Genomic DNA, 72,089 nt, shown 5'->3' on the forward strand with positions numbered 1-72,089 from the left:
GAAAATATCGTCTTTATCACGCGTCGCTGCATCAAGAACTTCATGGCACCGCTTCCCATAACTGGGTAGCGTTTTGTGAATGGGCACTTCAGCATATACAGACGACCCCCACGGTCACTGCTGACTTTCCAATGAGTCTACATTCACAATGCGTGGTAGTATTAACCAGAATATCATGTATTGCTGGAGTGTTGACAGTCCCCACTGGTTACGGCAAGTTGACCGTCAACGTCCTAGATCGGTTAACGTATGGTGTGGTATCATGGGGAACAAACTAATTGTTCCGTATTTTAACGGCAGTACGTTGAATGGACGCAAGTATCGAACGTTTTGGAACAAGAACTACCGGTACTACTGCAAAATGTTGCCTAGACGTTCGACTACGTACGTCGCTTTAGTGTGACGTTTGCCCAGCGCATTACGCAACTGGAGCTCAAGAGGTATTAGACCGTGTTTACACTGGTCGGTACATCGGCAGAGGTATTAATTTGCCCTCTAGGTCATCAGATTTGAAGTCGCCGGATTTCTTTTCCTGGGGATATTTAAAAAATAAGGTTCAAATGGCTCTGAGCACTATGGGACTTAACATCTGAAGTCATCTGTCCCCTAGAACTTAGAACCACTTAAACTTAACTAACCTAAGGACACCGCACACATCTATGCCAGAGGCAGAATTCTAACCTGCAACCGCAGCAGTCGCGCGATTCCGGACTGAAGCGCCTAGAACCGCTCGGCCACAGCGGCCAGCAAAGTGTAAGTTGCACTAGCAAATAGCAACAGGTCCTGAAGTCATGGGCGACAGCATCAGAAACGCCTATGCTGGCGTTCTCACATAGATGCTTCTGCCCTGTGCACGGTCGTTTGAAAAACGAATCACTAAGTGTACTGAAGTTGGCAGTGCTACGTTTGAACACTAACTGGGAAAACGGAAAAGCATTCGTCTCGAGACACGGCCACAGTGGCGCGTCGAGTAAGGTTCGACATATCGGAGGAATACAAACGTTGCGAATAAGGTTACAAATTATGAGTTATGAAATACTGCCCTGCCCTACCCTCGCAAAATTGAGGTGGGATCCCACGTGCCATTGGATATTCAAGGGCCACTGAATAGTAAATTATGGTTGTGTATCCATTTCTGTTCCTCCAGTAGCTGCATCTGTGGAGTAACAAGGAAAATGCTTCAGACAAAAAAAAAATGGCTCTGAGCACTATGCGACTTAACTTCTGAGGTCATCAGTCGCCTAGAACTTAGAACTAATTAAACCTAACTAACTTAAGGACATCACACACATCCATGCCCGAGGCAGGAGTCGAACCTGCCACCGTAGCGGTCACGCGGTTCCAGACTGAAGCGCCTTTAACCGCACGGCCACACCGGCCGGCAATGCTTCAGACAAAAAGTATGTAGATTTTACTGTAGAGGCGCAATCTGCAATTAAAAAACGGGGATTTCCACTAAAGATTTGAAAGTCCTCCGCCCCCCCCCCCCCCACCGCAATCAATGCATAGATACAGATTGGGGTGGGGGTCAAGTGTGGTATCACTGGACGTGCCCCTCCGAGACAAACATATTGGAGTTGAAATTATTTGGCCCCAAGATATTTCAATGTCTTCAGTTAAAATGAACATCCTGTATAATTAAGGCAAAGACGGCCAGTGATTGTCACAGTGCAGATGAACACCAAGCTCAAACTCTCACGGAAATCGGCGAGATGCCGCGAGCAATGAGCCTAACGTGCAGGGACAGTACATCAGCAGTGTTTGTTATAAATTAAGAATTTGGGTCTGACGGGAGGCATGCTAGCGTAGTCCGTGTGGTTGTGATGAGCTCTGTGATCGGACGGTGTCGTGATTGGCGCATCTGAGTGGTAAGCAGGAGACCTGGGTCGAATCCTGGTTCGACACAAACTTTCAACTTGACCCATTGATATAAGTCAATGCTTATTCGCAGCTAATGTCTTTAACTCCTTCGTGTTGCTTGTGACACTAAATAACAACTAATTAGTCAGTGGGGCAAATGGCACTGCTTACTTCTATTAAACTTTTCATATTTGGCAGTGTACATCGTTAAGCAATCTACAAGTCCACTCACATCCTTGTTTTTGTTTCCATTGCTATCACTTTTCCATCGATAAAACTTGAATGGCGTGTATCTATTCTACGTGCTTTGTCCCGATAATGTGTGTGTGTCTGTGTTTTGTGTGTGTGTGTGTTTGCTAGAGTGAATAATGAAGCATTTCCGGAGCATGAGGAAACCTGCTTACAGCTCCAACGCAGGAAATAAATATAGCTACCCACAGAGGAGGTAGACACTTGTTACAAAACACATTTCCCCTGCATCATTCCTTTGCCCTCATCAGCACTCTCCATCCCACATTCAAAATCAATCAAGATGAAATGTTGCACGTACTGTTCGTAAATCACAAGAGTGCTGGATATCTGTACTGGCAGAAATCGGAAGATCCAGCTGCCAGTGCTTTTCGCCTGAGCATTGCGCTAATAGCAATGGTAATATCAGTAAGGGTAACACATTATACAATACTATAGCCCCTTATAATGTTACTGTTGCGTCGCGCTGTGAATGCACTTATAAGAGGCGAAAGTCATGAAAGGGAAGTAGTTGTTGAGAATGGAGTAAGGTAGGGCAGTAGTCTATTCCCAATGATACTCAGACTGTACTGTGATCAAGCATTAAAGGAAACCAGAGACAAATTTGGGTAGACGAAATGAACACTTTCAGGCTTGCTGATGACCTTGTAATTCTTTCAGACGCAGCTAAGGATTTGGAACAGCAGGTGAACGGAGTGAACAGCTTGTTGAAAAGGGATTATAAGATGAATATTACCCAAAGTGAAACAAGGGAAATGGAATATGATGGAATTGAGTCAGGTGATGCTCATAGATTCAGATTTTGAAATGAAACACTAAAACCAGTAGACGAGTTTTTTCTTTTTAGGCACCAAACTAACAGATGATCCACTTTGCAGAGAGGGTATAAAATGCAGAATTCCTAAAGCAGGAAAAACATTTCTGGAACGAGGAATTTCGTAGCATCTGACAAAAAATTAAAATCTGAATAAGACTTTTCAGAAGGTATTTGAAGCATGCCCTAACATGGAAGTAAAACTTAAACACTAACCAGTTCGGAAAAGAAGAAAATAGAAGGTTTTGTACTGTAGCACCACAGCTTTACTTTCGTGTTCTGTCTTACGGCAGGTTTTGTCATGGGGGAAGCCTCGTCAGAGAAGTCTACCGCATGAGCGTCTAGGAAATTGATTACAATGGTGGTTTCCCGGTGCCTTCCGCTGGTGATGATGAAATGAGAATGAGGACAAAACAACAACCAGTCCCTGAGTGGATCAAATCTCCGACCCGCCGGGAATCGAGTCTAGGACCCTTGGCGTGACAGACCACCACGCTGACCACTCAGCTATCGGGGCGGACTGCAATACAGAATATCGAGTAAATAATGACGACTCACTCAATCTAATTAGGGTAAAATGAAATTAATATTACAAGATGATTAAAAAAAGAAACCAGAGGACAAAATATACTACTGGCCCTGAAAATTGCTAAACCAAGAAGAAATGCAGATGATAAACGGGTATTCATTCGACAAATATATTATACTAGAACTGACATGTGATTACATTTTCATGCAATTTGGGTGTATAGATCATGAGAAATCAGTACCCAGAACAACTACCTCTAACCGTAATAACGGCCTTGATACGCCTGGGCATTGAGTCATACAGAGCTTGGATGGCGTGTACGGGTACAGCTGCCCATGCAGCTTCAAGACGATGCCACAGTTCATCAAGAGTAGTGACTGGCGTATTGTGACGAGCCAGTTGCTCATCCAGCAGTGACCAGTCGTATTCAGTTGTTGAGAGATCTGGAGAATGTGCTGGTCAGGGCAGCAGTCGAACATGTTTTGTATCCAGAAAGGCCCGTACAGGACCTGCAACATGCGGTCGTGCACTTTCCTGCAGGGATCGAATGAAAGGTAGAGCCACGGGGCGTAACACATCTGTTATGTAACGTCCACTGTTCAAAGTGCCGTCAATGCGAACAAGAGGTGACCTAGACGTGTAACCAGTGGCACCACGTACCATTACGCCGAGTGATACGCCAGTATGGCGATGACGAATACACGCTTCCAATGTGCGTTCACCGCGATATCGCCATCACGGATGCGACCATCAGGATGCTGCAAACAGAACCTGGATTCATCCGAAAAAATGACGTTTTGCCATTCGTGCACCCAGGTTCGTCGTTGAGTACACCATCACAGGCGCTCCTGTCTGTGATACAGCGTCAAGGGTAACCGCAGCCATGGTCTCCGAGCTGATAGTCCATGCTGCTCAAACGTCGTCGAACTGTTCGTGCAGATGGTTGTTGTCTTGCAAACGTCCCCGTCTATTGACTCATGGATCGAGACGTGGCTGCACGAGCCGTTACAGCCATGCGGATAAGATGCCTGTCATCTGGACTGCTAGTGATACGAGGCCGTTGGGATCCAGCACGGCGTTCGGTATTACCTTTCTGAACCCACCGATTACATATTGTGCCAACAGTCATTGGATCTCGACCAACGCGAGAAGCAATGTCACGATACGATAAAGTGCAATCGTGATGGTACGCATTTCTCCTCCGTACACGAGGCATCACAACAACGTTTCACCAGGCAACGCCGGTCAGCTGCTGTTTGTATATGAGAAATCGGTTGGAAACTTTCCTCATGCCAGCACGTTGTAGGTGTCGCCACCGGCGCCAACCTTGTGTGAATGCTCTGAAAAGCGCTAATCATTTGCATATCACAGCATCGTGTCCCTGTCGGTTAAATTTCGCATCTGTAGCACGTCATCTTCGTGGTGTAGCAATTTTAATGGCCAGTAGTGTATATCCTGGTGCATAAAGGACTCGTCAGTGTGGTAATGGAACAATGTGTGTGTGTGTGTGTGTGTGTGTGTGTGTGTGTGTGTGTCTGTGTGTGTTGGAGGAAGGAGGAAAAGAGTTTTAGAGGGAGACCAAGGAATAACAATAGTTTTTTGGGGCGGTCATCAGTCTTCTGACTGGTCTGTTGCGGCCCGCAGTCCTGTACCAACCTCTTCATTTCAGGAGTTCGCACTTCTAACCTACGTCCTCAATTATTTGCCGGATGTATTCCAATCTCTACGTTCCCCTACAGTTTTTGACCTCTTCGGGTCCCTCTAGTACCATGGAAGTCATTCTCTAATGCCTTAAGAGAAATCCTATCATCATGTCTGTTCTTCATATTAGTGTTCCCCATGCATTCCTTTCCTCTCCCATTCTGCGCAGAACCTGCTCATTCCTTACCTTATCAGTCCACTAATTTCCAACATTCGTGCATAGCATCACATGTGAAATGCTTCTATTCTCTTCTGTTACGCTTTTCCCACAGTCTGTGAGCCACTGACATACAATACTGTGCTCCGAACGTACATGCTCAGAAATATCTTCTACAAATTAATGCCTATGTTTAATACTAGTAGATTTCTCTTGGCCAGGAATGCCCATTTTGCCAGTGCTAGTCTGCTTGTCATGTTCTCCATGCTCCATCCGCCATTGGTTATTTCGCTGCCTAGATAGCAAAATTCCATAATTTCATCTACCTCGTGACATCAATCCTGATGTTAAGTTTCTCACTGTTCTCATTTCTGCAACTTCAGTACTTTCGACTTTCTTCGATTTACTCTCACTTAATATTCTCATTATCTCGTGCACTCATTATACCGTTCATTCCATTTGGGAGATCATGTAATTCTTCTTCACTTTCACCCAGGATAGCAATGTCATCAGCGAATCATATCATTCATATCCTTTGATCTTGAATTTTAAGTCCACTTCTGAACCTTCCTTTTTATTTCCACCATTGCATCTTGGATATGCAGATTTAAGAGTAGGGGTGAGAGACTATATTCCAGTCTTACACCCCGTTTTAAGCCGAACATTTCGTTCTTGGTCGTCCACTCTTATTATTCCCTATAGCGTAGCCCAATTTTGCTCAGCTTTTCGAGCATATTGCACCATTTTACATTGTCGAGCTCTTTTTCCAGGTGGACATATCCTATGAAAGGTTTTTGATTTTTCTTTAGTCTTGCTTCCATTATCAATCTCAAAGTCAAAATTACCTCTCTGGTGTGTTTACCTTTCCTAAAGCCATACTGATCGTCGTCTAACACATCCTCAATTTTCTTTTCCATCCTTAAGTATACTATTCCTGTAAGTAACTTTGATGCATGAGCTGTTAAGCTGATTGTGCGATAATTCTGCACTTTGCAGCTCTTGCAGTCTTCGGGATTGTGTGGATGATATTTTTCTGAAAGTGGTGGTATGTCGCCAGACTCATACATTCTACACACCAATATGAATCGTTGATTTGTTGCCACTTCGTCCAATGATTTTAATAATTCTTATGGAACTTTATCTACCTCTTCTACCTTAATTGATGTCAATTCCTCCAAAGCTCTATCAAATTCTGATCATAATACTGGATCCCCTATCTCTTCTAAATTGACTCGTGTTTCTTCTTCTATCACACCAGACAAATCCTCCCCCTGACAGAGGCCTTCAGTATTCTCTTTTCACCTAATAGCTACACTCTTAATGTTAACACCCTTGCTCTTAATTCAATCGAAGATTGTTTTGACTTTCATACATGCAGAGTCAGTCCCTTCGAAAATCATATCTTTTCCTATTTCTTCACGTTTTGAATCCAGCATTTTGACCTAGCTTCCCTGCACTTCCTATTTATTTCATTGCTCAGGGACTTGCATTTCTTTATCCCTGAATTTCCGTGAATATGTTGTATTTCCTTCTGTCATCCATCAACTGATGTATTTCTTCTGTTACTCTAAGTTTCTTCGCAGTTACCTTCTTTTACCGATGTTTTTCTTTCCAACTTCTGTGAGTGTCCTTTCTTAAAGATTTCTATTCCTTTTCAACTGTACTGCCTACTGTGCTGTTCCTTATTGGTTTATCTATAGCCTTAGAAAAGTTTAAGGGTATCTCGTCATTCCTTAACACTTCCGTATCCCACTTCTTTGCTTACTGATTCTTTAAGAGAATAATCAGGAAGAATCACAAGAGGAGGAGGTGTAATTGGAAAAAGCCAGGTGGTACTACATAGTTTCAGTTATATTACATCACGGTGAGACAGAGATTCTGAAATCAAATAGGAGCAGATATAGACACAGATCACAATGTAGTAGTAATATAACTGAAATTATACAGTATCTCCCAGCTTTTTCCAATTATACCTCCTCCCCTTGTGATTCTTGAACAGAGTATTCGCTATTACTATCTGAAATTTGTTACGGAACTCAGTTATTGTTTCTCCTCTCCTAGTCCTTGTGCCACGCTCATATTCTCCTGTAACATTTTCTTCTACTCTCTCCCCTACAACTGCATTCCAGTCCCCCATGACAATTAGATTTTCATCTCCCTTTACGTAATGTATTACTCTTTCAATATCCTCATATTCTTTGTCCATCTTTTCATCTTCAGTTTGTGACGTCAGCATGTATACCTGAACTATCGTTGTAAAATACTGTAGACAGATTCAGATGGGGGGGGGGGGGGGGGTAGGTTGTATTAGTCATTCAAATTTGAGGAGGCTGACACTAAATATATTATCGTGGAAAGCTGCGTCAAACCAGACTGATCATAGTAACCTAGAGCGTTCCAGTGGTCCCATAGTAGATACTGTCATACATTTCCCTGCACACGTATTGAATAAAGCCAGTAGCAGTTATATGCCACTATAATACGAGATGGATGAAATATTGATTTTATTTTTTCGGTCGCATCAACATGTGTGTCACTTTTTCAGAGCGGAGTATTTATTCACAGCTTTAGGTAGATTAGTGACGATAACACCTTTGCTTACTCTGCAACTAATGAAGACAGTTATCTTCTTCTTCCTGAGAATTTGAACCGCAATATCGCACTCTGTCTCCACATAATACGATCTTGGTCGCGACAGAAACCTGTTACCCTTCTGTTGAGCTCTTTATGGAGTGTTTCTGTTTACCAAACACTTTCAACGAAAACGTGAGTTGCTGAAAAGTAATGTGTCCGAATACTTTATGTGAAAACTCTTCGAGATTTTTAAATAAAAGGAAGTTTATTAACATTCTACATCTTTATTCTCCATGTGTACGTTTTTATTTCTCAGCGTAGATACACTGGCGACGAACACAATTCACCCAATGGCAGACCAGTTTGTTGATACCATCACTGTAGACTGTCTGACTTGGTTGACGGGGCCACAACCTCAGCTCTGCTTGGACTGTTTCATCACTATCAAAGTTTAGGAAACAGAGGAAAATCGGAAGTGGACAAGTCGGGACCGTATGGAGGATGATCGGATGACCAATGACTGTGAACTCTAGACGTCAGACTATTGAGGACGTCGCAGCTTTCACATGTGGCCAGACAGTGTCTTGCTATATGTGTGGACGAAGTCTTCGAACTCGAAACTCGATTATAGCATGATGTTTCTCACGCGCTGACACGGTTACATTACACACCGTCAAGTTACACGGAAACTTTGAAAATCCTCTGCAAATATGCAGACATTAAAAATAAAGATATAGAATTTTAGTAACGTTTGGTATATTTAAAAAACTTTAAGACTTCTCACATAAAAAATCCAAGGCATTACGCTTCAGCACGCACTTGCGTTGGTCTGTTCGAAATTCGTGTCCATATCAATATAGACGAATTTTGCTCTTCTATTCAATAGTAGGGGTCAGTCAGTGCCGCCTGCATATTTCTTCATTGAATACACGATCACAAAGTTTCAGGTCATATGCCCACCTAAGCATTTTGATTTCCATTTCAGTAAGTCATTGTGCTGCTTATTTTGTTGCGTACTAGGCGACTGGGGGAATGCAGAACGGTATAGTTTCGAGATGAATCAGTCCTGGATCTTCCTCTCACAAGTACACCGACCGTTATTCGATAATTAAGCCATTTGTTGCTAAGACCGTTTATGAGTTCAGAAAAGAACGATCCGTGGGCATCGATTTTTCAGCCAAGGTACATGTCGGTTATAATTAAACTTTCACCACTTAAGAGGGCCAGCATAAGAAACGAGAGATTGTAGAACAATGAAACTTCCTGGAAACATTTGTGGGAACCTGCTGAAGAGATTAACGAATAAAAAATTGAAAGAAACACATTTTAATTTCCACATGATAGGGTAACATTTGTTAACTGCGTATCATGCTTACGTTCCAGATTACAAACGTGGCCCAATGTGATGACCACCTGCACCCGCGACAGCACTTTTCGAGCAGTGGACCATAGAACGTTCAACTGTCATGGTAGAGCTCATGAAGTGCTTTAAAATGTCATATTGTGTAGAGCATCCTTAGCCGCGGCAACAGTAACTCCTGCAACAGTTCTGTGGCACAGTTGTCCATGCAAACAATCAAAGAATTAGAATCCCAAAGAGCACGAAAAATATGGTGTTCGTTTGAACACAAGGGACTAGAAGATCATTTTGACGGATGTACTTCGTTTGGTCATTGTGCTAAACATTACCTCGTACTCTATCTTAAAAACTACATATTGCATCCAGCCCATTATGTGACTTCACCTTCTTTAGCGTGCGATACTTTGGTGAAAACTACTAATGTAAAATTGTAGCTCATTACAGACATAGAAGAACTGTAACTTTTTAATTGTAACATCGTAGATGGTTTTCACTGTTGACAAGGAAATGCACCTGTAATGAATAGATTTGCGGCTCGCTATTATGAAAAAAGAGGTCGATCTTATATTCATAACATTAAGTGAGTAGTCTCTAAAGTTGTACCACAGTGCAAATACTCCCTGAGTTTGCATGACTCTCTGTGGACGGTTTTGATGTAATGAGCATACCAGATCTTGCCCAGTGGAAGAGTATAATCTGCTGTTGAAAACAGTATAGTCCATTGCAGATTTTTGAACAAGGCTTACAAATTACTTTAAACACAGAATATGGAAAAAATCTGAATGTGAACATAAGCAATAAAAGATCTCTTCATTTACCGTAACTACCTTTCGGAAGCGATCATGTAATAGAGAAATCTCATAAAAAGATAATCCAAGAAAATATATTACATTACAAGATACTCCAAAAATCGTTTACCGATCTCTATCAGCGTTTAGATTTGCTTTCTATGATGATAACATTTTGTTTAAATGTAGCTGTTTCGACATTGTGCATATAGCAACGAAAACCAGATTTGCAGAGTTTAAAGCTAACAGAATAACAATATCCAACGATCATTCTTGTTGTTCATCTTCAGCACTCAAAGGACGTTAGTGTCTCCAGTAGTCAGTAGGTCATCATCAACAAACCGTGGGGTCTAACGTGACCTACAAATTTCGGAGGAACTCTGGTGACCGTGCAACTTTTTATGATGAACAAAAAGGGAGAAGCTGCAGAGGGCTCAATTTCTGGTACCGATGGCTGAATGGCGCAGTACTCTGTATGAAGATTTTGTTCTTATTTTGATATTCCTGATGATAGACAATGCCCGAAACACATCAATAAATTACTTCTGAACATCAGAGTGTATAATTATTTTAGCGATCTCGTCAGCTATGGATGTAGTTTCAAGAGGCGGTCGTATTAGTTATTCAGATACTGATGTTCCTGGAGGGCAAAAAATATGAGGTCCCGTGGTGCTTTGACGACAACCTTCTCCAGGTCCAGGAAAGTGAGGATGGTTACACCTATATGCTTAACTGAAACCATAACACACCCTACAGCCAAAGCTGAACGGAAAGTGAGATAAGTTGTTGCAGTTAGAATCGACCTCTGTCCTCAGAACTCAGCTACTGTCACGTCCTGTTACTTCATCGGTCCAGACTAGCTGCGTCTAAGGAAGAGAAGTTTGTGTGTATCTCTCGAACAACGTTGTGGGTTTGCAAGCGTCCAGCTATGAGAGTAGTCCATGAAAAATTGCTACCGAATGAATGTAGGGAAGTCTCATAATTTGCTTAAGCTTAATTCTGATTTCTCATCGTTTACGTAATACGTTTCGTACTATCACATGACAGTCATCATATCTCGATTTTAAGTACGAGGGCTATTCAGAAAGTAGGGAACGTTTTGCCACTAAAAGAAAACTAAGTACAAGAAATTTTTATTATATACATCTCAAAGAGCGAGTGACATACTACTTTTCCACATAGTCACCAAACACATTGAGGCACTTATCGTAGCGGTGGAGAAGGTCTGAAGTACCTTCGTCGTAAAATTCTGCCGCCTGATACTTCAGCCAGTGAGTGCCTCCAGCCTGGAGTTTTGAGTCGTCATCAAAGCGCTGCGTTGCAAGCCAGTACTTTATCTTGGGAAACAAGTGGAAGTCGCTTGGTGCAAGATCGGGGCTGTAGGGCGGATGAGGGAAAATTTCCCATTTGAATGAATTAAAGAGTTCTTTAGTGCGGTTTGCCGTGTGAGGTCGGGCACTGTCGTGCAAAAACAAAATTTTGGACGTCAGCTTTCCTCGGCGTCTATTTTGAACTGCTCTTCTCAGGATGTGCAAGGTTTGACAGTACCTGGTAGAATTTATGGTTGCTCCACATTCGAGAAAATCAGTAAGAAGCACACGTTGCCAATCCCAAAACACTGTCGCCATCAGCTTCCTTGCTGACAAGATTTGCAAACATTTTCTTGGTTTTTTGGGGGGACCTTGTGTGCCAACACTCCATGGACTCTAATTTTGTCTCACAATTGGCGGGTTTCACCCAAGTCTCGTCACCGGTTACGATTCGATCCAGGAATGAATCACCACGTTTGTGGTTGGCCTCCAGAAATGTCAACGTTGCCCTCATTCGCTGTTCTTTATGGAACTCTGTAAGCATTTTGGTCACCCATCGTGCACAAAATTTGTGGTAGTCTAGCTTTTGAGTGACAATTTCAAACAACAAAGACCGTGAAACTTGTGGGAAAGAAACCGAAAGCTCCGTTATTGTGAAGCGACGATTTTCAAGAATCGTTTCATCAACTTTAGCGACAAGATTGTCAATCACAATGCTCTGGCATCCACTCTTCTTTTCATCATGAACGTTGGTTCGGCCATTTTTAAACCGAATGCACCATTCCCGGTGGAACATTCACTCATTATGTTGTTTCGGTACACTTCACACAGTTCACGATAAATTTCTATAGGATTTAGGTTTTTTGCCAAGAAAAAGCATATCGCAGACCACACCTCACAACTGGCGGAATATTCGAGTGCAGCGCACATTTCAAATTCGAATATCGAAAAAACCAGACGCGCAGAGACGTTCCCGCTTTCACGGATGGATGCCGACTGAGCCGCCCAGCGCCCTCGTATCTTTTCGTAAATCTGACCTCTCATTACTCAGGGAGTCGGACACAACAGATTGTTGATTCTTGGTGGAGGTACCATTTTCTCTGGGCGTAGTGGTTCGAGTAATTTTTCTGGATACCTAAAGTCCAGCCTGTGAAACACAAGAGTTACAGTAAAACTAGATTTATAATTTGTATTTCACTTTTCATATGCAGCCCCTTAGTATCCACCTCCCAAATGGTAATGATCCCTGTGTCTCAAATCAGTTTGCTTGATGTGATCCTTAGAGGCTTACAATCATTCGCTTATTTTGCAACAAGTAATTTTTTATGTTCACATCAAGCCAATACAGCTGTATTCGGAACCGTTCCATGTAGTCAGCTTCAGCTGAAACTCTTAATATCCTTCGCTGTAACTATAATTCACATACAAAGTAATGCTATATGCTTTGTACTAACGAATTTCATCACTAACACTCGGTTGCAGCAAGTATCAAAAATCTGCATATATGCCAAATGGTAATTTTAATTGTTTGTAATACTTACCGAATTTTATGTTCTGTTTCTCTACTTTGGGGTTGATACTCGAGATTGGTTTGAATTGTGAACATCTAAATGTGCACCCGAATACTCTTTCGAATTAAGATAACACAAACAACACTACCATACCTCAACTGAACGTTTATAAACAGTAATGCTAATACTTATTAGCCTCGAAAGGTTTTTTATGTAACAAAATAGTAAGTTACAGTATTTTTCGACTTGCAGCATTCACAGATTCACATGTACCCCACTTTTATGTTGGATTGAGGTATGCCATACAGACAATTTAAAATAATTTCCCTCGTATTCTTTTGTCAGCCCTGTAACGATCCACTTGTGGAGCACTGAATTTCATACACATTAACAAACATGGTTCCGTTGTTTCCCCCAAATATTTCCATACCCTTCTGTTCAGAAGGAAATGGAACGTTGGCAAAGTTTAACGCAACCGAGTAAGAATAATAACTGGAGATATGTTAGTCCATTTCGTGTTACTCATTTAAGAATATCATGTTTACGTGAATAGGTCTTCGGTAAAGAAAGGGGGTTTTTCAATAAAATATAGTGCTATTTAAAAATAGATGTACTGCTGTAGCTGTCTTCATTTTGTTGTTGTGCACTTCAGTCCTGAGAGTGGTTTGATGCAGCTCTCCACGCTACCCTATCCTGTGCAAGCCTCTTCATCTCGAAGTACTTACTGCAACCTACATCCCTCTGAATCTCCTTAGTGTATTCATCCTTGGTCTCCGCCTACGCTTTTTACCCTCCACGCTGCCGTCCAATACTAAATTGGTGATCCCTTGATGCCTCAGAATATCGGTCTCTTCTTCTAGCCAAGTTGTGCCACAAACTCCTCTTCCACCCAATTCTATTCAACACATCCTCATTAGTTATGTGATCCACCCACCTAATCTTCAGCATTCTTCTGTAGCACCACATTTCGAAAGCTTCTATTCTCTTCTTGTCCAAATGATTTATCGTCCGTGTTTCACTTCCATACATGGCTAAACTCCATACAAATACTTTCAGAAACGACTTCCTTACACTTAAATCTATACTCGATGTTAACAAATTTCTCTTCCTCAGAAACGGTTTCCTTGCCATTGCCAGTCTACATTTTATATCCTCGATACCTTCATAACTAACAAAAATATAATAAAGGCAGTCATGCTTGTCAGTGGCCCTAGGCAGCAAAACATATATGGGAGATTACTGCGCCCTGGGAAATTTTGGAGACTTTCGTTACCAGCCAGCCCTGCAATAGAAGTTTAATAAATTTTGTTATTCAGTTTCGATATGATAGCATTAATTTTATGTGTGCTGCAGTCTTTTTCGGAAATTATCGCAGAAAGATAAGGTTCTTCCAAACGTGAAAAATTGTTCCAAACTACAATGTGGTCATTTGCCCAGAGAAAATCTTGTCAGTACTGTATTTAACAGTTTCCGGTACATTATTACTCTACTACGCAGTAATAATGGAAGAGAAGTTGGGAAGAAATATCATCAAAAACTAGTTATAAGTTAAAAAAATTTTAAAACAAAAGCCATCTCCAACCAACATAAATTTCTATATTAAAAACCGAGGAAACTCAGTTCGTTTCCATGGTAGAACAGCTGCGCTATTTCAACGTACAACATGGTGCATAAGTGATGAAGTGCGGCTTAAACATCCACACGTTATGTAACTAGTTTTAAAATATGTACATAATTTAGCTCTCCACAAAACTCTGTAACTGCAGTATTAACAAGATTCTCCAAATAGCTTAAATGTATTACGCAACTCTTAAATATGTATGACTTGCAATATTTACAAATGCTGCAAAATGCTACGCTGTGCTTCAAAATAAAAACAGTGTAAAATGTCGGAAATGGTTTATGGTGATCTCTAGTGGCATTTCTTCATGTGATTGTTATATTGATCATTAGACTGAAATACAGACCACGAAACACCGTGTCTTCCTAGGTGCACTACCCTCCAGGTACAACAGTCTCCCCTATTTGTTAATTTTCCTTATTTTTATTGTGGACAGAACGTTATTTAGGGTGGTCAAGATTAATGAGAATATTCTGAATATGTCCCTGTAGAACATCTGAACTATTTTAGTTTCTCTTATGGATTTTATGCAAGATGTACGTTGGTTACAATGGAACCGTTCTAGTCAAAAACCAAACCGGATAATATGGCGGAAACAGTTGTCACAGTGGAAGAATATTGCTGCCGAAAAAAAGAGCAATGCATTGCAGATGTGCAGACGAGGCGTAAAAATTACTTTAAACAGTATATGGAAAACTCTGGATGTGACTGGGAAGAATACAAGAAACCATCATTTGTTGTGAATGCCAATGGGAAGTGGCCATATGTTGGAGTACTCACATAAAAAAATGAATTTATGAAAGCGTACTGTATTAGAGGATACACAAGACTAATTTGTAAACCTCTAAAACCGTTTCTATCTGCTTATAGTGTGGCAGATTTCAAACTTGGTGCTGGTTCCTAGGAGGGAGTGGCGGTCGGGCGGCTGAGTTTCGGTCATTTTATTTAAGTTTAGTTGTCCCGACATCGTGAATGTGGCGGCAGAAAACTAACTGACGTAATAAAATTATAAACAGCCGACCAGTTGCAATGGATAAAGAATTCTTTACCTAGGTTTCAACAAATTTCAATTTGTCTTCTTCAGAAGGTGGCCTATGGACAATGAACATCATAGCTTACATTAGAAAGGTATGAAACTTAAGTCAAGAATAGATTTTAACATAAATTAGAGAGCTCTTGCATTACAGAAATATCAGGACGACGACTGGTACTTACAATTTTACATTAGTAAGGACTAATGTACCATCGCCGTGTTTACAAATGTCGGCATAGATCCATTTGTCAAAATTAAAATATAGCCCTAGAAATAGGGTTTGTCACGTAAATATAAATTAGTACATGGATCTTGCAGAGCTCGCAACCGACTGAGTGTAATCGGCCAGCGTAGTTACTCTGCGACCAGGGCAGGTGGCGCTCATGGCGCGAACCATGTGCCAATTGGCGTACAAAAGCAACGTGTAAATTATCAGTATTAATAACGTCCTTAGATAAAGTAACAATAAAAAGAAGGAAAGCGTTTAACACTCCCGTTATAACAGTATGATAGCCTTGGTACAATTAATGTAGTTTACATCAAAAAGGCAGGTGGCGCTTACGCCGAGAGAGTTACGCACAGTGGCATATACAGCCAAAATATAAAAATTACATTACTATATTAGTGAAGCCCACAAACGGTATATATGTCAGAACTTTAAAATTGACAATAATGGCTCTTAAAATTACGAACCCTGGTCCACAATCCAGTTAATACACATTCGCAGGGAACCGACGTTTTAGAGCCAGACAAAATCACATAAGGGCCGATGTAGTGGCAGCCATACATCGTGAGAAAACCACATTATATAAAGGGTAGTGAGCTTAAAGCATTGAAAGTGCATCATAGCTTCCTGAGAAAACAGACCACTAAGGTTACCAGCATTAATGTTATACCATAAACAGTACAGGTTTAAAGCCTTCGAAAAATTGTCTACAAGCAAGGTTCAACTGGTCGTTCAGTATATTACCGTCCTTGAGCTCTAGATGTTTAAAAATTTGTAACTCTTCCCACAGATCTAGTCTACGCCCTTTGACTTCTCTGTGTAGCATAACAGTGTCTTCTAACTGTTTAGGCGTATGGCCGGCTATCAAGAGGTGTTCAGCAAAAGTAGAGCTGTGTATATTCGCTCCTTTTTTACCTAATAGGTGTTCTTTATATCTTGTCTTCACAGCTCTTCCTGTTTGAGCAATATATTATGAAGGACAGTTATTACAGGTTAGTTTGTAAACACCTGAATTGGAAAACCAATCGCTGGCAATCTCTACTGAATGTACAAGATTTCTTTTTAAACTGTTATCTGTAGAGAAGGAGACGTTACAGTTATATTTTTTCCATAGAAGACGTTTAATCCTATACGATATATTACCCAAGAAAGGAATGGAAATAAATTTTTTAGCTTCTTTGCTATCAGTGGGGACGTTGTTCCTCAAAGTCGAAAAGTTTTGGGAGGTTTTCTTACTGAACAAGTAATCAATCACATTCTGATTGTACCCATTATTAGCCGCAATCGCTTTGATGACATTCAATTCCTTTTGTTGATCGGCAGGAGATAAAGGAGTAGTTACCATACGGTGAACGGCAGAATGAAAAAACGGGTTTATGAGCTTTTCGATGAGTTGAGTCAGCAGGGATAACATTATCTGAATATGTTTCCTTACGGAAGATATTGAAATTGAAGGAACTATTCTGTATAGAAATTGTTAAGTTCACCTTTTTCATTCTGAAGTTCTTTTGTGAAGGAAATCTTTTCATGTAAACCATTGAAAGTATTGAAGAGAAGCTCTAACTCATGATCAGTACCATAGAAAACAATGATAATGTCGTCAGCGTAACGTGCATAACAGAGGATTTTGTGGCGTAATTCTGAACTTGAATTGAAGAACGTTATTTCCAGGCCGTTGTTAAAAACATCTGCTAAAATACCCCCGAGGGGGCTACCCATTGCTAAACCATCTGGTTGCACATACATTTTCCCATTGAACGTGAAATAATTGTATTTTAAAACGACCTTAAGCAAATCAGTCAGTTCCGCAATCTGAATTTCACTTAGTTTTTTATGTTTTAGAAGATTCTTTTTTACAAGGGCTATGGTTTCATCGACCGGGACATTTGTATAAAGACTGATGATGTCGAAGGAAACCAGTCTAGTGTCATGTGTACATCTCACAGTTTCAATATTGTTAGCTAATTCCTTACTATTTTTAACAGAAAAATTATTTTCAAATGTGAAAGCATCTTTAATTCTAAAATGGAGGCGCCCAGCAAGTGTGTGATGTGGACTACCTATTCCATTCACTACAGGGCGAATCGGGTGATTTTGTTTGTGCAGTTTAAACTGACTTCTGAGCACGGGTGGTTTCGGGTTCATATTTATAAGCCCTTTCTTTTGGAAGTTATTGAACAGGCTGACAGAAGTAGCGAAAGTACGCCGGATTTCATTTTGCAATTCCGCGGTTGGATCTCTGGTAACCTCAGTGATGTCATTTTCTTCAAAAAACTTTACAGTCTTTTCTATATATTCATTTTTATAAGCCACGACAGCGGTGTTCCCTTTGTCACTCTTAGTGACTAAGGTGTCGTGTTCTCTAAGCTTACGATTAATGTTTTTTACTATACTATATTCGCCCAACTGCCCATTAGGAAGTAATTTAATTTCTTTTTATATTATGTTATTACATTGATAGGCACATTTGACTTGCTCGGTTTTCTCTAATTTCAGGGATTACAAACCGATTTTAAGATCTACAATAAGATTACAGATAACTGGATATTTATCGAGTTGAGTAGGCAAATTATATTTAAGGGCTTTACATAACAAGTCATTCTCAGCCTGCGTAAAAGTAATATTGGTTTTATTCAGTATTCTTTTGTAAAATTGATGTTTGACACTATTGACTGCTATATTAACATTTTTACTTGTGGTCCTATTACTAAACTTCAACAACTTTCTTTCATGTCTGGCCTTGATTTCGTCTTTACGATTACAGACAAAAGAACTTCAAAATGAAAAAGGTGAACTTAACTTCCTCGATTTAACAATTTTGAAAGGTGGCTACACTGAGCCACAGCGCCAGAGATCGCGCTAGAGAGTATTGTTCCGCCGCCTCCACTGGCAGTGGTTGTTAAGAACTCGTAGCAGAGAGTGATTATTGAGATGTCGTAGTGGGCAGTGCTTGGGGAGAACTCATAGTAGTCAGTGCTTGTTAAGAACTCGTAGCAGAGAGTGTTTGTTGAGATGTGCTAGTAGAGAGTGCTTGCTGAGATGTGATACTGAAAAGTTCTTGTTGAGATGTGGTAATAGCGAGTCGATGTGGAGATATATTGTAATGATTAGAGTGATTTTGGTCAATATATGAAGGTAACGAAACTTGATTTATTTTTCAATATTTAATGTCGTAAATAATGCTTCATTACAGGTTCAGTCAACAAAGCATCTGGCTTGTGTTCTGGGATTAGAGTGTAATTCTGGTTTTCTTGAGTAATTATGGTATTTCTATTTCCTTTAATTAATTCAGTATAAATGATATTTAAAATTTCTTGTGTTGTTGAAGAAGAACCGTGCCAGATGCGTACGTTGAGTCATACTTCCACACACAGAACAGTTATACTTGTGCTTTGGTTTCGTAGGTTTTATAGTTGCTGGGGACTTAATTAATTAATTGTGTTAATGAAAATTTCCATTTCATTCTTTGTTATTGTTCTATGCAGTCAGATAGCGTAATAATACTAGTCAGGGCCAACCGTTTACGAGACTTCGTAATCGAACAGACAGCTACTAAAGCAAAAAATTAAAATTATTTGCATTGTATTTTAAATAAGCCCCCATGCACGTGGCGACCGCTGCTTCGGATCGTCCCTTGGAATTCTTCTGATTGTAGAAATAGTAGACAGTAGGATTGTTGTAGTAATTTGTAGTTTAGTAATTGTAGTCTATATTGCATGTGTAGATTTGGTAATTGTCATTCTTCTGATGGTATTTTTTTTGCAAAATTTCATTTCTGTTGTCTTGTCTAAGGGTTTGACAATTAGTGCAATTATTTCAATTGTTCGATTAATCGTGTTTGAGGGAAACATTTCGTGTGAATGGTATTGTTGGAGATAAAGAGTCATTGTGTGTAATTTCCGTACAGTGACGAGTTCTGTATGCTCTGTAAATGATTGCGCGATCGATGAAAAAGGCAAAAATGATGGATAGTCAGAATGACGAAATTGTTGACATGGCGAACTCGCCAACACAGGAGAACAGTATAATGAATAATGAAGTGGAAAATAATTTAATAAGTCGGGAAAATAGTCCGGAACCATTTCAAAATTTTTCTCAATCAGGAAATTCACAGAATACGAGATTAACGATAGAAGATTCTGAAATAGTATCGAACACAGATAGCTTTACAGCTATGACAAAAGAAGTTGGTTTCGCGGGAAATGTTAGGGGCGAAAAGAATTTCGAACCGGCTATTATGGAGCAGTTGATGAGTGCTATATTAAATTTGGGATCACAAATGGGAACAATGGAAACACGGTTAGACTCACAAATAGGAACAATCAAAACAGAGATGGGAACTTTGAGATCTGAATTAAAAACAGATAGGGGAACAATGGAGCAGTTTCGATCTGAATTTAAAACAGAGATGGGAACTTTGGAAACACGGTTAGATTCACGAATAGGGACATGTTTCAAAAATATGACAGATGAGTTAAAGAAAGAAATCAGAGAAGAAGTACAACCGATTTTGAATTCTCACAGTAATAGATTAATTGCAGTAGAGATTAGACAAAGGGAACAAGATAGAGAACAGGAAGAAAGAGATCGCGTGATAGTACAAAAATTTTCAGAGTTAAATTTACAACGTGCACACGATAATGAAGAAGTATTTGAAAGAATCGAGGAATCCGTACCAAATGACAGCACAAATGACTCAACGCAACAGTGTGAACAATCAACTACTAAATGTAACAATACCGAAACCCGAGTTGCGACACTTACGGAAGACGTAAACTTATCGGAAAGAGTTGAGATTTCAGATAAACTGACAAGTCTTAGTTTAAATGGGGACACAGATTCGGATGATACAGCTCCATTGCCATGTGCAGAAACCGAAGAGTACCAGAACATAAATAAGCATGTTGAAAAACAAGGAAAATTTAATGAACGTGTTAAAAGGGAAGTTGAGGCATTACGAAAGCAAGTCAAACAAATTGAAGGGGAAATTGTAGGAAAAGACAGCAAAAGAAATTTGGAATCACAGATAGCAGAGGACTTTGAAGAAAGTAATTTGTTTCATGTACGGGATGCAACAAGAGAGCGCCAGGCGCGCGAACTTGACAATAATCGTCATTGTGACTGGGACAGACGCGGTAGGTCTTTGTCGCCACGAGGAGAAAACTTTGACTATAAACACTTCTTAACTGTTCGGAAATTTAAGATCTTTCGCAATTCCAAGAATGACATACATCCATGTGCATGGTTAGATCAATTTACGTACGTACTTCTGCCAAATTTGCCACTAAGTCACAAACTGAAATTTATGTGCAGCTATTAAAGTCCTCGGGGGATTCACTATACTAAGTGAATATGTGCCGTAGCGTTCACAGGGCCCCGAGCTGTAGTGGTGCTATTTCCCTTTTTAGTTTTCTGCACCGCTGCCTACTCTTTCACTATTCTTTGCATCTATAAAAAACAATTCTTCTACTATCCATCTATCTAGACAGTAGGTAAAAAAAAGAATAACCGAATTTGAATGTTTTACCCAAAAGTGACTTTGGAAATTACCGTTTGGACTTACTATATTTTCTGCAGCATTTATTCGTAATTTAAATGAAATTTTACCTGTTTATCTTCGTGACAATATTACTTCTTATGTTGACGATATTCTTATTGCTAAACGTTCTTGGAGTGAGCATAACAAAATTTTGGATTCATTATTACGTATTTTTGCACGAGTTGGCATGACAGTGAACTTGGAAAAATCTGAATTTGGTCGTTCTCAGGTGAAATTTCTCGGTCACATTATTTCTACAGAAGGTATTCTCCCTGATCCAGAGAAACTAGACGCAATTCGTAATTATGCTGTTCCTACCACAAAACGTAATGTTCGTAGTTTCCTTTGTGTCTGTAATTTTCTTAGACGCTTTGTTAGATTGGATAATTTGGCCACACCTCGTTTACACATTTCAGTTATGCACATTTTGGTCCCAGAAAATGCTTTCATAAATTACGAGAAAATTGCTACTTCAGTAATATGGAAAAACGTATTCGATCTGTTCTTGCCAAATGCAAATTACGTCAAAAAGCTAAGCCGCCAACGATTTCTCACAGAGCACCGTTGTTTCCTATCATTCCAGCGAAATTAAAGGAGATGGCTGCAGTCGATTTGTTCGGTCCAGTGGTTCGTTCTACTAATGGTTTTGCGTACATTTTCGTAGCAGTGGAACTGACATCAAAATATGTATGTTTTACACCTTTACGCAAGGCAACAGCTCGTTCAGTATCTAACGCTTTCATCAAACATTTTCTTAAAGAAGTGGGTCATGTTGATAAGGTTATATCAGATAATGGATCACAGTTTCGCTCTCAAATTTGGCTTCGTACTCTACGGCGTCGTAAGATTAAACCAATTTTTATTTCACTTTTTCACCCTCAATCTAATGCTTCAGAGAGATGGATGAAGGAAATCAATAAATTGTGCCGTCTCTATTGTCATCAGAATCACAGAACTTGGGATCAGTATCTTCATATTTTTCAAAACATTCTGAATGAACTTCCTAATGACTCAACTTCTTTACCGCCTCTATTGATATTAAAAAATAAAGTACCAACAAATCGCATTTCTGAAATCGTTCCTTTTCCGCCTTCACGGAAACTGCGGCATTCTGAAGTTGTCAACCTGGCTCTACAAAATATTGCATCTGCGGCTGCAAGAAGAGAGAAATCAGCTAAACGTCCTGGTCGTTTAAAAATCTTGTCAGTTGGTCAAAAGGTGTTAATTAAGTCTCATCGTTTGTCTCATAAAGGAAAAGGCTTATGTCGCAAATTTTTTCTGCTTTATAATGGTCCATATAGGATTCGCAAAATTATTCATGATAACACTGTTGAAGTAGAAACTCTTAAATCTCGGCGCTCTTAGGGAATACATCATATATCGAACGTAAAAATTTTTGTGGAATGACATACTTTTGAGAAACCAACAGTTATACGTAAACATGCGGAGAATGCAAGGATACCGCGCTGTGTTCTGGCGGCGGCGCGTACTCAAAGCAACAGTCAAGTCTGCGCGCCGCACAAGGCAGTCGTTGACCGCAAACAATCACTTCCCACGTCACGCGCATACAGCTGATCGAGCGCTCAGTGCGAATGCACTGACAGACGTAAACAAATACACAGTCTAATTTCTCGGATTAAATTCTGTATAAAGCTATAGTGACTTTATAAATTATGTTATTAACGTTCAGTATTTTTCAGGATACGGTTGTGTAAAATATTTAAGACCTTCAGGTAAATTCTGTGTGTGTCCAACGTTAAGAGGACTTGCTATGGAGAAAATTTCCGGAAGAATGTAATTTCGAAAAAAAAAGAAGTAAAAAACCAAAAAGGTAACATATTTCCACTTAGGTACGTACTTTAGACGTAATTTGCTGCTTGCGATTACATATTTCCACTTAGGTACGTACTTTAGACGTAATTTGCTGCTTGCGATTACGTGACTCATACTTTGTGCTAAATTTCATGTTCTATGAATTTACCTGTGAAGCGACGTGCTTGCGTACATTATCTGATTTTGACAATGTTTTATTAATGAACAGTGTTATTACTTGTGTATATTATGCATCGCTTGGCTGCTATGCTTTTTCACTGATGTCATATTTTTTTTATTATGTGCCTGCTGTGCTTATTTATTTAAATTGTAATTGTCAACTGATTAATTGTGCTGACTGTGGTTATGTATGTGAGTTATACTTTGTGATTTATCTGCTTGCGCCTTCATGTTTACTTATTAAGATTACGTATGAACATTTATTTGCTTATGCTGATATGATGATAATGGCCTGTTTATTATGTAAGATACATATTTGCTGCTTTGCGTATGTATTGCATATTAACACATTTCCTTTTGTTGTCATAAGTACTCTTTAATTTGGTGTATAGAATTGCTGATATACGCTGTACGAACATGGAGATTAGGTTACACTATGTTATTAATTGTAGATTGTTCGCTTGGCAGAGCCTCGTTGTTGGGATTGTGCTGCATCCACTTGTTGACATTCTGTTCTCTACTGGTATATTTACTCGCTATTGCATGTTTTGCTTACGCTCAGTGCCTTATATTTTTAAGATAAGAAAATGAACTGCTATAACTCTACGAACGACATTGGTACAAGAAACTGCATAGAAGTCACATGAGCCGGAGGTTTTATGGATGCTGTATAAATTTATGCTAATAGGAAGGAAGCTAACGACATGACATACCAACACTAGGTTAGACTATTGACAGTTATTATACTGCATTTTTCGTGAGTAATTGAAATAGGAAGTGACACTTGACACAAGAAATACTCCACATTTTTGCTTCTGTTTGCCATAATTTTTGAAGTGGTGTACACACTGTGAAATATTATGATCATTCACACTCCGTAATCGTACTTAATTACTGAGAGTTATTCGAACTAAGTCTGTTAGAGGTCATGTACGCATTTCTTTTATTTAATGATGGACAAGGTAAACAAAATGTATCTTATAATTTATAATGAGTAGCAGATTTGGATCAGATGGATTACACGAGAGGTTGTGTGTTGACATTGTGTCTTCGGATTGTATGAGATGATGAATTGAGGTTTGCATTAGGATTTTGTCTGCACTTGTTCGAGGAGACTGACTAGAGGAAAGAGTTGTTATGGAAGTGAAATGATATTGGCAATGAGGTTTATATATATCGACGTATTGAAGAGGTATGATTGAGGTATTGAGATTATGTGAAGTTGATGATTATTGGAGTTTTCGTGGACAAGAGGTAAGGTAAATGATATTGGTGATCGACGTATTGAAGAGGTATTATTGAAGTATTGAGATTATGTGATGCTGATGATTATTGGAGTTTTGGTGGATAAGAGGTGAAGTAAGTGAGGAGCATATTTTTTTTGTTGGTCTATATGGAACAAGGAGGATAAAGATGGCAGACTAGAACACTCAAGTAGAAGGAAGATTGTCTACACACACACTTTGTTAAATCACTAAGCAGTATATACTTTTTTTGAAGTGAGGAAGTATTTGCATATCTTGGCTCACTGACAGTTGTTCAGCAACCGTACATTTTGATCTGGCTTGGCAAACATTGGTCTTGACATGATGACTATGACGTTGACTAACTATTATTGACTGTTATACATTGCTGCCACTACTACTTGATACACATGATGAACACAAAATTTTGACAGAATTGCATTTACACAGTTAACACTATTCAATTACACAGTAGCACTAATGTGGATGAAAGATGAGTGAGTGTGTTTTGTGTGTTTTCCTTTTATAATCCCAGAGAAGTGATCCCAACCTATCTCCTAAATATTATTTTACTTGTTTGTTGTGGCTTGCACTGACACCCATAAATATTATAGGTTTACTGGTATTTGTGTTTTGTAATAGTTAATATGACAATTATCTGATATCATTTGTGTGTTTATTATTATTTGTATGATGAACTGTCTAATTAGTGAAAGTGAATATTATGGACTGTTACTTGCACTTTTTCTACATGATTGGTGCCACCTGGACATGTTTAATTTCTGCTGATGAACTGTGTGATTAGTGATAGGGAATTTTATGGACTGTTATTTGCACTTTTTCTACATGATTGGTGCCACTAGAACATGTTTAATTTCTGCTGATGAACAGTGTGATTAGTGAAAGTGAATATTATGGACTGCAGTCAGCACCTGTTCAACATTGCTTGGTGCCACTGATGGACTGCTTCTACCGAAATGATGTCACTTGTTGGTGTCTGCACCTGCTCAACATTGCTGGGTGCCACTGATGGACTGCTTTTACTGAAAAGATGTCACCTGTTGATGTCTGCACCTGCTCAACATTGCTGGGTGCCACTGATGAACTGCTTCTACCGAAATGATGTCACCTGTTGATGTCTGCACCTGCTCAACATTGCTGGGTGCCACTGATGGACTGCTTCTACCGAAATGATGTCACTTGTTGGTGTCTGCACCTGCTCAACATTGCTGGGTGCCACTGATGGACTGCTTCTACTGAAGAGATGTCACCTGTTGATGTCTGCACCTATTCAACATTGCTGGGTGCCACTGATGGACTGCTTCTACTGAAAAGATGTCACCTGTTGATGTCTGCACCTATTCAACATTGCTGGGTGCCACTGATGGACTGCTTCTACTGAAAAGATGTCACCTGTTGATATCTACACCTGCTCAACATTGCTGGTGCCACTAATGGAACTGCTTATACTGAAATGGTGTTACTTGTTGGTGTCTGCACCTATTCAACATTACTGGATGCCACTGATGGACTGTTTCTACTGAAAAAATGTCACTTGTTGGTTTTTGCACCTGTTGACCATTGCTGGGTGCTACTGCTGGAACTGTCAACTACTTGTTTCTTGGGCTATGGAAAGCGTTTATGTGAATATTTGTATAAACTGATTTTTTGTGTATTACTGTTTGTGAAAAGTTATGAGACTCTTACCTGCACATATTCGTCATTGCTGACGCTATTGATTGAACTGTTTAACCACATAATACTTGTGTAAACTATTATGTAAAGTCACATGTATGAAAGAATTTGTATTGCTTACTGTATTTTATATATTAGGTTATTGAAAGGTCAGTGCAAAGCCAAAATTTTATATAGTTATATGATATTTACGCATTAATATTATCTTTTATTTTTGTCTGTATTTTTTTGACGAATTTGGTGGTATTTTCACCACCAATGCTGGCAAAAATACCATCAAATTCTAGCCCGTGGAGGAAGGGCATATGAAAGGTGGCTACACTGAGCCACAGCGCCAGAGATCGCGCTAGAGAGTATTGTTGCGCCGCCTCCACTGGCAGTGGTTGTTAAGAACTCGTAGCAGAGAGTGATTATTGAGATGTCGTAGTGGGCAGTGCTTGGGGAGAACTCATAGTAGTCAGTGCTTGTTAAGAACTCGTAGCAGAGAGTGTTTGTTGAGATGTGCTAGTAGAGAGTGCTTGCTGAGATGTGATACTGAAAAGTTCTTGTTGAGATGTGGTAATAGCGAGTCGGTGTGGAGATATATTGTAATGATTAGAGTGATTTTGGTCAATATATGAAGGTAACGAAACTTGATTTATTTTTCATTATTTAATGTCGTAAATAATGCTTCATTACAGGTTCAGTCAACAAAGCATCTGGCTTGTGTTCTGGGATTAGATTGTAATTCTGGTTTTCTTGAGTAATTATGGTATTTCTATTTCCTTTAATTAATTCAGTATAAATGATATTTAAAATTTCTTGTGTTGTTGAAGAAGAACCGTGCCAGATGCGTACGTTGAGTCATACTTCCACACACAGAACAGTTATACTTGTGCTTTGGTTTCGTAGGTTTTATAGTTGCTGGGGACTTAATTAATTAATTGTGTTAATGAAAATTTCCATTTCATTCTTTGTTATTGTTCTATGCAGTCAGATAGCGTAATAATACTAGTCAGGGCCAACCGTTTACGAGACTTCGTAATCGAACAGACAGCTACTAAAGCAAAAAATTAAAATTATTTGCATTTATTTTAATTAAGCCCCCATGCAATTTCTATACAGAATAGTTCCTTCAATTTCAATATCTTCCGTAAGGAAACGTATTCAGATAATGTTATCCCTGCTGACTCAACTCATCGAAAAGCTCATAAACTGGCGTTTTTTCATTCTGCCATTCACCGTATGGTAACTACTCCTTTATCACCTGTCGATCAACAAAAGGAATTGAATGTCATCAAAGCGATTGCGGCTAATAATGGGTACAATCAGAATGTGATTGATTACTTGTTCAGTAAGAAAACTTCCCAAAACTTTCCGACTTTGAGGAACAACCTCCCCACTGATAGCAAAGAAGCTAAAAAATTTATTTCCATTCCTTTCTTGGGTAATATATCGTATAGGATTAAACGTCTTCTATGGAAAAAATGTAACTGCAACGTCTCCTTCTCTACAGATAACAGTTTAAAAAGAAATCTTGTACATTCAGTAGAGATTGCCAGCGATTGGTTTTCCAATTCAGGTGTTTACAAACTAACCTGTAATAACTGTCCTTCATATTATATTGGTCAAACAGGCAGAGCTGTGAAGACAAGATATAAAGAACACCTATTAGGTAAAAAAAGAGCGAATATACACAGCTCTACTTTTGCTGAACACCTCTTGATAGCCGGCCATACGCCTAAACAGTTAGAAGACACTGTTATGCTACACAGAGAAGTCAAAGGGCGTATACTAGATCTGTGGGAAGAGTTACAAATTTTTAAACATCTAGAGCTCAAGGACGGTAATATACTGAACGACCAGTTGAACCTTGCTTGTAGACAATTTTTCGAAGGCTTTAAACCTGTACTGTTTATGGTATAACATTAATGCTGGTAACCTTAGTGGTCTGTTTTCACAGGAAGCTATGATGCACTTTCAATGCTTTAAGCTCACTACCCTTTATATAATGTGGTTTTCTCACGATGTATGGCTGCCACTACATCGGCCCTTATGTAATTTTGTCTGGCTCTAAAACGTCGGTTCCCTGCGAATGTGTATTAACTGGATTGTGGACCAGGGTTCATAATTCTGTCTTAAGAGCCATTATTATTAATTTTAAGTTCTGACATATATACCGTTTGTGGGCTTCACTAATATAGTAATGTAATTTTTATATTTTGGCTGTATATGCCACTGTGCGTAACTCTCTCGGCGTAAGCTCCACCTGCCTTTTTGATGTAAACTACATTAATTGTACCAAGGCTCCCATACTGTTATAACGGGAGTGTTAAACGCTTTCCTACTTTTTATTGTTACTTTATCTAAGGACGTTATTAATACTGATAATTTACACGTTGCTTTTGTACGCCAATTGGCACATGGTTCGCGCCATGAGCGCCACCTGCCCTGGTCGCAGAGTAACTACGCTGGCCGATTACACTCAGTCGGTTGTGAGCTCTGCAAGATCCATGTACTAATTTATATTTACGTGACAAACCCTATTTCTAGGGCTATATTTTAATTTTGACAAATGGATCTATGCCGACATTTGTAAAAACGGCGATGGTACATTAGTCCTTACTAATGTAAAATTGTAAGTACCAGTCGTCGTCCTGATATTTCTGTAATGCAAGAGCTCTCTAATTTATGTTAAAATCTATTCTTGACTTAAGTTTCATACCTTTCTAATGTAAGCTATGATGTTCATTGTCCTTAGGCCACCTTCTGAAGAAGACAAATTGAAATTTGTTGAATCCTAGGTAAAGAATTCTTTATCCATTGCAACTGGTCGGCTGTTAATAATTTTATTACGTGGAACCGTTGCTGTTGTGCAGCTATGTTTAAAATACTAACTGACGTAGTATAAAGCTAATGGAGTAACTATGTTTGACCATCATTCGTTTGTTAAAGTGGTAAACTAAAATTCTTCGTCGTCTGCGTTTTGTGATTTATCCACTTTTTCCTGTTACGTCCTCACTTTTCATTGTCACCTCGTCCTGGGTCTTCCTACATTCCTTCTTTATATTGGCTGGGGCAGCGTGAACTGATGCCGGATTCTCTCTGCCTCTCTGCACTCATTCTCTGTGGGTGATGTTTGCGTAATATTTGATTTTCTAAAACCTTTTCATTAATATTATAAATATTCAGTTCATTCCTAATAGTATTATTTATTATATGGTCTTCCCTTGTAACATCTCTATTTTCCTAATGAATCTTATTTCTGCTGCTTGTAATTTACTTCTGTCTTGTTATTTAGAGTTCTCTGACTTCCATGTAGCAAACAGGTGTAGCCATGGTTTTATAAAATAAAAATTTTGTTTCCTCCTGTATTTTGTTCTGGAATATTTTGTTTTACATTCTGCATATTGACAGATATTTGTCAATCTTATTTTCTACGTCATCTCATACCTTACGTATCATCCTAAAAAATTGAGATCAGAGATTTTCTCAAGTGGCGAATTATTTGGGTTTTCTCTATCATTACTTTGAGTGGAGTAAAGTATTTTCCGTGATGGGCCATGATTTTCCCCATCTTTGTTGATATTCTATGTTTATATTCTCTGTTCTCTAACTGGTGTAATTTATACACTAATTTTCGTAGCTCATTTTCATTTTCTTCCAAAAGTGGAACGCGCTCAGCGCACAAAAACTTGTTACACGTTATTTCGATTAAAGATTGTTTCAAATGATCTATGGAACATATAAATAACTTGCCACTTTCATCGTCAAATGGATCTAAACCCTAAGGTTGTCTGTTCCGGTAATAAGTGAGCCATTTGAGTTTTGTACTGAAGAAATTTTTACGTATCTTTATAAAATATACGTAGGGTACCCGTGGTATAGGGGTAGCGTCTATGATTCATAATCAAAACGTCTTTGGTCCCGGGTTCGATCCCCGCCATTGCCTAAATTTTGATAAATAATCAGCATTGGCGGCCGAAGACTTCCGGCATAAGAAGTCAGCCTCATTCTGCCAACCGCCTTGTCAAAGAGGGTGGAGGAGCGGATAGAGGTTCAGGGCACTCTTTTGTCCTAGGGGTGGGAAATTGCCCCTAAAGGCGGAAGAATCAGCAATGATCAACGACATGAGGATGCAGAAGGCAATGGAAACCACTGCATTAAAGGCACACAACGTGTATCCACAGGAGATGTGGCCTGTATTTGAAGAAGTGTCATGATGATCTCTCCATTGGAAAAAGATTCCGGAATAGTCCCCCATTCGGATCTCCGGGAGCGGACTGCCAAGGGGGAGGTTACCATGAGAAAAAGATTGAATAATCAACGAAAGGATAACGTTCTACGAGTCGGGGCGTGGAATGTCAGAAGCTTGAACGTGGTAGGGAAACTAGAAAATCTGAAAAGGGAAATGCAAAGGCTCAATCTAGATATAGTAGGGGTCAGTGAGCCGGCCGGAGTGGCCGTGCGGTTCTGGGCGCTACAGTCTGCAGCCGAGCGACCGCTAAGGTCGCAGGTTCGAATCCTGCCTCGGGCATGGATGTGTGTGATGTCCTTAGGTTAGTTAGGTTTAATTAGTTCTAAGTTCTAGGCGACTGATGACCTCAGAAGTTAAGTCGCATAGTGCTCAGAGCCATTTGAACCATTTGAAGGGCTCAGTGAAGTGAAGTGGAAGGAAGACAAGTATTTCTGGTCAGATGAGTATCGGGTAATATCAACAGCAGCAGAAAATGGTATAACAGGTGTAGGATTCGTTATGAATAGGAAGGTAGGGCAGAGGGTGTGTTACTGTGAACAGTTCAGTGACCGGGTTGTTCTAATCAGAATCGACAGCAGACCAACACCGACAACGATAGTTCAGGTATACATGCCGACGTCGCAAGCTGAAGATGAACAGATAGAGAAAGTGTATGAGGATATTGAAAGGGTAATGCAGTATGTAAAGGGGGACGAAAATCTAATAGTCATGGGCGACTGGAATGCAGTTGTAGGGGAAGGAGTAGAAAAAAGTTACAGGAAAATATGGGCTTGGGACAAGGAATGAAAGAGGAGAAAGACTAATTGAGTTCTGTAACAAGTTTCAGCTAGTAATAGCGAATACCCTGTTCAAGAATCACAAGAGGATGAGGTATACTTGGAAAAGGCCGGGAGATACGGGAAGATTTCAATTAGATTACATCATGGTCAGACAGAGATTCCGAAATCAGATACTGGATTGTAAGGCGTACCCAGGAGCAGATATAGACTCAGATCACAATATAGTAGCGATGAAGAGTAGGCTGAAGTTCAAGACATTAGTCAGGAAGAATCAATACGCAAAGAAGTGGGATACGGAAGTATTAAGGAATGACGAGATACATTTGAAGTTCTCTAACGCTATAGATACAGCAATAAGGAATAGCGCAGTAGGCAGTACAGTTGAAGAGGAATGGACATCTCTAAAAAGGGCCATCACAGTAGTTGGGAAGAAAAACATAGGTACAAAGAAGGTAGCTGCGAAGAAACCAAGGGTAACAGAAGAAATACTTCAGTTGATTGATGAAAGGAGGAAGTACAAACATGTTCCGGGAAAATCAGGAATACAGAAATACAAGTCGCTGACGAATGAAATAAATAGGAAGTGCAGGGAAGCTAAGACGAAATGGCTGCAGGAAAAATGTGAAGACATCGAAAAAGATATGACTGTCGGAAGGACCGACTCAGCATACAGGAAAGTCAAAACAACGTTTGGTGACATTAAAAGCAACGGTGGTAACATTAAGAGTGCAACGGGAATACCACTGTTAAATGCAAAGGAGAGAGCAGATAGGTGGAAAGAATACATTGAAAGCCTCTATGAGGGTGAAGATTTGTCTGATATGATAGAAGAAGAAACAGGAGTCCATTTAGAAGAGATAGGGGATCCAGTATTAGAATCGGAATTTAAAAGAGCTTTGGAGGACTTGCGGTCAAATAAGGCAGAAGGGATGGATAACATTCCATCAGAATTTCTAAAATCATTGGGAGAAGTGGCAACAAAACGACTATTCACGTTGGTGTGTAGAATATATGAGTCTGGCGATATAGTATCTGACTTTCGGAAAAGCATCATCCACACAATTCCGAAGACGGCAAGAGCTGACAAGTGCGAGAATTATCGCACAATCAGCTTAACAGCTCATGCATCGAAGCTTCTTACAAGAATAATATACAGAAGAATGGAAAAGAAAATTGAGAATGCGCTAGGTGACGATCAGTTTGGATTTAGGAAAAGTAAAGGGACGAGAGAGGCAATTCTGACGTTACGGCTAATAATGGAAGCAAGGCTAAAGAAAAATCAAGACACTTTCATTGGATTTGTCGACCTGGAAAAAGCGTTCGACAATATAAAATGGTGCAAGCTGTTCGAGATTCTGAAAAATGTAGGGGTAAGCTATAGAGAGAGACGGGTCATATACCATATGTACAACAACCAAGAGGGAATAATGAGAGTGGACGATCAAGAACGAAGTGCTCGCATTAAGAAGGGTGTAAGACAAGGCTGTAGCCTTTCGCCCCTACTCTTCAATCTGTACATCGAGGAAGCAATGACGGAAATAAAAGAAACGTTCAGGAGTGGAATTAAAATACAAGGTGAAAGGATGTCAATGATACGATTCGCTGATGACATTGCTATCCTGAGTGAAAGTGAAGAAGAATTAAATGATCTGCTGAACGGAATGAAGAGTCTAATGAGTACACAGTATGGTTTGAGAGTAAATCGGAGAAAGACGAAGGTAATGAGAAGTAGTAGAAATGAGAACAACGAGAAACTTAACATCAGGATTGATGGTCACGAAGTCAATGAAGTTAAGGAATTCTGCTACGTAGGCAGTAAAATAACCAAAGACGGACGGAGCAAGGAGGACATCAAAAGCAGACTCGCTATGGCAAAAAATGCATTTCTGGCCAAGAGAAGTCTACTAATATCAAATACCGGCCTTAATTTGAGGAAGAAATTTCTGAGGATGTATGTCTGGAGTACAGCATTGTATGGTAGTGAAACATGGACTGTGTGAAAACCGGAACAGAAGAGAATCGAAGCATTTGAGATGTGGTGCTATAGACGAATGTTGAAAATTAGGTGGACTGATAAGGTAAGGAATGAGGAGGTTCTACGCAGAATCGGAGAGGAAAGGAATATCTGGAAAACAGGATGATAGGACATCGGCTAAGACATGAGGAAATGACTTCCATGGTACTGGAGGGAGCTGTAGAGGGCAAAAACTGTAGAGGAAGACAGAGATTGGAATACGTCAAGCAAATAATTGAGTACGTAGGTTGCAAGTGCTACTCTGAGATGAAGAGGTTAGCACAGGAAAGGAATTCGTGGCGGGCCGCATCAAACCAGTCAGTAGACTGATGACCAAAAAAAAAATATATACATCCACTTCTTGGTTTCTTTAAAGTGCTGTTCTCCTATTTTGCGAGAATCAAAGATTCGTACGCCTTTAGAGATTGAACTTCACTATACGTGCAACGTTTCCCAAAAACGTTATAGCTCCTGAGAGACATTCCGTTTAAGGAAACCGGCCGGTCCCATATTAATCTAGTTGTTTACCATGCTGACATTTCCAAATGGTGTTTTGAGAAGTATATTTGTGTTTTTTTTTAAAAACTTACACACTGCCGTCTGGAAGAAAGAGACATTTGTAAGGTTTACATAATAATTTTTACGTCAGCGATCACTTAGATATAAAAAAAATTATCGGTTTCGGCAAATATTTTCCATCTTCAGATGTGTTTAATCCACAAAAAGCTTCCTACGGAAAAACCAATTTAGTTAAGCACTTTGAACATTGTAAATTCATTTAACATTTCAATGACTGATAAAAGACCGAAATTAGAATATCGCCGTTCGTTGTTTTATAGGGATTCGAAAGAAAGGCTCTAAAACGGGGAGAAGGGAAAACAAGGGCGAAGTGGGACGATAACAGCGTTGTCTACATTCACTTATGTTCTTTGTGACGTACTTTCAGGCTGTGAGCACGAGAATTCCCAAACTGTCCCTGACTGAAAACGAAATAATGAATGAATGTCATACCTTAAAATAAACAGCTATAACACGGTTAAAGAAGCAGTCCTGTGACATCATTGTACAAGAAAATAAAATAAAAAGTGGAACAGCAGCATATGGTAAACAACCCCAGTAAGATTCTGAAGAAACTCTACACTAAGGATGAAAAAATGACAAATGTGCCAATGACTTGTTGAGGTCAGGTGTACCATTAGATGGCAAAATATTTTCGTAACAGCAAAGTTAACATATGTTGCTGGACAGATAAACCGCTTAACACACTATTACGTCACAACATTAATGTTGTTGTTGTGGTCTTCAGTCCTGAGACTGGTTTGATGCAGCTCTCCATGCTACTCTATCCTGTTCAAGCTTCATCTCCCATTAGGGCAGGACGCGTTTCTAGCCTCAGTCTTTTATCATGAATTGATTTGATGTATACTTATTAAAACGTTAAATGAGTTATGATGTTCAAAATACATAACCATGTTTATTTGTCGGTATGAAGCTTTCTGTGCATTAAGTACACCTGAAGATAGAAAATATCTGCCGAACCCCGTAACGTAAAACATTTTTGTATGAACGTATTGCACATAATTGTGTATTATGAATATATGAAGTTTAAGTGATACAATGCATTAAAGATATCTCCACAACGTGTCATTGTTCGTGTCTTTCATTGTGATTAAGTGTCGGATGACGAGACGTCTGCAGTTAAACACGCTATAAAGCGTTGTACCGAGCATAAAAGACGTTTTAAGCAAAGCAAGGAGAGCCCGACAAGTCGGCCATAGCTAAGCATTCCCTCGAAAACAGACACAAAAAAGCAGTCTTGGCTCAAGCGTCAACAACTGGGACACAGTTGTAAAAGAGGCGGCTGAGATTAGAGGACAAGTTATTTTGCACACTGCTTTCAGTGGAAACATTACTCAAAAAAGAGCTGCCATAGCCAGAAATATTTAAATTATTTTCATGCATTTACAGACAGTAAGGGTAAATCAATGCAGGCGAAACTCAACGCTATTCCAGACAGTGTTCGACAAGACTGATATAATTCATGTTCCTTTAGGAGATGGGTGTTATCTTCAAGACTGTGTTTGCACATCATCACTGCACATGATATGCTTATTAATGGAGTTCACACTTACACTTACGTATCTTGCCAGAATGTTAAAAGCTGTAATTGTCAACCTAGGTTCGTTCAAATATTCGTCAAAGCTCCCAGTTTTATTTGCTGTTGTGCAGTGAGAGCACTTCCTAGCTCTAAATATTTCAACTAAACAGTGATCAGATAATGTTAATAATTATTCTATGGTCAAAATTTAATATAGAAGTGGAATATTTTCGGGGTATTTTACTAAAGTTATAAATCATACATCTAGATTAGTTCAAGAAAGAGGAGTAGAATGTTTTCAGCATTAATCTGTAAACATATTAAAATTTTATTTTTATAGGGACCCACATCCCCAAACTGTTTAAAGAAAGAAAACACGATCCGAGTAGGCTGTATTATTTTTATCGCTTGTGTGATGGGCCAGTTTCAACCCCGACATTTTCAAACTGGAAGCTTAACTTACATGAAAATGATCCAGTGTTGACACCGGCCGATCGCACAGACGATAATACAGCCTACTCGGACCAGGTTTTCACTTTCTTATCCTGTAAGTTACACCATTACTGCCAATAAATGACCATCTGGCACCAATTCTGTTATAGAAAAACAGTACACACAATTTACACATGAAAATAACGTTGTGATACTATGAGAGTCCGTCGTGTCTTGCATCCAGTGGGTATAGATATTGAACTGTAGTCGTATTTGGGCATCAAGCTGGAAAACAAAATGAGCGACTTTGGGGTAGATACTGATTAGCTACTTCATTTTAATGGGCAGTAACTCGGAGAGTGAAATGTTTGTTGGTTGAGAAGAAACCTATTTCCAGGAAATCGGTATGGAGTACGAGAGGGAACTTAATGGGGAGGGTGGTTTGAGGAAGGGGGAGAGGATTGGAGCATAACATCACGGACTGTCTCCTGCCCCTTACGTAGGTGAGCTGAAAGTTCAAGGTCTGTTTGTGTCCAAAAGTACTGTTTCACTCCTACCTCTGGTGAACCGTTAAAAGGCATCCTCCGCTTCGTGCAGGCTCGGGTGCGTATTGTTGGCAGTAGTCTATCTCCATCCGACCCCCTGAGTATCTGCATCTACTGACCTCATGAGCTATTCCAACAGTAAATCACATGTTCACGTACATTAACGGTATGTGCCTTTGTAACTGATAAGTCTAATCATAAAGACTATGCAACATCGCAGATGGTTAATGCTCATGTACTTGGAACATCAGCTATGACTGTAAAAATAAGATTGAGGATATCAAAAAGACTCTGTCCACGGCTGGCCTCTTACGAGATCACAGATTTATTTTCAGCTTATTACCAGAGTAATGGACAAAAATGACACTTTTAAAAAGATATGTAGACTTTATAGCGTGAAAGGAGCTTATCGTTTCAAATAAGGACACCACTGCGACAGCAGAGATTTTTGAACACTGTATGCATTAAGATAACACGGTAATTAGAATCAATGTTTACGTAAAGCTTTGACAGTCGAGACGCTAGTGCTAAACCTTTCGTACACAAGGTGTACACAGAAGTAGAATTCGGCTGCGCTAGACACAAAAGACATACGTCACATGGGCCGACGAGTCTCTGTTACCCCTGTTCGCTGCCGCAGGTCATGTGCAGGACTCCTGGAAAGGGTTCAGTCGAAGCATTCCAACAAAGCTGAGGAGAGGTAATGATGAACAAGTGCATAATTTATCTGTTGCTTCATAATGCAGGACCTGTTAAAATTTACTGGGCTTAGAGGGGTAATTCTGTTGTTTGCAATGCGATACCAGGCTACCAACGAAGGCTACACTGCATGAAATTAGCATACAGAGCATGTTACTCTGATCCTATTTGCTCTGGTTCGTGTTTTTTGCAGTGCTCTACTCAACCTTTAGTCAGTCGAAATCCACACTCTGGTCCCACATATTTAAAATTAAATATTTAAAATAAAATTCAACAGCCCACCTGCGACTTCCAGATCATAACTTTTGCAAAAAATGTTTCAAATGGCTCTAAGCACTATGGGACATCGGAGGTCATCAGTCCACTAAATTTATAACTACTTAAACCTAACTAACCTAAGGACATCACACACATCCATGCCCGAGGCAGGATTCGAACCTGCGGCCGTAGCAGCAGCGTAACTTCTGCATTCCAGGACATCTTACACATATGCCTAATTAAATAAAGAAATGTCTTTGGACCACTGATAAAGGATGTAACTCTGGTTCGGAAGTAGTGAATTTCAAATCAGTGAGTATCCATACTGAGCTGAATTTAACAGTGTTTATCTGAATCAATATAGCCGTTCAGGAACATCTTGCCAGATTAACGGAAAAATAAAACATTTCATTTTATTTGCTTTTAATTTGATAACTATATTCAGATATTTTGTTTTGCTTGCTTCAGTTTTTGGTTTAAGAAATAATGAATATCAGATTCTGAAATTTTTTGCTGATTCCAGGTTCTCTCTAAGGGTCGGTGATCCAGAAACTAATGTCAGACCTAATAGGAAACTGTTTTGCACCGACCAAGTTAAAGAGCTTCATATTCCCCACCATTTATGAAAAACGTTTCTTTTCTTTTACATCATTTTCCAACACATTGAAACAAAATAGCACGAAATTTATCTCCAATAGGTAAGCCACCGCACTTCGCAGAATAGTTGCCAGGATTCTTCTCCACAGCTGATGAGATGTGTGAGTGAATCGAGTTGTTCGTCGCTCTGACGGAAGCCCATTCTTGGTTGAGCGTATAAATATCAGCTTCTTTATGTGTTTTAATTGTCAAACGAAAACCTGTCGAATCTAACAGCGGAATGTGTCCGCCTTACTAGGCCTCCATACTTTTGTCAAGAGCTGTGCCATTCCCAGTATACCTATTGTCTGAAATCACCGTGACCCACCAAGGACCCTGATGTTGCAGCATGTGGCATCTTATCTGCCGCATCTTATCTATTCCACTATGCAGGAATGCCCTTATTTTTTCACCTCCATCGCATTTTCAACGCAAGATGGAAACTATTTATTAAATTGAGAGACGGTAGGAGGTGAGGAAGAGTCCCGCCACGAGTTGACATATCCCGTGTAAGCACTGTCGAAAAGTCACAGAATGATAATAGTCCACAATTAATAGATCTACCTGCCGATGGCAAAGTTATCCCGGCTTCTGTAAGACTCCAAAGAAAACGATTTCTAACCATCCAACTATTTGGTCCACACAAGCGCTTTATTATTTCCCTCTTGAAAGAAGTAACACTCAGTCGAAGCTGTAAAGATGTTTGTTGAGTGAAGAAATTAGGACTGAAAGTGGGGATAAATACACAGACAGAAAAAGATCGCAACACCAAAAGGGTCTTCTTCCACAAAAATTTAAACTGGTAGGCGTGTTTGTACACCTGAAACATTATTCAAATTTCGCGCAAGTCGCATAAGAGTGGTGCCAGTGGCGCCACTATGAATATGCAAATCAGGTTCTCTTTAAGCGGTCGTGAGCGTTAGTTATATTTGAGACTGGACCCGGTGAGTTGATGTTAGTCAAGAATACCTTTAAGGCGACAAAAGCGCCATTATCAGTGTGGTGTCACCGCCAGACACCACACTTGCTAGGTGGTAGCCTTTAAATCGGCCGCGGTCCGTTAGTATAAGTCGGACCCGCGTGTCGCCACTGTCAGTGATTGCAGACCGAGCGCCGCCACACGGCAGGTCTATAGAGACTTCCTAGCACTCGCCCCAGTTGTACAGCTGACTTTGCTAGCGATGGTTCACTGACAAATTACGCTCTCATTTGCCGAGACGATAGTTAGCATAGCCTTCAGCTACGTCATTTGCTACGACCTAGCAAGGCGCCATTATCATTTGCTATTTATCTTGTGATGCATGTACCGTCAGACCGATGTTCACCAATTATGGATTAAAGTTAAGTATTCCAGAAGCTGCGTACCTTTTTTACTAGTCTCTATTCCTTTAACTGTTCCAGACCTCACGCCAGCCTGCGTGAGCTTAAACGCGTGCCCTTCGGCCTCCCGTCCTAGTGGATTGGCTGTCTTGCCAGTCCACAAAAATCAGCATCTCAGTTTTTGGAAGAGGCCATGTAATACAGCTACGAGAGGCTGTATGTTCCTTCTGCTATACTGCAGTAAGGCTTGGGAGGATGCAACTACTCTACATGACTGACAGCGGTGGTTACGAGAATGTACGGTCGCAAGATGACCAGGGTCCGGACAGCCACGTGGCACTACGGAGAGGGAGGACCATCGTGTTCGGCGCATGGCTCTGACGCATCCTATAGTACGTGCAGCAGAAATCTGAGCAACTGTTGGCACCACAGTGACACAGCGAACTGTTAAAAATAGGTTACTTCAAGGACAGTTCCGAGCCAGGAACCCTGTAGAGTGTACTCCACTGACCCCAAAGCACCGCCATTTGCGAGGTCTGCAGTGTCAAGCGAGATATCATTTGAGGGTAGAGTGGAGGATTTTTGTGTTATCTGATGAAAGCTGGTTCTGCCTCGGTGCCAGTGAGGGCCGTGTGTTGGTTAGGAGGACGCAAGTTGAGGGCCTGCAGCCAACCTGTCTGCACGCTACACACGTTGGATCTACACTTCGAGTTGCGGGGGGTGCGATTTCGTATGACAGCAGAAGCCCTCTCGTGTTAACCCGAGCACGCTCACAGCAAATTTGTACGTCAGTGTGATGATTCGACCTGTTGCGCTGCCATTCATGAACAACATTCCAGAGGATGTTTACTAAGAGGATAACACTCGCCCACATACCACTGGTGTAACTCAACATGCTCTAAAGAGTGTCGACATGTTGATTTGACCTGCTCGCTCAGCGATCTGTCTTCAAACTGGCACAGGTGGACATCACCAGACTACAACCAGGATTAACAGGCTCCTTATTGACTGACCAAATGTAACAAACGTGGTACTCCTCCCAACAAACTGACATCTGGCACTTGTATAACACAATTTATGCATGTTTGCATACTTCTGTTAAACATTCTGGCCGTTACATTGGTTATTAATGTACCAGCATTTCACATTTGCAATGGCTCATCTAAATGGTTCAAATGGCTCTGAGCACTATGGGACTCAACTGCTGTGGTCATAAGTCCCCTAGAACTTAGAACTACTTAAACCTAACTAACCTAAGGACATCACACACATCCATGCCCGAGGCAGGATTCGAACCTGCGACCGTAGCAGTCGCACGGTTCCGGACTGCGCGCCTAGAACCGCGAGACCACCGCGGCCGACTGGCTCATCTGGCACTTACATTAAGCTCTGATCTTGCAGTGTTAATCACTTAAATATGTTACGTAGACAAACATATTCCTGAAATTCCATTGCTCTCAATTAATTATTTCTTGGTGTTCCGATTTTATACCATCTGTGCATTTTATTTAATTGCTTTAGAAATCTGTTTCGCGTACGAGCCACCATGTAACATTTCAACCAATTGGAGGATTCAGTGGTTGGGTGTGGAATGCATGAGTGGTGACGACAACTTGACAATAGCTGACGACGAGTGTGGCAGTCCTCATATTCACATGCGGTCCAACGTCGTGCCACTGTCACATTCTACTGTCCCACAAATCTGGATTCAGCACATTTCGGGCAGCTGGTCAACTGGAGATCCACAATCAGACCCCTTTCAAACTCTGTCATGTGCTGATATCATTGTCTCACACGAGAACGCAGTATCTCATTGTCCTTCACAGTAGTCACTGAATATCTGTCAATCTTCTCACAATTTATATACTGAATCAGGCCTGATAACAACACAAAGGCGAAGAATACTATTGCTCTCTGATGGCTGTCTACCAGTTAAGGGAATTGCAAATCTGCCGGTTATGTCTGCTTGTACCATATTTACTCGTACATTGATCATCTAGGTTACTTTACTTTTTTGTCAAACGTTTGAGTGTAACGAACGCATGACTCCCTCAAAATACACGATGTATTCCTGTCTGAATTTTAATAGCTAAGCGAATAGCTGAAAATCGACAAATTGGGTATAAAACTGACCAGCGTGAGGTTAAGTACCTAAAAAAAATATTTCCGGGTAGTTAAGAAAAAGTTAATTAGTACTTTTAAGAAAGTTCTCCGAATTTTCGTTGTCAAACGAAGAGTGAGATACGTGGAAACGAGATATTAAATAGACCAGTGTGTGGTCTAGCGTCAAAAATGTATATTAATTTTCTGGTAAATAATCCCGGTAATTAAAGGAAAGTTTTTAATGATCCCACTAAGTATATTTCTCCAAAATTGGGAAACGGATAAGTGCGGCAGCAAAAAGTATGATTAATCCAAAGTTATACAGGTGATTACTAAAAAGTTAAGTAGCGATAAGAGGCTGTTTCCCGTATTTGTCCTAATTCTCATAAACAAATAAAAAGTGGAAAACGAACAAATGGGCACAGTTTAACAAGCGTAAGGCTTAGTTCTGCAAAATAGTTTTAATGGCTTGAAAGTTATCATGGTAAATAAGAAATATTGAATTATTCATTTGCGAGAAAAAACGAAGATAGCGAAATGGACAAATGGGATATCTAATAGACCTGTGTGATGCTTAGTTCTCCAAAATATATTTAATAGTTTGAAAGAAAATAGAGAAAAGTTAATTAGAAGTGAAGATTAAAATAAATCACGAACAGTTATTGTTATGTACGTAAACTGTGTTAAATAGGTCGTATCTTCATACGTCGGACTTTTTGCACATAAAAAGTTGCATTGCTGTGATATTTTACTGTAAAAATGCCTTCCTTCGCGCGCAATACAACATCCAGGACATTCCGGGAACAGGAGACACTAGGGAAGCGATTTTATAGACATATCCATAGTCAACGTCTTAGCGTTGTTGCAATTCTATAGATGAGTACTGTTTCTCCTGCAGTCATTAGCAACTTTACTGTTGAAGGCTGGCAAAAGCTCTGCTAGCTGTCAGGAATGGTCTTATGACGACTTTAGAATGTCTCAAGTATCATCTGCGATGCGCATGCGTGGCTGACTACTAAAGCCGCCTACAGATTTGCAAGGTCTTTCAGCAACACTGAAAACAGACAAACGTGTGAGATAGACCGGAAGGGAAAAGGTTGCCCAGGGGCGCGGAATTACCTGGCAGAGTAGTGAGAAAGTTCTTTGTAGGCATTGATAGTTCCCCGACCAAGCATTGCTGTGTTTACGATCGCCAAACGTTTCCACATCTTCCCATATGAAGTGCAAAAGTATCATAGAGTAAATCAATCAGAGAGTAGTTGGATCGTTTGTCACTTCCTCTAAATCGTTGAGAAAGTTGACATGAATGTTACGTGTTACTTAGCGAAATTTCTTTAGCTCTGTTACGATTAGAAAACAGTTAATTGTGTGAGCTTCGTACGTTTCGCTGGGAGTGGAAAGTATTTAACAGTCCGCCTGAAGGGAGTCGCTCTGGAGGGTTCATCGGTCGCTTGTAGTCGGCAGATGGCCTTTCACGATGTCTCAAAAGCAGGAACAAGCAGCTAGTTTTTGCGGAAATGGTTCTTGTTGCCGAAACGCTTTTTGTGGACAGTTCATAAAACTAATCCACTTGACACAGCCACGATTCTGCCAGACATTAACGTTTTCCCCTGATGGTGCCTGACCGTAAAATTTCTACTGACCATCAAGAAGGAGACGAATCCTGCACTGACCCTAGCATGAGGAAGTTGATTGTTTACGTCCCAGATTAGACTATCCCAGCTTAAGTAATGTTCGTCTCCATAGCTAAATGATCAGCATGGCTGACTGCCATTAGGAGGACCTTCGTTCGATTACTGGCACTGGTTGGGATTTATCCTTGGTCGGAAGACTGGTACGGGGTACGCTGAGACCAACTGAAGAGATACTCTAGCGATTAGTAGCGGTTAGAACGTCAAGACACATAACAACGACTGGGAGAACAGTGTCGGGACCACATGCTCCTCTTTACCACACACAATAATGCCACTGCCAGAGGATGATGCAGTGATTAGTTGAACCAGATTTACCTGTACAGAGGATGGTGAACAATGGAGACGGTCTGTTCTAACCTCTAACCTCTCACGTTCGATAGTCGGGTTTTCTGCTGGTAATCCGTCTCGAACCGGCATAGCGTGTTGATCAGGTACTCCCTGAAGCTGAATCCATTCTCAGAGAGCAACCGATGAAGATTGCGAGCTATGCAATCGGAATATCGTACAAGTACTTACGCGGATTACCGGTAGAAAAACAAATTTATCGAGATGACAACGCCTCGCAGGGAAACCTGAAGACATAGTGCCACCCTCATGAGTCGTATTTATGATTTTTGCAAGGACTGAGTGGGAAGTTTCTGCTATCTTCCCCTGTTTTTACAAAGAAGAGGGAACTTATTCGCTTGTCAGTTTGGTAACGGCATTCCTTCTCCCATTCAAGTGGAGCTTGGAAAACATGAAAATTCAGGAGAGAACTTGGATTGGAGAGGTTTTTCCATCCTGCATCTTACATGCTATTGTGTGGGGACCTCTCGCTGTACTTTCTAACAATACCACCACTTGTAAAGTAGGTTAGAAATCAGATTAATAATGTTGCTCACGCAGCTTATGTTGGCTTTATCGGGCAACAGCAAAGTTACTGACTGTGGATGGTATTGTCGGATTGGAAATGATGAAGTCACTGTAAAAAAGTCATTAATTTTGGCAATTATCTTGAATGGGTTCCCACGTAGATTTCGTCGAAGTTGTTATGGCTCATCTTGTTTATTCTAGAGTGATTCCACTTTGACTGATAGAAGGTCCAGTTCTGTATTTTAGCAATATTTGAAGACCTAACAAATGTGTTTTTCAGGAAATTCTTAATGATCAAACAATCCCAGATCAGAACAATGGTATGGTAGAAATAATTTTTGACTTGGTGTTCACGATCCACATTTTTATTAAACTTCTTCCAAATTCACATATATTTCTTCTTAATTGTCATATCATCAAGAAAACAGTTTTGTATCAGTCTTCATATACTTAATTTCCACTTTAACCGAACTCAAGACTTGACTGTTTTTTACAAAGCGAAATAACCACTTCTGCAAAGTGAAACAAAGACTGCTCTGTGCGCATTCGCGCCAAAACGGTTACAAGTAAGTCAAAGATTATGACAGTCTCGCAGAAATGAATACACACAAGAACCATATCACTGTAATATATCGATACATAGGAGTACCTGTACATTATTAAAACATATGTCTGTTACTTCGTAGAAAAGTAGTACGATATTACTGGTATCGATAACTGGGGTTGGAGTGCCGTAATGGTCACGTAAATAAAGAACCATTACAACTTAAAAAACGTAAGATTCGCTCAGGCAGTAGTGTGATACATCACCTGAAATGCTTATACTTAACTCTTTTTGTTATGCGTCTTGAATGTTCGATTACCTACATTAAACATTTGTCTCATTTTCTCGCTTTTGCGGGATGCCTGATGTGAAAGTCTTATTCATTTTTGCATCCTCCAGTCTTCCAAATAAACGCAAATCCGGTTGGATTTAGAGTCGTATTACTTTACTTCGCTATTATTTCTACAACATTGCTTTGTATTACTCAATACGAATTATTCACTTGTTTGGATTTAAAAAAGTATTAATTCACAATCTGATTTAGATTTTGAGATCCCCAATGTCCTACAACTTCGCTATGGTTAGGTAACACTTAAATACTAAATATAGGATGCTTTACTCATACTGACGAGATTCTATTGTGTCACATGGCCAAACATTATTTCTAAAGAAATGAGAGTTACAGAGGTGGTAACAAGAGTCAAACAACCGCACGTTTTTCTAGCAGGAGTAGTTGGTGCACATGTTACTGAACTTCGTTTGGGCCTCTTAGAGCTCTATTAGTTGTATCATTATTCACGTTAGACCGTCAGTGAGAGAGCACCGCGGTTCCCTGCTGCTAATAAGGTGAGTACACTGTTCGTTTATTACATATTATTTTGAGCTTGAAACAGGAGTGACTTCAGTAATAGATAGAAACTGTGATCGCTATGTACAAATGCGAACTGAGTTTTTGGCTCTTCGCTCACATCTCCAGACTGTGTTGGCTTCCGTCACACAGCCTGAGGCTACTGCCAAGGGGCATCACAGTGGGGGGATTTGGACGCGGGGATGCGAGGGACGTCGAGCAAGTCCCATGTGTTCCCTAATCGGTCCGCCGCTGTGGCTCCCCCTGGTACTCCCTTCGCTGAGGTTAATTCCTCATCCGTGGTCGAGTGGGAGATCATTCCAAAGTCCGGCAGGCACAGAAAGACTTTCCGAGGGGCCGATCGTAGAGCTTCCCTGGTTCGTTTGACGAACAGGTTTCTGGCGTTATCTGTGGCTGACAAAGTCTCTGAGCTGGATGCAGTCGTCCACCCTGTTCCAGAGGAAGCTTCTCGACCCGAAAGGTCTGGGCATTCACAGAGGGTGGGTTTGCTGGTAGTTAGGAGCTCCAACGTTAGGCGCGTAATGGGGCCTGCCAAGGAGGGGAAGGAAGCCAGAGTGCACTACGTGTACATACCGGGGGGGGGGAGTCATTCCACATGTGGAAAGGGTGCTTCCAGATGCCATGAAGAGTACAGGGTGCAGCCAACTGCAGGTGGTGGCCCATGTCTGCACCAAAGACGTATGTCGCTTTGGATCGGAGGAGATTCTCTCTGGTTTCGGGCGGTTAGCGGAAATGCGAGATTAAGGCGGAGGTCGCCATCTGCAGCATCGTCGACAGAACCGACTGTGGTCCTTTGGAGCAGAGCAGAGTAGAGGGTCTGAAACAGAGGCTCATGCGGTTCTGTAATCAAAAATTCAAATGGCTCTAAGCAACATGAGACTTAACATCTGACGTCATCAGTCCCCTAGACTTAGAACTACGTAAACCTAACCAACCTAAGGACATCACATACATCCATGCCCGAGGAGGATTCGAAACTGCGACCGTAGCAGAAGCGTGGTTCCAGACTGAAGCGCCTAGAACCGCTCGACCACAGCGGCCGGCGTTCTGTAATCGTATAGGCTGCAGATTCCTTGACTTGCGCCATCGGGTGTTGGCTTTCCGGATTCTGTTTAATAGGTCATAAGTCCACTACACACAGGAAGAGGCTACACGGATAGCGAGGGCTGTGTGTGAGGGACTGGGCGGTCTTTTAAGTTAGACGCTCTTAGGAAACCACAGAAAGGGCGTCCGTCTAAAAGTGGGCAGGTAAAAAACACTAAAGTAGTTGTAGAAACAATCGGTATTCTAGTTGTAAATTGTCGTAGCTGTGTTGGGAAAGAACCAGAGCTCCAATGCATAATAGAAAGCACTGAAGCTCAAATAGTTACAGGTACGGAAAGCTGGCTAAAGCCGGAAATAAGTTCAGCCGAAATTTTTTCAAACGACCTAACTGTTCAGAAAGGATAGATTAGATGCAGTTGGCGGTGGACAATTTACTGCTGTTAGAAGTAGTTTACCTTGTAGTAAAATTGAAGTAGATAGTTTCTTCGAAATAATATGGGTAGAGGTTATACTTAACAATCGGAATAAACTATTAATTGGATCGCTTTACTGATCACCCGACTCAGACGATATAATTGCTGAACAGTTCAAACAAAACTAGTGTCTCATTTCAAATAGATACCCCACTCATACAATTACAGTAGGTAGTGACTTCAATCTATCCTCGATACGCTGGAAAAATTATACGTTTAAAGCCAGCGGCAGGCATAAAACGTCATCCGAAATTGTACTGAATTCTTTCTCAAAAGTTATTTTGAACAATTACATCATGAGCCCACTCGAAGCGTAAATGGTTTCGAAAGCATACTTGACCGTTTAACAACAAATAATCCTGGACAAACAGGGAGTATCATGACGAATACACTGATTAGCGACTAAAAGGCAGTTGCTGCTAGGCTGAATACCGTAACACTTACTACCATCAAGAAGAAACACAAAGTAATCTATTTAAGAAAAGCTGATAAAAATGCTCTTAACGCCTTTTTAAGAGACAGTCTCCACTCCTTCCAGTCTTATCCCATAAGCGTAGAAAAGATATGGAATGATTTCAGAGGGATAGTATCGACGGCAATTGAGAAATTAATAACTGGTGGTACCAATCCCCAATGGTACACAAAACGGGTCAGATCGCTGTTGCTGAAGCAACGAAAAAAGCATGCCAAATTTAAAACAACGCAAAATCCCCGAGATTGGCAAAGTTTTGCAGACGTTAGAGGTATAGCGCGTACTTCAATGCGAGATGCTTTTAATAATTTCTACAACGAAACTCTGTCTCGGAATCTCGGAGAAAACCTAAAGAGATTCTGGTGATACATAACGCACACCAGTGGCAAGACGCAATCAATACCTTGACTGCGGGGTAACAACGGTGAAGTCACTGGTGACAGTTCCACTAAAGCAGAGTTTTTAAACATTGTTTTCCGAAACTCCTTCAACAAAGAAGAAGTAGTAAATATTACTGAATTCCAATCAAGAAAAACTGCCAAGATGAGAAACACCGAAGTAGATATCCTCGGTGTAGCAAAGCAGCTTAAATCGCTTAATAAACCAAGGCTTCCGGTCCAGGTTGTATACCAGTCTGGTTCCTCTCAGAGTTTGCTGATACAATAGCCCCATATTTAGCAATTACGTACAACCACTCGCTCACAGAAAGTTCCGTACCTAAAGACTGGAAAATTGCTCATGTCACACCAATACCCAAAAAGAGAAATAGAAGTAATCCGCTAAATTACGGGCCCATATCACTAATGTCGATTTGCAGTAGGGTTCTGGAACATATACTGTGTTCGAACATTGTGAATTACCTCGAAGAAAACGATTTATTGACACATAGTTAGCACGGATTCAGAAAGTATCGTTCTTGTGAAACACAAGTAGCTCTTTATACTCATGAAGTAATAAGTGCTATCGACAGGGGATGTCAAATTGATTCCATATTTTTAGATTTACAGACACCGTTCACCACAAGCGTCTTCTAACCAAAGTGCGTGGCTACGGAATGTCGCCTCAGTTGTGCGATTGGATTCGTGATTTACTGTCAGAAAGGTCACAGTTCGTAGTAATAGACGGAAAGTCATCGAGTAAAACAGAAGTAATATCCGCCGTTCCCCAAGGAAATGTTACAGGCCCGTTGTTGTTACTGATCTATATTAACGACACAGGGGACAATATGAGGAGCCCTATTAGATTGTTTGCAAAATATGCTGTCATTTACCGTTTTGTGAAGTCATCAGTTGACCAAAACGAATTGCAAAATGATTTAGGTAAGATCTCTGCATGGTGCGAAAAATGGCAATTGACCCTGAATAAAGAAAAGTGTGAAGTTATTCGCATGAATAATAAAAGAAATCCGCTAAATTTAGATTACGCGATAAGCCACACAAATATTAAGGCTGTAAATTCAAGTAAATGCTTAGTGATTACAATTACAAATAACCTAAATTGAAACGATCACATAGATAATGTTGTGGATAGAGCAAACCAAAGACTTCGACTCACTGGCAGAACACTTAGAACGTGCAACAAGTCCACTAAAGAGCCTGCTTAAACCACGATTGTCCACCCTATTCTGGAGTATTGCTGTACTGTGTGGGATCCAACTCGGGTGAGACTGACGGATGTCATAGAAAAAGTTCAACGAAAGGCAGCTCGTTTTGTACTATCACTAGATGGTGCCACAGACATGATTCGTGAATTGGAGTGGCTATCATTAAAACAAAGGCGTTTGTCGTTGCTACAATATCTTCTCATGATACTTTAATCACCAGTTTTCTCCTCCGACTTCGAAAACAATCTGATGGCACCCACCTACATAGGGAGAAATGATCATTACGATAAAATAAGAAAGATCAGGGCTCTCACAGGAAAATTTAAGTGCTCGTTTCTCCCGCGAACCGTTCGAGAGTGTAACGACAGAGAGACAGCTTGAAGGTGATTCATTGAACCTTCTGCCAGGCACTTTATTGTGAACAGCAGAGTAATCACGTAGATGTAGATGCAGAATTCTCATGCATTCCATGTTACAACATCCTACATACTTTGCCTATAATTTGTGGAGGCACTAAATCAGCTAATTACACACCTATGTAAATCTTCTTAACAACACAACGAATGCAATTTTCATTGTTTCCTCTGTCCAGGATACTTTTCTTTGGCTTCCATTTTGTCCCGGATTTAACATCATCATGGTGCAGTGTATGTTGGAGTGCGGAACCTGTTGTGTTCAGTTGCTTTTAGTTTCTTTCTGAATGAAAATTAACCACAGATGCAGCATAGGCATCGTAGAGTGTTGCAAATGAATTGTTAAGTCTTTTTTGTATTTTTCTGTGTAAGTATTTTTGGGGATTGTTTTATATAACTTTTACATTGTGTGAAGCGTCTGGATGTGTGTTATACTTTTGCGTTCATTGGGACTCTTTTGCTGCTGACAAATTTACAGGATCACTATCTTGCTGTGTTTAAAGATTCACGTATTTCATTTTTGTGTGGATAGTGCGGGCATTGATCATCAGGGGAGACCGGGGAGATCATTCATCATGAAAACTCTATGAAATTCACAAAAATTATGCTGGAATTATCTAACGGGGAGGCACCGAAGTCAGTGCTGTCAGCTGAGACTCAGGAAACCAGATTATTTACAGAACAAAGTGAGAATATTGCTACTCACGAAACTGAAACTAATGTGGTTTCTAACGCCAGAACCATTGGCAATATCACATACTGGGGTGAAGAGATGTTACAACAATTAGAAGCATAAAGAAAAGAGAAACAGATAGAGTAGAAGTTCAGGAAGAACAAACAAAAGCAGATAGGGAAGAACCCTGGATGATAGAAATAAGACCTGGGATCTGATGTAGTTGTTACATAGAAAACTTATTCCGCTGTAAATTCGATACCCAATAACTTATACGAGATAATGAAGACAGTAGATGACAGCGTGTTGAACTTAGACCCGCTAGAGAAGAGAGTACAGGATGCAAACACCTTGCTTTTACAGAGAGTGCAGATTATCAAGGAGTCGACTGCATCCGATAGCCGGCCGCTGTGGTCGAGCGGTTCTAGGCGCTTCAGTCCGGAACCGCGCTGCTGCTACGGTCGCAGGTTCGAATCCTGCCTCGGGCATAGATGTGTGTGATGTCCTTAGGTTAGTTAGGTTTAAGTAGTTCTAAGTCTAGGGGACTGAAGACCTCAGATGTTAAGTCCCATAGTGCTTAGAGACATTTTTTTGCATCAGATATCACGGAAGCGGATCACTTCTTGGAAACCCAAGAATTTGTCGCACTTTGACAAGATGTGTACAAATTAAAATAGTAGACTGCTAGTGTGAGAATCACGGCTCAGATAGTGTCGGATGTAGAAAGAATTCAGTGGGCACATGGAGTACAACGGATTTACAAAAGTCCACAGTTCAGCCATGTATTTTTGCCACAGAAGCAGGACCAACCAGGAGAAACAAGTGTTTTGACAGTCTGTGTCTGTCATTGGGCAAGATTTCAAAGAGAAGCATTTATTGGTTCAAATGGTTCAAATGGCTCTGAGCATCTGCACATAAAATAAGGAACAGTCAGTGTAAGGATAGGTTACCGAATTCCTAGTCGATTCAGCGGATGTTAGGGGTTTACAACCAGCCACGATAGTTATGAAGTAATTGCACGAGTTCTGCCAGATATAGGAAACTGCAGAACGTTTGCAGGATGTTTAGACAGAAGTGATGGAACTGTAGTGGTTAGTCGTGGTTTAGAACTGAGTGAATACAAGCATTATAAAAGCCCTGCCAATGTCATCTATTCGATTCCGGATATACGCAGTGTTCGTTAGTAGTATTATGAAATGGAATCAGCACCTGTATCACCCCAATAGTACTGGAGATCTATTACAGCTCTTCTTCAGTACGACGGCCATAGAAACTGAAAGGTCCCAACTCTGTATAGAGGAAGGTGATCTAGAAGCTTTCAGATTGTATCCTAAAGAGTATGGAAAGATATGTGAGGGATGATAAGAAAAGAGAATTTTGCAACGGATAGACCACAATACACCAGCTCACGTGAAGATGAGTGCGTAAGAGACAATTTTGGGGAACTATCAATAACAGGTCACAAAACAGAGAGGGCATTCGGGCAATCAGAGGTCTGCAAACAATGGTGATAGATCCCATCAACCAAATGCTCTGCATGGCCAACCAAGAGAATGGGAACGTGGAGGGGTGGTGACCATAGCGACTTGAGATCTGCTTGCAAACTGAAACCAGAAGAATTTCGTCTCTTGTTTGTCTTTAAGCTAGGATATTGAGAGATAATTATAAGATCTATAAGATGACCTATAGTACAGGACTTCCCCATTACGTCTAACGCTGGAGTGATATTCCAATGACGGAGAGCCCTAGCAGTAGTGACATTGTAAGGGAAAATAAATTGTAATTGTTCTGCTAACCGATAAGCATTGATTTGTGTACTATGTTTCATAAGCTCTGTAACAGTAGGGTGCTGCAGATAAGGGCACGCCGGACGCGGTGGCCGAGCGGTTCTAGGCGCTTCAGTCCGGAGCCACGCGACTGCTACGGTCGCAGGTTCGAATCCTGCCTCGGGCATGGATGTGTGTGATGTTCTTAGGTTAGTTAGATTTGAGTGGTTCTAAGTTCTAGGTGACTGATGACCTCAGATGTTAAGTCCCATAGTGCTCAGAGCCATTTGGACCAGATAAGGGCACGTCCCATAACATCCGTGTTAGTAACAAGCTTAAGTGTGATTTAATGAGTACATAGATGTAAGCCTACGTTGTTACCTGTGGTTAAAAAGTTTTGTGCATTTTTGATGTTGTGGAACAAATTGTCACTTTTAAGCCCTACTGCAGGCCGCATTGAGGTAGCGTCTTTATTTCTTTTGCGTCTGAAGTTGTGTGCAGGGCGTCAGAATCAGACATGCCTAACTAAATCAGACAATAAGACGTTAGTAAGCCAACACATTCTTGTTTATCATGTAGAATAAAATGTGGAATGCCTGTATTTTAGAACGCTATAGATGAAGTGAGACATGTCGGCTAGTCCATTTGATATATGTCTTGCTCTTTCATTGATGTCAGGATACGAAACAAAACGAGAGCAAAATGTTGAGTATCTTTACTGTTCAAATTTGTTATGGGATTTACGGTGCATCACCTCGTTTGTGGCGTGTCCAAGTACAGTATGTTTATCATTTTCGTTGAGATAGTTAACTTCATCATGTGGGGACCTTAGGGGTATTGCTGAAAAAAGTCCTTTTTGTTAGTGCCAGTTCTACCGAAATGAGCGCTGAGAAGTTAGGATCTTTATTGTGTTACGTATTACTGTTTTTCTCTGTGCTACTCTTGAATCCTTGCTGATTGCGATGGCTAGAATATGTTATTTCAAGATAATTTTTGCTGTCCTTTCAGAGGTATTAGTGCACATCTGACCAACATTTGTCACGTGGACTAACAAATGGAAGAGTTCTGGAAAACTTGTTTTCAGTATTATCGTGGCACTAGTATTTCTGTGGGAACCACGTTCTCCAATTACAGGGACCTATCATTTAACTAAATTTAACCATGGGATAAACATTAAAAATTTTTCTTAATTTTTCGTGGTTACACACAATTGCATTCCTTTGAGAAAGTCATACGTGGCATACAAAATAACCACTCCCACCTCTGAAATTGCCACTGAGACAATTTTAGTGCAGTGCCACGTGTTGAAGCTCCACAACAGGAGAAAACCCACATTCTCAAGGTGTTAAAAAAGAAAAAGAAAAAGGAAAAAATCCACCCTCAGAAGGAGAATTTTCTATTTTACTTTGTTGTAATTCTAATACAAGTAGCAAGTAAATGAATGTAGCGTAAGTAACTGATTGTTTCAGAAACTGAGCATTACGCAAAAGCCACCGCACAATGTAGCAACTAGTGCTCAAATCTGATATGTTAGGGGATCTTCCTACACAGTGTTTCTGTTTGGCATACTCTGTTTATTGTCATTCACCAGTAAATTAGCGAGGTGTTTGGTTAACGTAACTGCACAGTTGCTTGATAGATCTTTTCCTTATGCAAACACACATCGATTCACATTCCAGTTTTTTATTATTATGGACACGCAGGGATGTAAAGCAACTTACACTGTAAGACGAAATACTCCATTCGAATCGTCTTTTGTGTCAAAAAATAGAATGTGATTCAGATGTAAGTTCCGTTATTCTCAAGCAAAGGAATCTGCCCATAAATGGGGAAAAACAGTATTTTGTGAACCACTATACTCGCAAAGATGAGAAATTTCAGTTGTAAGTTTAATTTTTTCTTGCAATTTCAAATAACAATTTTCATTTACGTGATACAAAAAATTGTAATTTCTTGTTGACATACATTTGACAGATGTCCACACATACACACACACTACTCGTATATTGAATCAAAAATTTTACGTTTTACAATTTTAGTTCATTAACAATCATCCTTTTATCTTATTCTTGTCCATTTGTCCGCATTGGTGCAGAGTTTGCATGCGTATTAACATATTTGACATGGCTAGTTTGAAGGTTGGTTGGATAGTCTTCCTGTTGCTACCCCGTTACCCTCTGAGACGGAATTGGCGTACCCCAACTATCTGTGTGGAGTGACTCATGAATGTGAGTGAATGTTATATAAATGTTTGCGAAGAATGTAACCGAGGCGGGACTTCGGTACCAGCCCGTGATTCTCCAGATGGAAAGTGGACAACCGCCTAAAAACCGCATCCAGCCTGGCTACCACACAGACCATCGCCGTTAATCCAACGGCAGATTCAGTGTGGGAACACCACACCACCCCACCCCGGAAGAGGCACTTTAACACGTATAGCTATCAGGGCAGGTTACTGTATTAACAGTGGATCTATTAAATTAAGCCTGCATGGTCAACCTAGGCTGAGAAGTTTATCGCTTTCAATTCCAGTTTGTTAGACATTTTTGTTTAAGTTCAAAACCTGGGGGTACTGTAATTATTCCAAAATTTTTTTTACTCTTTGTTGTATAATACGAGCAGGAAATTAGACAATTTGGCGGATCAGACACATTTGCTGGAAGACTGGAAGCGGTCCATATATTTTCTTCTGTTTGGTTACACTGTCAATCTGTCTTAAACATCCTAAACCACCTGGTGAACGAATGTAGTTACATGACACGGGAACTGTATTCCTTTTTAAATAGAAACAAAGAGGTGATGTAACGTGATTGTAATTTCGTCTTACGAATTTGAATCATATTGAGAGGTGGAATGCCACTCTCTCACTTTACCAACACTGACAGTGAGATTAACATTCATATTTTAGGGCGTTATCTCGGTGTTCCCTTGTACTTCATTTGCTATGTGTGGTTAATGACATTTCCACATGAGGAAATTGTGGGCAGAATGTTCTTGTAACAGCAGATGTAACCTGTAGAGAGACCGGGCAGCCGTAGCAGAGGCGATCAAGAAAAGGGAGCGAGATGAACTGGGGGCCATAAAAGCTGAGCGCAGCAACCCGTCCTGCAAATGATTCTGGGAAACGGTATTCAGTAGTTCTTACCTGCAGAGGGACTTCTGGCCGAAGCACTTGCCTCCTTACGCTTAGGGTCGGACAGAAGGATGCCATTTCACAAAGCATTTTACCTTGGGCAGGCTCCACTCAGTCGCACAAGACAGCCGGATGGCTGCAAGTGGGTGGACGAAGCATTAAGCTGGGACGATACGGCCACAGCAGACGGCGTACATGTCTAGTACAAACAGGACTGTAACCTTCCCTGACGCCAGGTTCCTTTTGTGAGCGGAAAAAAACATATATTCTACGGGCACGATTGTCTGGTAAAAACAGCCTTCTTTCAAAAGTGGGAAATGGTCGACCCAGAAGGATTAGATCAATCTGTAAATAATAGATTGTGGTCCCGTGTAGGTAGATGATTTCTGCCGAAACAGGGCCATGTTTACCGTGAGAATGACGCCCCCCTAGTCTATAATATTCTTTTTTCAGACAACGGAGAATTGAAGTCTCTGATAGGCGCCTCTCAGGATATGCAAAGTAGAGCCTTGCTCCCCCAGCGTGGGAACCACATTCCAGCACGCACCGTCGTGCCTATGAGTCAAATTTGTTTGGCCAGACCAGCGAAAGAGTGCACCTCACACTCGAAATCCGCCGAGATTTCAGGGCTCTGATTGGGAAGTTTCCCTCACTCTGATAAACAGAACGCTAGACCGCGTAGTTCCAAGTGAACCATCGTTTGAGCTATAGTAGATTCTACTTGAACAGAGGTGGGCCTCACCATGGGTTCATGTGAAGAAAGTAGAGATTAATTCAGGGGAAACTTTGTGTACCTTCCATCCCACTGTATGCTTTGCCTATCAAACACCAATCCTTACGTGATTTGTGTTTGCCATTTTTGTGCAAGATTTATCAACCAGTTGTAGTTACTAAAGGATTAATAAAACCTGTCATTATTTCGTAATCTTAAATACACTACTGTTCTCATTCATAGTCCCTCTACTATCCACTGTTCGTATTTTATTATGATGGTACATGAGTAACTTCACTGAGATTCGTATTGATGATTGAAGCGAGCGACGGCTTTTAGTGTCTTTTACGATTACGTGATAATTAACTGTCTTGCTTTGATACAGTATTCGATACACCACCAGAGGACTGTCCCATGAGGTCACGGAAGGGCTTTCATGTCTCATAAGCAAGCAACTAACACGTCCTAGGTGGCAGCCATTTTTCGCAAGAATTGTCCTGTTTTCCTAGATGGTTACTGTGGACACTTTTGGACACTAATCCTCATGCCACAGGCTCAATGCCGCCGGTCAGCACAGATTTACCTGAGTGTGCTTGAGGATGAAATATACACTTCCATCCGTACATCAAAGAGGAAACGACCACTAGCACTTCTCTGGCGTGAGAAAGTTCCTTGCTTTCCTCCAGATTTGGAGAGCGACCAATCCAAAGTAATAACTCCTCCATCAGATGCAGTGCAGACGGTGTGTGACCAATGGGAAGCGACTGGTATTCATTTTGAACAGTCTCATTTATTTTTATTTATTCGTGTACGAATTACATCACAAAATATGATGCAACTAAAGAAAGCCAAGTACACAATATGCAAGGCAAAACTGCTATGTTTATATAAAAATATACTAGTCCGATGTAGAGATACATAATAAAAACTATAAGAGATATCATACTTGGCTCATCCAGAATTAGAAAGCCAAGTACACAATTTGTAGGCAAAACTGCTATGTTTATATAAAAATATACTAGTCCGATATAGAGATACGTAACAAAAACTATAAGAGATATCATACTTGGCTCATCCAGAATTTGATGTAGGCTGCAGCTGTCTCGATATAATTCAGGAAATCCTCTTGAGTGCACTATCTGAGTGCATCCATTGACAGACATTTGAGAAGGTGTTCCAATAGAGTGTGTTCCAATGTTTATTTTTTACCACACTCACAGCTGTCAGTGCTGTGTAGCACACGTTTTTCATGAGTCATTTTGATTTCGGTTCATAGTTTTTCATTGGGGCAGTCTAGCTGGAATCCTGGAGGTAGAGCTTCACCTGTAATAAGGGTTTCTGGATATTCTTCTTGCCATAATGACTTTATGGAAGTTCTACTTGTTTGTACTGAGTATACGACACTTCGTATCAATTTAAACCTTTTGGGCATGGTTTGATGGTTGTGTAGCTGGTGACACTTGTCATTTATTCCTTTCTTTCCAGCTCAGGAATGTAATCTGACATTTGGTGGGGCAGTATCAGGTAATGAATATAAATGGTCTACTCTTAGTAGATCGCAGGCAGCCAGTTATCTTCCTGCAGGTGCGATGAGATCTTTCCCAAAGTATGCATCCATACTCAGCAACCGAGAAGGAGGTGGTGAGTGCTGTGGAACGAAGTACCTACTCGTTGGAAGCCCACTTGGCAGATGACAGTTCGTTGATACGGCATTACATGTTCGTATTTTAGCTTGTAATTTATTGATATGTTTTTTATGCGTAAAGATTCTGTCGAGACTGATGTCTGGATAGGATGTTTGGGAACAGCAGTTCAAGCGCGTACCATTCCAGATGATTTTAAGTTCCTTTCCTGCTTCCCAGTCGTCATTGTGAAAGAGAGACACTTGCCATTTTGAATTTCGTTGAAGGATTTTGATTGATACGCAGTTGCCGTATCATCCGCATCAAAAAACAGATGTTCTTTTCGCCGACAGATCGGTCTTTACTATACGTACCAAACACCGTTGGCGACAGCAAGGCACATTGCAGCAATCCATCCTTCTGATTTCTTCATCTGCTTCTGCTTTGTTGAAATTCGATGAAGAATCATCTATTAAACGGCAGTGACCTAAGAATTTCTATTCTTCTGTCGCTATTTGTCATCCGATGTGCTTTAGAGAGCAGAGTTCTCAGGTTTTTAGTATCGTATGCCGCAGTTTGGCAATGAACAGTACTCCTGTGGGAAGCCCCTTTCAAAACTATCTTTAGTAAATTGAGTCAGGATGAGTGCCTGACCTGGGCGGAAACCTATCTCTTAATCAATTACACAGCCGTCAACATATCCACCTGCTCTGTTCATTGTCATCCTTTTAAAAAGTTTCAGCAGCGAACGCAGTAACGATATTGGTCGATAATTCTTGGGTTTACGGGAGCTCTTCCCAGTTTTAAAAACTGCGGTGGCCTTTGTGTGCTTCCATGTTCTGGGAATTCTGTTACGACCCCCATCATCCTCGTGAGACGGAATGGTGTATTTTGCAAGGTCTGAGAGAGAAGTATCTGCTGCTTCACTCTGTTTTTACGTAGAAGAGGAAACATATTCGTTCGTCAGTTTAGCAGCATCAATCACTCTTTCCTCAAGTGGAGCTTCAGAAATGCGCGACTTAAGGAGAGAGCTTGGACAGGAGAGGTTTCGCTTCCCGAGTATTATCTGGTACTATCTCTCTCTGTTGTTGAAGGAAGTAAGATTTTCTCAGGCAGTAGCGTAATCTTACACCTGAACAGCTCACGTTAAACTAATTTGGTTATGGATTTTGGATCCTCAGTTAGCTACATTAAAAAAAATTTCTCATTTATTTTGATTCTACGAGCTGCCAAGATGAAGATGTCATACTCCATTTTGCTTCATGTAGTCTTCCAATTATACACGCGTTGCAAGGAATTTAGATCTTTTAAAATTAGTTCTCTTTAATTTCTACAATAATGGTCTGTATTAATCATTGTTAATTTAGATTGAACAAAAGTTCTGCATTTTGAGATCTCTGATATGCTACAAATTCGCTATGGGTTAGGGTTCCTTGAAAAATAAATATAACCTGCAACATTTATAGGATATTCGTCTCATAATGACGTGTTCCCGTTATGTACAGTGCCCAAGCAATATTTTTAAAGATAAAAGAGATGCAGAAGGGTTAACAAGTGTCAAACGCTCACATTCTTTTACAGCATGGCTAACTGGAGCGCAAGCTACTAAGTTATCTTCTGGCCTGGTCTGTTCATTGCGTCACGATTCATCTTAACTGTGTCATGCATCCCATGTAGGAAATACTTGTGTACTTGGCATTTAATTTTTGCAGGCTCAAAATCGGCAGTTACCCGCTGATATACGTCTGCTTTACACAACCAGGAGTAGAACTGCATTGGAGCAGTTGCAAAGCGTTCCAGCAGTTGCCAATAAATCATATTTTCGCTGGTGTTATCGTGATCACAAAAGAATTACCATCGATTTATGTCAAACGGAAGTTTGACGTTCGACCACAAGTGATGCACGTTGCTTTTAATTGCCTCAAGATTGGCAAGCACTTGTGTGCCAATGTCAATCCTGCCAGCTTCGAACAAATGGGTCGCTCCGCGAAAGATTCCCATGAAGAAAAAAAAAAAAAAAAACTTTAAGTCGCCGTTAAAACCAATGAAAAGATGAAAAAATCGAGCGTCGGTGTATAGAACATTTCGCAAGAATAGACGCAAAAGAGCTACTCACATCTTCAAGCGTCTAAATATCAGGAAAACTCTACGTGTTTCCCTGAGGTCTGCAACATGTGCGCTATAGCTCTTTAGCCAGTAGGCTACAAACCTACAGTTACATGGCAAAAGAGTAATTTCAATGTGATTTTTTAGAGCATACCATTCACAGAAATAAGTTACAACAAACCTGTCAGGAGATGCTAATGAGAAATGTGGAATCAGCACCTCAACAGTTGGTTAAGTTATCCTCTCAATTTATGTTCTCGATGGAGAAGAAATATCGATCAGCTGCTTCAAAGGAAATGAAGAACCAGAACAGAGTTTGGGATTGATCATCACCGTTTAGTTGGGAAACCGTGATGCGAAATACGGCTGGGATATTACAATTCATGAACATGTGAGTGACTATTTAATGATTACTGGTCAAAACATGCCTGTGGCTTTGCATCGTTCTAACTGCATGTATTACTACATTGACTCGCATGTTAGAAATCCTGCTAGTTGTCATTCGACGTATTCTTTATAAATTGTAATAATCACTCGTGACTCGCTGGAAATTATGCTCTGGCGTCTACTAAAGAACTTCGCGAATTCCAGACCTGAAATTCAAATGATTTTCATCGCCTTCGTGCGTGTCGTTCCAAGCGAAGTTCGCGGAGATTTAATTGTTAGAAATTTAGTACACTTAACTTTTCGGTATAGCGGTCGGAAATGTAAAATTTTTGTTTGAATTGTGTACTGTTACTTTGACGTAACTTTTCTGCCAGTGGTGGTTCGATTATGCATTGCGTGATGGAGAAGTGGTTATTGTAGGGTAATGAACAGCCTGATTCTGGTGCCAATCACTGCTACAGCTCAAGGGGACGAGGGTGTGTTTAATAGTGAGTCAATTAGTCTGTTAGTTGGTCAGAGAGGTTGCAGGAGCCAATGATCTCAGTGCTGTAACTCAAGAAATCAGTGATGGTGCCATGAAAGGGCAAGCAAATGAATCTGTTGCGGCTGAGCCATTTGGGTCTACCAGTAAATGTGGTTTCTCTGCAGATACTTCTGCAGCATCTGTAGGATGTCATCTTCAGGTTTAACAGCAGAGTTGTAACAATTCCAAGATTTGCTTTTGATCAAGACTTTTTGAATAGGACGGTGGCATCTGCGGGGCTAGTACAGAGTTCAAACTTGAAAAGATGGAACAGAGAATATAGGATAGTAACGGAGAAGAAAGAGTAAATTAGAGAAGAATGGGGCTGAGACATTGGCGGAAGCAAATCTGTGATTTCCGATCGTGAGTCGTGCCTGGGTAGATCAGTTCGTATAGCAGTTGCCTTGAAAGGCAAAAGTGCTTATTTCGAGTGTCGGCCCGGCACACAGTCTTAAACTGCTAGCAAGTTTCATATCAGTGGACACTCCCCTGCAAAGTGAAAAATTCATTCCGGAAAGTTCCCCTAGATTGCGGCTAAGCCATATCTCTGCAGTATCCTTTCTTCCACCAATACTAGTCATGCAAGTTTGGCAGGAGAACTTCTGTAATCTTTGGAAGGTAGAAGGTGAGGTACTGATGGAAGCAAAGTTATGAGAATGGCTAGTGAGTGGTAGGTGGGTAGCTCACTTGGTTCACTTCGTTGAGAACGTGCTCGTGAAAGGCAAAGATCCGGAGAATGAGTCTTGGTCTGGCACTCAGTTTTAATTTGCGAAAAAGTTTCATATCAACGCTCATTTTGCTACAGAATGAAAACTTCCGCCTTATTCAGATGAATTTAATGTTTTGTACTGTAAGTGGATATTCGTAATGGTCAAATTACAATCAGTTCTCTTATCATGACCAGAGACCACAGAGAAGCTGAAATCATGCTCATACACATTATGATTTGTATCATGATAGGTATGGAAACGGTAGAGCAGAGAGTCAGAATAAAGTACATAATCAGAATGAAGCGACAATTCTAGAAGAGGTAGAGATTTTTGGAATGGTAGACAGTTCGCCACAGTCATGGCAGTATGGGAAATGGTAGATAAGGTTGATAGAATCATAGAGTTGCTGGTCCGCAAATTTGGAGACATTAAAATGATCTGCAGATCCAATACGCATGTGGAGAGGCTGCTACCATGTGACTGAAACTTGCTACTAGCAGCCTATTCCAGAGCCAACGGCCTTGCCGGAGTGGTAACACCGGTTCCCTTCTGATCACCGAAGTTAAGCGCTGTCGGGCTGACATACGGTTTGCCGAGCGCTGTTGGCAAGCGGGATGCACTCAGCCCTTGTGAGGCAAACTGAGGGGCTAATTGCTTGAGAAGTAGCGGCTCCGGTCTCGGAAACTGACATACGGCCGGGAGAGCGATCTGCATCCAGTGACGCCTATCTATTGAGGGTGACACGGCGGCCGGCCGGTACCTTTGGGCTTTCATGGCATGTTCGGGAGGAGTTAGTTAGTTCGTTAGCCTATTGCAGTGCTGGAGGTATGATAAACAATAGATACGAACAGTTCAATAAGTTGAATTTTGGAAATGTGAGGGAACGTTTTCTTAGTGAGAGACAGGAAGATGTCTCTTTCAAGTGCTTCGAGTGAATGTTAATGGAATTATTTTTTCTTGTTTTTTTTTTTTTTTTACATATGGGTAGCTAGACGACTGTATCGAATGAGTGAGCATTCCAGAGATATGAAGGTATAGGTTCATACTCCACAAGCGACTTCTAATCAAGCTGCGGGCCTATGGTGTATCGTCTCAGTTGTGCGAATGGATTCGTGATTTCCTGTCAGGAAGGTCGCAGTTCGTAGTGATAGACGGCAAATCATCGAGTAAAACTGAAGTGATATCAGGGAAGCGTCCTGGGACCTCTGCTGTTCCTGATCTATATAAATGACCTGGGTGACAATCTGAGCAGTTCTCTTAGGTTGTTCGCAGATGATGCTGTAATTTACCGTCTAGTAAGGTCATCCGAAGACCAGCATCAGTTGCAAATCGATTTAGAAAAGATTGCTGTATGGTGTGGCAGGTGGCAGTTGACGCTAAATAACGAAAAGTGTGAGGTGATCCACATGAGTCCCAAAAGAAATCCGTTGGAATTCGATTACTCGATAAATAGTACAATTCTCAAGGCTGTCAATTCAAAGTTCCTGGGTGTTAAAATTACGAACAACTTCAGTTGGAAAGACCACATAGATAATATTGTGGGGAAGGCGAGCCAAAGGTTGCGTTTCATTGGCAGGACACTTAGAAGATGCAACAAGTCCACTAAAGAGAAAGCTTACACTACACTCGTTCGTCCTCTGTTAGAATATTGCTGCGCGGTGTGGGATCCTTACCAGGTGGGATTGACGGAGGACATCGAAAGGGTGCAAAAAAGGGCAGCTCGTTTTGTATTATCACGTAGTAGGGGAGAGAGTGTGGCAGATATGATACGCGAATTGGGATGGAAGTCATTACAGCAAAGACGTTTTTCGTCGCGGTGAGATCTGTTTACGGAATTTCAGTCACCAACTTTCTCTTCCGAATGCGAAAATATTTTGTTGAGCCCAATCTACACTCCTGGAAATGGAAAAAAGAACACATTGACACCGGTGTGTCAGACCCACCATACTTGCTCCGGACACTGCGAGAGGGCTGTACAAGCAATGATCACACGCACGGCACAGCGGACACACCAGGAACCGCGGTGTTGGCCGTCGAATGGCGCTAGCTGCGCAGCATTTGTGCACCGCCGCCGTCAGTGTCAGCCAGTTTTCCGTGGCATACGGAGCTCCATCGCAGTCTTTAACACTGGTAGCATGCCGCGACAGCGTGGACGTGAACCGTATGTGCAGTTGACGGACTTTGAGCGAGGGCGTATAGTGGGCATGCGGGAGGCCGGGTGGACGTACCGCCGAATTGCTCAACACGTGGGGCGTGAGGTCTCCACAGTACATCGATGTTGTCGCCATTGGTCGGCGGAAGGTGCACGTGCCCGTCGACCTGGGACCGGACCGCAGCGACGCACGGATGCACGCCAAGACCGTAGGATCCTACGCAGTGCCGTAGGGGACCGCACCGCCACTTCCCAGCAAATTAGGGACACTGTTGCTCCTGGGGTATCGGCGAGGACCATTCGCAACCGTCTCCATGAAGCTGGGCTACGGTCCCGCACACCGTTAGGCCGTCTTCCGCTCACGCCCCAACATCGTGCAGCCCGCCTCCAGTGGTGTCGCGACAGGCGTGAATGGAGGGACGAATGGAGACGTGTCGTCTTCAGCGATGAGAGTCGCTTCTGCCTTGGTGCCAATGATGGTCGTATGCGTGTTTGGCGCCGTGCAGGTGAGCGCCACAATCAGGACTGCATACGACCGAGGCACACAGGGCCAACACCCGGCATCATGGTGTGGGGAGCGATCTCCTACACTGGCCGTACACCACTGGTGATCGTCGAGGGGACACTGAATAGTGCACGGTACATCCAAACCGTCATCGAACCCATCGTTCTACCATTCCTAGACCGGCAAGGGAACTTGCTGTTCCAACAGGACAATGCACGTCCGCATGTATCCCGTGCCACCCAACGTGCTCTAGAAGGTGTAAGTCAACTACCCTGGCCAGCAAGATCTCCGGATCTGTCCCCCATTGAGCATGTTTGGGACTGGATGAAGCGTCGTCTCACGCGGTCTGCACGTCCAGCACGAACGCTGGTCCAACTGAGGCGCCAGGTGGAAATGGCATGGCAAGCCGTTCCACAGGACTACATCCAGCATCTCTACGATCGTCTCCATGGGAGAATAGCAGCCTGCATTTCTGCGAAAGGTGGATATACACTGTACTAGTGCCGACATTGTGCATGCTCTGTTGCCTGTGTCTATGTGCCTGTGGTTCTGTCAGTGTGATCATGTGATGTATCTGACCCCAGGAATGTGTCAATAAAGTTTCCCCTTCCTGGGACAATGAATTCACGGTGTTCTTATTTCAATTTCCAGGAGTGTACATAGCTAGGAATGATCATCAGAATAAAATAAGAGAAATCAGAGCTCGAACAGAAACGTTTAGGTGTTCGTTTTTCCCGCGCTGTTCGGGAGTGGAATGGTAGAGAGATAGTATGATTGTGGTTCGACGAACCCGCTGCCAAGCACTTAAATGTGAATTGCAGAGTAGTTATGTAGATGTAAATAGATACCAGAGTGAGGTAAAATGGATAATAACTGGAAACAATTTTGTGGTGAAGTGACAAGTGGGTACTGAAATCTTTGACAAGGCAGTTGATTTTCATTGATTTTCTGCAAATTTTATGATTGTACCATGGTTGGGATATTGACGTGATTTTAGGACTTCATTTGCTGATGACGAGTCAAGTAGGGATGAACTTGGGTTCGGTGAAATGATATTAGTATGTAACGAGTGTACACTGAAGCTGAGTTTTGATAAATGAGTGATTAGAGGAATTAGTTCAATCCACTGTCTTAAATATCTCACAAGATCTGATTTTTTTCTTGAGTCGTAGCCTGTTGCGTGAGAGTGCAGCGTTCATGCAATTTTATTACTAGATTTTCAAGAAGAAGTTTTACACCTTGCAAGGTATATGGAAGTGGATTGATGATATTGAGGAGACAGGCTAGATAGTGAAAGGGAATTTGTTCGGCATGTTGTGAAGCTGTTCTTCTACGTTTTCGGAACATCCTGGAACAATTATAAGTTTCTCGTAATAGTATAAGGTTAAAAAGCACAGAAAGTTGTTGTCACGCCGTATGCTACATTGATTTATAATGAGAGAGTGGAGGCTAAATTGAGAAAGTGTTGCGAGCGAGATGTAATCGATCCCGCTGTCACTTCATATAAGTTTAATCAAATTTTGTAAGGGATTTATATATTTGACCTCTTGGACTACACCATGAGTATATGCATTAATGGATAAAAATACACCTTGGGACTTGGATGCCCAAACACAAACAGAATTTTAAGGTGTGGAACCGCGCGACCGCTACGGTTGGAGGTTCGAATCCTGCCTCGAGCATGGATGTGTGTGGTGTCGTTAGGTTAGTTAGGTTTAAGTAGTTCTAAGTTCTAGGGGACTAATGACCTCATCAGTTAAGTCCCATAGTGCTCAGAGCCATTTTTAAGGTGTGAAACAGTCTGCTTTGGAAGTTACTCTCCTGTCACATTTTTGTTTAAATAGAGATTTCTGTCTAAGCTGAGACAGCTCTAAGATGGGGTTTAGTTCTGAGATCTACCAAGAAATGTAAGTAAATGGCATTACAAAGCGCCATACGATTTCTTTCACAATCCAGGTGCTCACTAAATGCGAAGGAAACTATTTGTCTACTGAGCTTCAGTCTTTGGCAGTTGTGTAGACTTTCATGAAATTCAGATGTTACTCGTTCGGTTAGGTCATCAAAGTATACAGCTTACAGAGTTCTGAAAAGTTGAGTGGAAGACGATGAGTGGAAGATGACTCATGGTCACTGAAGAAGGTGTGCAATGTTTTTATAAGCGTTCAAATTCACTATTTTACACATGCCTGGTAAGGATAACGTCGTTGCTCACGCTGTTTCGCGATTTCCGTTACGACTGGATAATGAGGCCGAGGATATAATGAAAATAATTTCAGTCTCATATTTTTATTAAATGTAGCATTTGACTACCTTATTAAATTTTCTGGTGACAATATACCAAAGGAGCAGGATAAATGTCCTTGATGGAGAGACGTAAAGGTGGAGTGTTGGCATCAGGATAATGATGCAGTTAGATAGTCTTACTGGACTAATGATGAGATTTTGTTTGAGAGAAAGACGTAAATGGTTAATACTGGGCTGTGTGTATTCCTGACGAATCATTCAACACATTTCCTGGGTACATTACATACCCAGGAACATTGTTGAGTGTGATCGCTTTGACGGTCTATGTGTTTTGATGTGGAGAGATACAATGCACTGCCCTCCGAATCTTTGAACATGGTTCATTCAGCCGTCCGGTCCTGACTTCGCGCAACTCCACCGAACTGTGCAGTGAAGGAGTTCTTGGAATGAGAGGATGCTCGGCGAATGGATTAGTCCGTCCGTTCTCTCGACCTAAATTCCTTGTAACACGTGAAGGGATGCTTTGGGGAGACGTACTGTAGCACGTCCAAATGCATCAACCACCATCCAGCAGTTGCGCTGATGGAGGTATGGAACGCCCTGCCGCAAGAACTCTTTGCCAAACTTGTGGCCAGATTGTGAACACGTTGAAGAGCATGCATTGTTGTTCGTGGTGACCACCCACCCTATTAAGAACTATGTTCCTCCTTGTGTGACCGAACGAGGTGGCGCAGTGGTTAGCACACTGGACTCGCATTCGGGAGGACGACGCTTCAATCCCGTGTCCGGCCATCCTGATTTAGGTTTTCCTTGAGTTCCTTAAATCGCTCCAGGCATATGCCGGGATAGTTCCTTCGAAAGGGCACGGCGGACTTCCTTTCCTAATCCGATGAGACCGATGACCTCGCTGCCTGGTCTCCTCCACCGAAACAACCCAACCCTCCTTGTGTGATATCCAGGGGACCGTCGTAGGCGATTACAGCGCATTTTCTATGAATAAAAGTGACATTTCTGTTCGCCTTACTGTGTGCTCCTTTCAATTAACTTCTGGACTGTACTGTAGCTGAACCTTCTGTGTGTGGGCCAAGTTCATCGAGCTATATTACTTCTCAAAAACGGATCACACTAAATTTAGTTTCATCTTAAGTTTTGAACACCAGTGTACATATACCACTTCATTCCCTTTCTTATGTTAGATTTATGATTATTCCACTATTAAACAATGTATCATAAAGCACAGTTCTGTTCTTGGACATACGTTATGGAGAGAAGAATTTGGTTAACGGCAGCAAGCGGTTCACTGTGTGGTTTTCAGAACTTTATCTCTCGATTTTCTGCGAAACACTTTGACAGTATATTATCGAGAGCTTTCCTCAGAACAATAACCATTGTTCCGTAAGCTGTACTTTGAAGCTTCCGTAATTCTGGTAGATAAGTTACGAGAAGTACTACATGCAGCAAAGCTGCATTTTCGTGTCACTGTGTACCCAGTTAAAGAATATACATAATTGGACAGTTTTCTCTGAAACGCCTAAGATTTCCGCCGATTAAAAATAGTGTAACATGAGGGAATGACAGACAGGCATAAATACATTGGAGTGATATCAACTCAGACACCGTTGAAAGAGAGAGATTAATAGTACGCAAAAACCATCTTCAATAAGACACACAATTAGAGATATTTCTTGTGATTTAGCGTTTGGCATGCACTGAAATGTGTGACATACTAAGTTGATTGGTACAACCCAAATGAAAGGTTGTTAGATGTCTTTTTTCTGTAGTCACTGAGGCGTGGCTGGCTCATACTATGCGCTGGATTAAACCCTCGTTGCGATTCTGTGTTTAGTCTCCCACGGTTATGGCGATTATGCTGTTATCCTCTCCCTCCGCGGGTGGCAGCAGTGGTGTGTATCGATATTCTCACCTTGGACTATCTTTGGCCTGGCGCTTAGAGTGCCGGCTGGGCAGTGTGCGACCTGTCGGTCGTTTGGCGTGGAGCAGCGACGAATTCTCGGCGGCCGTGGTTTGCCCGGGCCCGCTGGCAGCCTCTATTCGGTGTCGGAGTGTGTAGTGCTGTTCCCATTGCTACGAGGTCCGTGGCTCACCGACCCTAGACAAAAAAGTTGAGTTTTTATTTAATCTACCAGCAAATGAAGACTGTTCACATTGTGTCATTTGGAGTTCGTTGTCGGCTGTTGGGATATTCCCGCGAGCAACAACATGGTTTTCAAGTTGCAAAATTCTAGCCACCCTCCTGTGGAGTGTCACTGTATTTGGTTATTTGAATTGCAGTGCACCAGCGGAGTCTTCTGCCTCGTGGCCGTTAACGTTCCGGTTACCAGCCCTGGCCATTGACGTAAATTTCGGGCAATTTAGTTTCCTCTTCGTGTCGTTGTTGTACAGCATGGTGTGTGTAGTTTGACAGCTCCATGTATGATTGGTTGTGGGCGCCAATATCTACATTGTTCCATTGAACTCCCTGTTGTGCCCTGGTCGGGTGAAGAGGAAGTTAACTTGTCGGTGGGTCCGTTGACTGTCGGTCGGTTGGGTTGTCATCGTATCGTGAATGGTTGGCCGGACTGTAAGTCTCACCTAAGGGACAATTAGTGTTGGAATTACAGGCCGACCCTCGCACATCTGAGCGCCCTTGGGTGTACTGCCCTATTTCTTTAAATTTGTTTTTGTTTGAACTTGTACGGCTTCTAGCAGACTTTTTTAAAATTAGGGTTTTTTGCTATTAAGGCCTTCAGCCTAAGTTAAAGTACGGTTTCACGTAAGCCGTTTGGCATTTTAAAAATTTTAATGTTCTTGAATTTTTTTTTACGTCTTGGATCTTTGGCCGATTTTAAGTTTCATTTCTTTTGCTCTTAAGCCTCCAGCCTAACTTAAGGAACTGTTTCACGTAACGCCTTTGGTTTTTTTAAAAGCAAATTAATGCTATGGAGTTTTATTTTTTAGAGGACTTTAGCCGATTTGAATTTAACTTGTTTACTTTAGCCTAACTAAAGAACTGTTTTAAGATAAGGCTTGCCTGTTAAATATCTGCTTATGCTTGCGTTTTAAGTTATTGGCCTTCAGCTGTTTTTAAATTAAAGTAGTTTTCAGCCGGTAATCAAGTCCCAAAAATTAAAACTGTATTTTTTTTAAAAAAATATTTTTTTGGGATTTTGTAATGTTTGACCAAATAATAATTTATGTTTGAGTGTAACTGACAGCCCTTATTTTGACCCCTTTCCACAATTTATACTCTGTCCTGTCCTGCCGTTTAGCAGGGCGTCTGTCACGACATGGATCATCAAAACCGACAGCTCAATAAGTTGTGCAAATCTTGACTAGAAATGAAATTACGTCATCATTAGACACCAACAAATCGTAATGAAGGGAAGACGAACGGAATGTACATTACAAGTGCAGTAAAAAATCATTGTGTGTCATATCTACATTATTTTAGAACAGCTGTGAATCTTGAAAACTATTGATGTGTTAAGCTATAGCACTTTTTAAAGTCAGTTAGTCACACAACGAACAGGACCTTTGGTTTGACGGAAGTCTAGAATAATATTCACGAATAAGAGGAAGATTTCTCCATCGACTCGAAATATTTCTTGTTGGATCCGATCTGCTGAGCCGATATTTCACGGGAGAGACATAACGTTCACAGCACCCGAAGGGCTTCACCTGATCTCTATCTTTTCTGTGGCTCCCTAGGGTCCCAGTTCTGTGGAGGAATGAGAAAATTGTGAACAGATCTGGATCGGCTGTAGAGAAATGAAAGTGAGCTCTCAGTCAAACTAGCGATTGTTCCTTGCAAAGATACCGAATCGACGAACCAAGTAGAATAACTCTCGGTACAGGCAGAATTGTGTAGTTAGAGAAACCGTTAAGCTATGTCTGTAGGCCTTTCTCACCTTTTGGTTCTGTAAACACTTCAGGAAACGTGATCTCATGTGAATTCCTCATTCATTTCAATCATAAATAGCTTTATTTATGTTTCTATTCCTATACGCTAGCATGAATAGCAGACGACTCTCACATCATGAGAAATTATACTATGGGCAGTAAAAAAATTCATTAAAATGCTTAATATTCGTACCAAAAGTATTATCGTTAGATTAGTATCTCCTACGTCATCATTTTGTTAATATGGCACTGTTTCTTCCATGGGAAATGTTTATTAGTAAGCTGCGATTTTCAGAATGCTAAGTTCCTGTTTCTTCTTTATTCGTGGCTTACATCAGATGTTATCTCGTTCACTGAATTAACCTGGCATGAAAGAGACACTCTGTTCATTTCAATTACGAGGGGTGTCCAGAAAGTAAGTTCCAATCGGTCGCGAAATGGAAACGACTATGAATATCCGATGAAGCTTTGCACAGATGTGTTCGACAGTGTCTCTAGTATGCCTGTCGTTTGTATCACTTCGCTCTTTTCAGTTCTGAGCGCATGGTGAGCGCGTAAAGATGCGTAGAAAATACTGTCTCCCGCCAAGTATTAGGTCCGGGTGACAGATTTCGCCTGATGCTATGCAGCCCACATTACAGAACTGTCATACGGTTCCTACTCCGTGACAATTCTCGGTCGCAATCAGCAGGGGCAATGAAAATGCTCCTGCAGCGTTTTCGATAGGAAGCGTTTGATCACGCACACTGCAGCCCGGAATTGGCTCCCTGTGTGTTTCATCTCTGCTCACATTAACTACTGGCTATGAAGACATTTTCGCACAGACAACGAGCTATAGATGAGCGTAGAAAATTGGTGGGAAGCAAAGGCGGCTGCCTTCTATGACGAGGGTATTGGAAAGTTGGTACAACGCTACGACAGATGTCTTAAGTCGGAGTGGTGACTGTGTAGGGCATGGCTGGAAGCTGTAGCTAGCCGTTGCAGATAGAATATTTCTGATTATCACAGTGGTTTCCATTTTGCGATCAATCGGAATTTACTTTATGGACAGCCCTCGTAAATTCCGTGCAGTTCAGAACATAATTTTCTTGGTGTAAGCTTACCTCATCACCTATTCAGTTAAACTTGCAACTGAGCGCATTGTATTACAATAAACAGATGGATTGCAAACATTAAAAGTAACTGGGAACAACAGATTTTTTTGCATAACGTGTAATTTTGTTGAAGCCCTTGTCGGTTTATTTTAGCCTGGTGTAAAACAGCGCCCACGTCTGTCCTGGACGCTTTGATGATTTTTACATGGATCTTATAATACAGGTTTAAATCATTCACTCATTCATTCCTTATAAAGCTTTCAACAGCTGCACGATTTATTTTCTTTTTATTACAGTATACTAACTCTAGTCACAGATTTCATGTTCTAATTCCTTCCCAGGTAACCCTCAAACTTGAAATTTTCTACGAGGTACACATCATTGCCAAAGATGGCGTAATTTAGAAAGGTATATAATTGAGTGTTTGGATAAACAATTTACGTACGGAATTGTAATATAACTGATGCAGGTCTTTTCGTTTGAAATTAGTGCAACTTAATCGGCCAGAAAATTATTTTTAAAAGAATCAATCTATATGCATCTACAGCTGACTTAAATTTGTACTTTTGAATTTTTTAATATCATAACTTTACAACATCGCACAAAATTATATAATTTGTTTGTAGCTAACCTGGTTGTAACAGATTGACATACATTTACAATCCCTGCAATAATGTGCCTCTGAAAAGCTGTGAAAGCGCACAATTACACACCACGTCACGACAATTGCGAAATGAACTTCTACCACTTAACGAGAGTAACTGAAGATTGCGATTCCGACAGAAAGAAATCCCATACACGTAAGACGTACGTAACGCAAACAACCGTGTAATTGTACATTATGATACCGAAGACATAGTTTTGTTCACACAAGACATAGTTTTGTTCACACTAAAAGTATCACACAAACCCATTTTCTATACTGAGCGAAATTCCCATTTAAAAATACACTGACAAATATATGCGTTCATTCTGGATTCGATTGAAACCAATCGTCCGAATACAAAATCCGAACCCAAACCAGAATATACATCTAATTTCATCGTCGCCACAGCATTCAGGCGAATACCGTTTGTCATGAACTTGTTACGTCAACCTTCGTGCATATGATTGCCAATTTACTTACTGTGTCTCGTCGTACCACATCATCTTCATGCAACATATCCGTTCGGCGTTTCCTGCAAAAATGCAACGTAACGCCACTTCTTTATCGGTGTCACGAGCACAAAAAGCAAATTTTATCCTGTATCGCCGGATTTTTCGGTCAACGACAAA

This window comes from Schistocerca nitens, chromosome 5, assembly GCF_023898315.1.
Source record: "Schistocerca nitens isolate TAMUIC-IGC-003100 chromosome 5, iqSchNite1.1, whole genome shotgun sequence".
Taxonomy (NCBI): Eukaryota; Metazoa; Arthropoda; class Insecta; order Orthoptera; family Acrididae; genus Schistocerca; species Schistocerca nitens.